Source organism: Medicago truncatula, chromosome 8 (assembly GCF_003473485.1).
Source record: "Medicago truncatula cultivar Jemalong A17 chromosome 8, MtrunA17r5.0-ANR, whole genome shotgun sequence".
NCBI lineage: Eukaryota > Viridiplantae > Streptophyta > Magnoliopsida > Fabales > Fabaceae > Medicago > Medicago truncatula.
This window is the reverse complement of record NC_053049.1, coordinates 44,747,756-44,817,878: the sequence shown is the minus strand read 5'-3', so window position 1 is coordinate 44,817,878 and position 70,123 is coordinate 44,747,756. Positions and strand designations below refer to the sequence as shown.

General features: G+C 32.3%; 11 protein-coding genes across 14 annotated transcripts in view; 9 read left to right on the top strand and 2 right to left on the bottom strand.

The window, feature by feature from the left end:
• The window catches only part of LOC25502024 (uncharacterized), a 9,545-nt gene extending 6,478 nt beyond the window's left edge, over window positions 1-3,067 (top strand). Inside the window, exon 8 of the mRNA XM_013591549.3 lies at window positions 1-3,067. This exon is cut by the window's left edge and continues 537 nt beyond it. Coding sequence (XP_013447003.1) covers window positions 1-2,624 — 2,624 coding nt within the window. The 3' untranslated portion in view covers window positions 2,625-3,067.
• Window positions 3,068-4,052: 985 nt separating this feature from the next.
• Window positions 4,053-4,806, top strand: LOC25502023 (thaumatin-like protein). Its single transcript, XM_013591548.3, has one exon. It carries the CDS (start codon window positions 4,126-4,128, stop codon window positions 4,645-4,647), a length of 522 nt encoding a protein of 173 aa, XP_013447002.1. The 5' UTR covers window positions 4,053-4,125; the 3' UTR covers window positions 4,648-4,806.
• Window positions 4,807-10,291: 5,485 nt separating this feature from the next.
• LOC25502022 (thaumatin-like pathogenesis-related protein 4) lies at window positions 10,292-11,103 on the top strand. The gene has a single exon (XM_013591547.3). It carries the CDS (start codon window positions 10,370-10,372, stop codon window positions 10,898-10,900), a length of 531 nt encoding a protein of 176 aa, XP_013447001.1. The 5' UTR covers window positions 10,292-10,369; the 3' UTR covers window positions 10,901-11,103.
• Window positions 11,104-14,405: 3,302 nt separating this feature from the next.
• LOC25502021 (protein P21) lies at window positions 14,406-15,378 on the top strand. Its single transcript, XM_013591546.3, has one exon. It carries the CDS (start codon window positions 14,432-14,434, stop codon window positions 15,176-15,178), a length of 747 nt encoding a protein of 248 aa, XP_013447000.1. The 5' UTR covers window positions 14,406-14,431; the 3' UTR covers window positions 15,179-15,378.
• A 5,869-nt stretch (window positions 15,379-21,247) lies between these two features.
• Window positions 21,248-24,648, top strand: LOC25502020 (bifunctional UDP-glucose 4-epimerase and UDP-xylose 4-epimerase 1). Its single transcript, NM_001420964.1, has 8 exons — window positions 21,248-21,710; window positions 21,802-21,937; window positions 22,555-22,656; window positions 22,877-23,104; window positions 23,464-23,545; window positions 23,737-23,819; window positions 23,945-24,036; window positions 24,260-24,648. Exons 1-8 carry the CDS (start codon window positions 21,466-21,468, stop codon window positions 24,342-24,344), a joined length of 1,053 nt encoding a protein of 350 aa, NP_001407893.1. The 5' UTR covers window positions 21,248-21,465; the 3' UTR covers window positions 24,345-24,648.
• A 3,985-nt stretch (window positions 24,649-28,633) lies between these two features.
• On the bottom strand, window positions 28,634-34,628 carry LOC25502018 (CBS domain-containing protein CBSCBSPB1). Of its 2 annotated transcripts, none has more exons than XM_024772624.2 (15): window positions 34,364-34,628; window positions 34,147-34,287; window positions 32,977-33,136; window positions 32,726-32,858; window positions 32,479-32,616; window positions 32,229-32,310; window positions 32,012-32,125; window positions 31,566-31,632; window positions 31,370-31,475; window positions 31,231-31,298; window positions 30,252-30,361; window positions 30,036-30,169; window positions 29,774-29,859; window positions 29,596-29,685; window positions 28,634-29,197 (listed from the first exon to the last, which is right to left on the bottom strand). In XM_024772624.2, the coding sequence occupies exons 2-15, from the start codon at window positions 34,254-34,256 to the stop codon at window positions 29,024-29,026; spliced, it is 1,572 nt and encodes a 523-aa protein (XP_024628392.1). In that variant the 5' UTR covers window positions 34,257-34,287; window positions 34,364-34,628; the 3' UTR covers window positions 28,634-29,023. The 2 variants fall into 2 exon arrangements, with proteins under 2 accessions (XP_024628392.1, XP_013446995.1); XM_013591541.3 differs by having other exon boundaries at window positions 28,635-29,197; window positions 32,446-32,616; window positions 34,364-34,627.
• Window positions 34,629-37,970: 3,342 nt separating this feature from the next.
• Window positions 37,971-38,507, top strand: LOC25502017 (uncharacterized). The gene has a single exon (XM_013591540.3). The coding sequence runs from the start codon at window positions 38,108-38,110 to the stop codon at window positions 38,315-38,317; it is 210 nt and encodes a 69-aa protein (XP_013446994.1). The 5' UTR covers window positions 37,971-38,107; the 3' UTR covers window positions 38,318-38,507.
• A 3,881-nt stretch (window positions 38,508-42,388) lies between these two features.
• LOC25502016 (gamma carbonic anhydrase-like 2, mitochondrial) lies at window positions 42,389-47,067 on the top strand. The gene is made up of 2 exons (XM_013591539.3): window positions 42,389-42,863; window positions 46,479-47,067. The coding sequence occupies exons 1-2, from the start codon at window positions 42,479-42,481 to the stop codon at window positions 46,853-46,855; spliced, it is 762 nt and encodes a 253-aa protein (XP_013446993.1). The 5' UTR covers window positions 42,389-42,478; the 3' UTR covers window positions 46,856-47,067.
• A 723-nt stretch (window positions 47,068-47,790) lies between these two features.
• Window positions 47,791-50,318, top strand: LOC25502015 (PRELI domain containing protein 3A). Of its 2 annotated transcripts, XM_039828445.1 has the most exons (3): window positions 47,791-48,002; window positions 49,297-49,391; window positions 49,496-50,318. In XM_039828445.1, exon 3 carries the CDS (start codon window positions 49,517-49,519, stop codon window positions 50,066-50,068), a length of 552 nt encoding a protein of 183 aa, XP_039684379.1. In that variant the 5' UTR covers window positions 47,791-48,002; window positions 49,297-49,391; window positions 49,496-49,516; the 3' UTR covers window positions 50,069-50,318. The 2 variants fall into 2 exon arrangements, with proteins under 2 accessions (XP_039684379.1, XP_013446992.1); XM_013591538.3 differs by lacking the exon at window positions 47,791-48,002 and having other exon boundaries at window positions 48,759-49,391.
• Window positions 50,319-50,354: 36 nt separating this feature from the next.
• On the top strand, window positions 50,355-51,348 carry LOC112417180 (uncharacterized). Its single transcript, XM_039828446.1, has 2 exons — window positions 50,355-50,999; window positions 51,091-51,348. The coding sequence occupies exons 1-2, from the start codon at window positions 50,811-50,813 to the stop codon at window positions 51,331-51,333; spliced, it is 432 nt and encodes a 143-aa protein (XP_039684380.1). The 5' UTR covers window positions 50,355-50,810; the 3' UTR covers window positions 51,334-51,348.
• Window positions 51,349-59,819: 8,471 nt separating this feature from the next.
• Window positions 59,820-64,041, bottom strand: LOC25502014 (squamosa promoter-binding-like protein 13A). Of its 2 annotated transcripts, XM_024772298.2 has the most exons (5): window positions 63,706-64,041; window positions 63,317-63,400; window positions 62,684-63,128; window positions 61,963-62,096; window positions 59,820-60,595 (listed from the first exon to the last, which is right to left on the bottom strand). In XM_024772298.2, the coding sequence occupies exons 2-5, from the start codon at window positions 63,342-63,344 to the stop codon at window positions 59,991-59,993; spliced, it is 1,212 nt and encodes a 403-aa protein (XP_024628066.1). In that variant the 5' UTR covers window positions 63,345-63,400; window positions 63,706-64,041; the 3' UTR covers window positions 59,820-59,990. The 2 variants fall into 2 exon arrangements, with proteins under 2 accessions (XP_024628066.1, XP_024628067.1); XM_024772299.2 differs by lacking the exon at window positions 63,317-63,400 and having other exon boundaries at window positions 63,706-64,039.
• Window positions 64,042-70,123: the final 6,082 nt, after the last annotated feature.

The following is a 70,123-nucleotide window of genomic DNA, read 5'->3' as shown; positions in this document are numbered from 1 at the left end:
CCAGTAAGAAGAAAGAGCCCAGCATTCCTTGTCGGGCTTCAAAACGACTGGCTGGATCTGAACACAGGCTGATGAACTCCATATCCTGCGAAATAGCTTCCAAATGTAAAAGCACAAGGTCTAAAGAAGTCATAGCTGAATTGCAACAAAGTGAGGGTGGGCCAGTTACCAAGCTTACAGACCATGCACCATTACATAGAGAGTCAGGAAATAAAAGAAGAAAGTCTCCTAGAGTCATACCTGCTGCAGACAAACAAGTGGAAAAACCTGAAGTGGATGACGAGAAATCAGAACCTCAACTTTCCTTTGCATTCCACTACTCTTGGTCTGACCCAAGCTTGGATTATGCAATCAATACCCTCACGGGTGTGTTACCACCAGTTGATAATTCTGTTGATAATGGACCCTCTACAGTCCCTGAAACTGATATTCTAAAACCTGCATTTGACAATGTCACTGGAAGAAGCAGGGGCAGTCAAAACAATTCAGTTTATAATGGACCCACTACCGTCCATGAAACTGATATTGAAAAAACATTGTTTGACAACGTTAGTAGAGGAAGCAATGACAGTCAAAACAATTTGCTTGACAATGTTACAAAAAGCAGGGACAAAAATCCACCGGTGCAGTCAAAATCCAAGAGAAAGAAAGAGGTCAAAGTCCCTATGCGGTTGTCAAAGCGACTTGCTGGCATTGAACCGGAGGCAAGTCCTTCCGATAAAGCTCTTGAGTATTCGAGTAGAAAACCATGCAAAGAAGAGCCCACTGCAACTGTACTTTTAACTAATGGAGGATCCAACCATCTCTATGTTGGAGAAGAAACCAAGCTTACTCGTCATGTGTCTGACAGTTTGAAAACAGAAGTGCTAGGAGAATCATCAAGAAAGAGTGGTAAGTCGTATGATACCCAAACTGTTCACAAGGAACAACAATTGGAGAGAGCTGAAGCTAAAAATATTAGTAATGATAGATCAAAGTCAGAGCTCACCTTGCCATTTGGTGAATCCTGGTCAGATCCATGCCTAGAATTTGCATTCAAGACTCTCACTGGTGCTTTGCCGGTTGATTCTTCTGCCGAGATTTTTAAAGTTTCGACTCCTAGTGTTGGTGAACTGCCAAATAATAAGTTGTATGGGAGAGTGACAACCAGCATGGATAAAAAAGTTCATGACAAAACAAACCAATCCCAAAACAACAAAGAGCGTAATATGAATGATCAGTCTTCAAAGATACTGCTTGGGCAACCTGAGTTGAGGACTAGTTCCTTATCCGGAAAAAATATGCCTAAATTCACCAATGGAGAATCTCATAGTCACAAAGGCAACATAATAAGGAATCAGGAACCTGTGTTGAGGACTAGCTCCTCATCTGGAAAAAGTGTGTCTGAATTAACCACTCGAGAATCTCACAATCATGAAGAGAACATGATGAGGAATTTGTTTGGAGAACCTCTATATGTTGAAGATGAAAACACAACCCAACTTCCGCATCATTCTAGAACTAATGCATACTCACAAATACATGAAGAGCCATTTAAGAAAAATGACCAGGTTGCTGAGGGTGAATTTGGTACATTGGAGAAACCACCGGGTTTTGAAACTAAAATGTTTAAACATGGCAACGGAGAATCTCATAGTCATGAAGGCAACAACATAAGGAATCTGGAACCTGTGTTGAGGACTAGCTCCACATCTGGAAAAAATGTGTCAACCACTCGAGAATCTCATAATCATGAAGAGAACATGATGATGAATTTGTTTGGAGAACCTCTATATGTTGAAGATGAAAACACAACCCAACTTCTGCACCATTCTAGAACTAATGCATACTCACAAATACATGCAGAGCCTTTAAAGAAAAATGACCAGGTTGCTGAGGGTGAATTTGGTACACTGGAGAAACCACCGGGTTTTGAAACTAAAACGTTTAACCATGGCAATGGAGAATCTCATAGTCATGAAGGCAACACCATAAGGAATCTGGAACCTGTGTTGAGGACTAGCTCCCCATCTGGAAAAAATGTGTCTAAATTAGCTACTGGAGAATTTCATAGTCACGAAGACAACTTAATGATGAGTTTGTTTGGTGAACCTCTGTATGTTGAAGATGAAAACACAACCCAACTTCTGCATCATTCTAGAACTAATGCATACTCACAAATACATGAAGAGCCGGTAAAGAAAAATGACCAGGTTGCTGAGGGTGAATTTGGTACATCGGAGCAACCACCGCCATTTCAAACTGTAATGTTAAACCACGACAATACTGAGTTACAGTTCTGTGAATCTTTTATGAATTCTTGGTCAGACCCATGCTTAGAATTTGCATTTAAGACTCTTACAGGTGTGATTCCAGTAGAGGAAAATTTAGCAGTTCAAGGGGGTGTCCAGGAACCTGTTAACTGTCATGATGGAAGGGATGGTGTATCAGCGTTGCCAGATTTTGGATCTTCCAGTTTTTCACAAAGTGATTTCTCATTTCACTTTGACACAGGAGGGAAGTCCATGCCAGGGCAGCAGTCATCAATGAGCTCTCCATTCCCATCTCTGAGCCTGCAAGGTTGTCCCGGAGTTGATCCACAACGACAATATTCCCAGTTCAATAATAATTTTCAAAGACGGTAAGCTCTTACCTTTGTTGCTGAACCCGGGATAGCTGCCATTAATCTCTGATTGTACTTTTATAGACTACCAAATCGTTTTCATTAAGAATCCTTTTGTTTCCTGGTATTTGTGAATACATTCCGAAGATAGGGTCTGGCTTGTTGTTTTGCAATGTGTTAGGTAAGCAAAATGCTTGAGGTTCAGGAGTCAGTCCTACTGTTGTATACTATGTTATCTAACAACTATAGTATTATGTATATCCATTGTTATTAAATGGTTCAAGGTAGCAGTATCCCCACCTGGAGGTGATGTTGTGATAGAAAATAGACATAAGCTTCAGGCCATGCTTTCAAGAAATGATTATACCAGCTCATTTAACTGTTTTTATTAGGACGACTATTTGCATGGCTCCCAAACATTATATAATTTGAGTCTTAATGTGTTTAATGAAGTAGCTGTTTTAATTTTTTCGGTGTTATTAACAATTAGGACCATGTGATATTTTATACTTATTTTACTTTTGACATAAAATTTTAAACCTACATGTTCAATTCGTTTTTTTATTCAAATAAAATTCGAAACAAGCTAATATCAGCTCGGATTATATGCTCCAAAAGGTGTTAAACCCCCACATACCAAGTTTAAGACCAAGTACAGTTCATAACTTGATACAATTCAGATTATATAATTTGAACTTGTACAATACAAGTTTGGATTATACAATTTGTATTGTGTAAGCACAAAACCAAAGTTTGTGTTTATAAGTTAACACATTTTCTTGGACAAAATGACGATAGATTGCTTTCAACATGCATCAAAACAAATTATTAGCTAAAATGTAATTGAAGCACATGAAACTACACAAATTAAACATAAATTAAAAAATAGTAGCATCAATATTCATAAGTTACATTAACAATTCCAAACATAAACCAAAAACACAAATTACTCAAATGTTACAACACAAACAACACTATTTGATAAACAACCTTCCTCAAACCTCATCTAAAATATGATTCAAACTCAGCTATGTTGTACTTCTCCGCTCCTTTTGACCACCAATCATTATACCTAAGGCATGGTCTCAGATGCGACCTAACTGTGAGGTCATGTTCAACTGATGCATGCTCCCTTGTTTATACTATCATTTGTCTTTTTTCTATAATATGTTTAATATTTAATATTTCATTTCAACCTTTTTTTCAATATGTAATAAATAATTAAGTGTATTATTGATAAATCATTAATATTGCATTGAACTTTTAAAATACTAGTAAACAGGAAGAAAAAAAGAAATTCTATAAATGCAACAATTAAAAAGAAATAGAGCACTTTCCTTGTTTATGTCATCAAAGCTGACGTTGAAATGTAGACATGGTGTGAAAATGAATAACAAGACTTTTCAATTTGATCAATTTTCCACATACCTGTGGCCTATATTAAGGCTCAATTCCCACTTTCTACTCACAAAACATTATCTCTTCTTTTGTGAGTAAGTAATTGTTTATTTCGCTCCTAAAAAATGTCTCTCATTAAAATATCATTGTTGTCTCTCTGCTTGATATCTGCTCAGGCAGCTAGGTTTGACATCGTAAACCAATGCGCCTACACCGTGTGGCCAGCGGCCACACCCAGCGGTGGAGGTCGGCAGTTGGACCGAGGCCAATCATGGCCTCTGGACGTCCCAGCTGGAACCTCAATAGGTCGAATTTGGGGCCGAACTGGTTGCAACTTCGACGGTTCAGGCCGTGGTAGTTGTCAAACTGGTGATTGCGGTGGTGCCCTCAGTTGCAGCTTATCCGGTAAAAGTCCGCTCACTCTTACCGAATTCACACTTAATGGTTTCAACAATCAGGACTCCATTGATTTATCTGTGATTGATGGTTTCAACATTCCAATGCAGCTTAGTTCAACCTCTAATGCATGCAACAAAGTATTAAACTGCAGGGATTCTAATTGCCCTGATGCTTATCATCACCCCAATGATGTTAAAACGAATACATGCCCAGGTGGTACCAACTACAGAGTTGTCTTTTGTCCTTGAAATCGTTGAGTTGAACCTTCGTTTTCCATCTAGTAGATAAAACAAAATACTATGTTGTTTTGTGTCTGCTCTTTAATGTAAAACAATAGTTTACTCGTGAAATTATTGCTAATAATAATTTCTCGAGAACGCAATATATGGAATAAATGGTCTTACTTATTTTGTAGAGTAAATAACAATAAAATTTATGCTGGGCATTGGTAAAAAATGAAGAGAATATATGTAGGTAGCCAAAGATTCTATGTAGATAGCTGCCGACATTTTTTTTTTCTTCTACATATAAGCAATTAATTCATGAATATGATTGGAACGACTGGTATGTGACACTCGAAAATTCAAGTGTACTAGTTCATCCGATATTTAATTATTAGCTAAATGTGTTTTTTTTAAATAATAAATTATTTTCTATCATTTATGATTACAATAATAAAACGTATTTATCAAAAATGTCGACGATATAAAATTTAATTTTTATGAATTTAATTAGTTTTTTTTTTAAGAAGAATTTAAATAGTTGAATAGTGATTATTTTTTATGACAAAATGAAAAATACTGAATAAAATTATTTTTTTTAAATGAAAGAGGGCCTAAGCCCAATATTCAATATGATTATCTAAAACAATGAAATGTTTTTTTTTCTATCAAATGATGTTTCATAAAATATAAAAGTCGATAAATAGTTCTTTATTTCATAAAAACGATTGTTAGTTTATTGATTTTTGAAATAGTGTTCCAATACACTTCAAATTGTGAGTGACCCATAGAAGCTCGCATTTATTAGAGGAGTCGAAAGAAATAATAAATAAAGGTAAAGATGATAAAAATGGGTCAGAGTATTTCATATACTCCAATTAAAAATAGTGCTAATAGTTATTTTAGTCTCTGAATGTGTAACAAGTAATTACAATAGTCCTTGGGTGTATCGAAATTCCAAAATAGTCATTGGTTGTGCATAGGGTTGGGAATAGGCCAGGCCGGCCTACAGGGGCCTACGGCCTGACCTGTTTTGGCCTGGCCTGTTTAGTTGATAGGCCAAGGCTTAGGCTTTTTAGAAAGCCTATTTGGTTAAATAGGTCAGGCTTAGGCTTTCAGAAAAGCTTGTTAAGCCTAATAGGCCGGCCTATTAATACTTATTTATTAAAAAATGTTTTTTTTTATATATTAAAATAATTACATACATTAAAAATATAAACATTTCTTTCTCTATGTATTAGTCCCTTAATAGACTTTGTTGTTATAGCCTTTTAATTAGGCTTTAATCTAGTTAAAATTTACTTATAGTGAAATAAGCTTTTAAGTAGGCTTTAAAGCTTGTTTAGCCTATTTAGTAGGCCAAATGAACTATTTGATGGCCTTAATGTTAAGTAGGCTTGTAATTAGACTTTCAGGCCAGTCTAGGCTTTCAAATAGGCCAGGTCAGGCCTAGAAAAATGGCCTATGATAGGCCATAGGCCAGGCTCAGGCTTGTAAATTTTTTCGTAGGCCAGGCTCAGGCCTATCATAGCCTGGTCTGACCTGGCCTATTTCCATCCCTAGTTGTGCACTCCGTTAATCAAAATAACCACTCATGTTAAAATGTTCCGTTAATATTGTCATACCAATTATTTGATATACTTATTTACTATCAAATTAATGTCTAAGTACTTACTTGTTATCATATAAGTCCCTATAAAAAAAGAGTTATTGTCAACAATATTCAGAGATTATTTTATAAAAAAGGAGTTATTGTCATCAATATTGAGAGATTATTTTAACCAACGAAGTGCACAATCATAAACTATTTTAGAATTTTGATACATTAAAAGACTATTATTGCTACTCATTGCATATTCACATATCAAAATGATTATTACCGCTTAAAAATATTCTGCTTGTAAAAAATATTATGTAAAACTCATCCACGGACAGCTAATATAAACTTGATTTTATTTACATTACTTTTATTTTGTCTATTTATTTATTTTTATCCAAACATACATGTATTTTTTTTTCTTCCAAAAAAACATATTTTTCTCACTATCTCAAGTCAATTATGTTTTACTATCCATTTAATAATAGTTAACCTTGTACCAAGGAATAAAGTATCTGTATTTGTGAACTTAGCTCAGTTGGTATGGTCAATATATAAAATATGCAAGGTCCGGGGTTCAAACCTCGGCCACCACAAAAAAAAGAAAAGGAATCAAGTAACAGTTAACAACATAATAGTTAATCCATTTGAGTTGATTTAGTGGTATTGAATCGACAATTTTGAATTTGTTTCTATTAAGGTTTTATGTTTGATTCATTTCAATGTATATTTTGCTACCTAGTTTGACTTCTTCAATAAAAAAAAAGGTTAAATCTAATAAGTCAATAATAACAACCAAACTTTATCCTATGTATGGTCGGCTACATAAATCAAACGATTCTACATAGTAATTATGTAAAATTACCACTCTTTTATATATTTCAAATTTTATTCTTTGTGAAAAATCAAAATGATAGTCATTACGAGATGAAAAGAGTTTTTTTTTTGAATAAAAGATGGAAAGACTATTGACATGTTAGAACTTAGATGGAAATATGTTTATTTTCATATTTTGTGATTTTTCAATATCTATGAGATGAATTTTACTTAAGCATAAGAACATGTTATAGGTTTATGGATCTTAAAGGGGCACGGTTGCTCCCCACTCCCCGTTGTCCACCATGTGAGATTTGAAGGAGGAGTGATCTTAAGAGCATCCACAATGGAGACTCTCAATTGAATGGTCTTAAACGGGTTACACCTGTACATATTATTTTTTATTTTTATTTTTTAATAACAGTACCTAATAGGTACTCATTCACTGCAATATAGATCCTTTGGCAAAAAGTCTAAATGGGTCCTACAACCAACTTTTCCTCATTTACATTCCACCACTAACATATTATTTTAATAAAAAAAGTGTGCAGGGACCACTAAAAGATGGGATCTTAAGTTAGACCTTGGGTCTTAGAAGACCTCCAAATTTTTCCCACGATGGAAGTACCTATTAGGTACTAGATCTTAAATGGTGAATAACTCACTATTGTGGATGCTCTAAGCATGGACGACACAGGTGGCTGTTTAGGGTATCATATTTTTAAGGGCGTACAAATTATTATTTTCATTTAGTAGCAAGTTGTATTGTTTTTTTTAGGAGTAGCAAGTTGTATTATATATATATATATATATATATATAAACTCATTTTGATTATTTTATTTAAAATAGTTTTTTATAGAATCATATATTTGAATGAATCTTTTACAAAAAAGAAATATATAAAAATGATTAAAAATAAATTTATTTCTGTATGACACTAAAAATCTTAAAACAACTCTAATTTAGAGAGTTTGTCAAAAAGAAACTCTAATTTCGAGACTTGTGTTTCTAGATGCACGAGGCCTATCAATATTTATTGTTGAGAAAAAGAAAAAAGAAGCAAGCAAATGTCTAGTCTCCCCAAAACCTAATGATAGGAAAAAAGAATTTTCCAACATTACATAATTAGTCGACGGAGGTCAACATATTCTAGAGCGAAAATTGTTTTTTTGACATAGAATACTTCCTATTGACACAAGTAAATGACCAAATTATCTACAACGGTAGTTAACTGCCTCTGACATATGCGCCGGCAGTTAACTGCCGTTAATTTTGCTGCTTTTTATTATGATTTTACACGTTTTGGTCGAAAAATCAAAATAAATCAAAATTTATTCAGAATTTTACGAAATTTTACAAATCCTCTAAATTTGTTTCTTTAACAAATCCTTCAAAAACACTAATCAACATGACGGAAAAAAAAAAAAAAAAACTATTACTATGTCTGTCCTTTTGTGTCCGATCTTTAATGTAAAAACAACATATATTGCTTAATTTACACCTGATAGTAATTTCTCAAGAATGCAATATATGGAATAAATGGTCTTACTAATTTTCACCATAACATTGTTTTGGTCTGTTTACTTCCGATGTTTGGGATAAGCTCCCTCCATTATAAAGAAAAATTTGAATATAATTGAAAAAAAAATAAGTAATTGATATAAGATAAAAAGTACTTAGACATTGATATCTCTGGTATGAGTTAAAGACTTAAAGTCTTATATTGAATGAAAAAGTTGAACAAAATATAAGTGAGAAGATTAAAAAACTGAATATCTTAAGATTTTAAAAGAAGATGTGATATTCATCTCACTTGAATGATTGTTTTTAATTCAATGTGATGATTCAATTAAGTGAAGCGCCTAACCATGGTATAATTAAGATGATCCATAAACTCAAGGTGCATCGTCAGAGAGGAAGAGGTGCTTGGGGTTTGCTATCCAGTAGGGTTTACTTATTTGTATTGTGGATATTTTATATTTTTTTTGTGGATATTTTGATGTATTATGTTTTGATTATATTTTTACGTGTGTTGCTAATATGCGCGTTGCAAATAAGCATGAAGTTTGTGTTAACCATTATGTTTTGTTTATATTGTGTTCTCTCTATGCTGATATATTTCGAATTTTACAAGTCAACACATATTTTACATGTTCGGTATTTTAGAATATGAATTATATAAATATGGTCAAGTGTGGTTAAAATTGGCCGCAATGGGGTTTGAGACAATTCGATTTTTATAATACAAGAAGTAAAATATTTTTTGGATCGCATATGTCGAACTAGTAAAATACATTATTTTTTGTTGCTGAGGTTTAGTGTCTAATTTATTGAAAAAATTATTGGTATGTGTTCCGGAAGCTTTCAGTTTCTATAATCTGAAACTCCAAAACGATGTTTTGGATTTTATAATCCAAACACTTTATGTTTTGTTTGCGAGTTTGGAAGGGAAGGGAGATGAGAGGTTTGAAAAAAAAAAATGAATGAGCAAATGGAAGAAGCAGATAACATTGAAAGAGGAAGACTTTGAGGTTAATTTTTCTTCATAATATACAACCCTTCTCTTTTTTAATAGAGTTTTGAAAGATTTTAGAGAGTTTATATGAATTCTTTAAATTTAATTTATGTTTAAAAATCTTTTAATCATAAATATTAATTTTCCGTTCTCAAAAAAATGTGAAAGATTTTACAATTTTCTCCTATATTTTCAACCTCCAAAATTTTCCTGTTCCCTCCCCTCTAAACTCGCATCAAATCTTAAAAAATTCTTAACTGATTGGAGCTGTCATGTCGTAGTAAGAAATTCTTGAAAAATTGGAGCAGTCTGGTCGTGGCTGCACCTAGAGAAGTCCCATTATCCAAATCACCGGGAGTCCCAACAGGCCTATAACCCGCATGCCCACCAAAATTGGAGGGAGTAGCACTTAAATTTAATTTAGAGACGAAACTGGAACTCCTAATAGTAATTAACTTACACGTAGGTACTAGTTAGAAATGTTGAATAAAACAACCGAAGGATTAATTAATACTAAAACAGAAGAAAATTCTACAGAGCTTTCCTTGTTTATATCATCAAAGCTGCTATTGTTGATATATATATACATGGCGTGTAAATAATAGTCAATTACTTCTGCAGTTTGGCAAAAGAATATGAAATAACTACATTTTTCAATTTAATTTTCCACATACGGCATCTCAGTTTCATAATTATTAATTAAGGTCCTGTACGTTGCCTATATAAAACTAAGGCTCAATTCTCACTTTCAAACTCACAAAACACAATCTCTTCTCTTGGGTTCTCATATTGTGAATTAATTGTTTTGTTCCACAAAAAAATGTCTCTCATAAAAATATTATTATTTTCTATATTTGCTCTCTGTTTAATATCTACACAAGCAGCAAGGTTCGACATAGTAAACCGATGCTCCTACACCGTGTGGCCAGCAGGCATTCCCAGGGGTGGCGGTCGGCAGTTGACCTCGGGCCAAACATGGGCCCTAGACGTCCCAGCTGGAACCTCAGCTGCCAGAATTTGGGGCCGAACCGGTTGCAGATTTGACGGTTCAGGCCGTGGTAGTTGTCAAACCGGTGATTGTGGTGGAGCCCTCAGTTGCAGCGTATCCGGTAGACCTCCGACCACACTTGCCGAATACACACTTAACGGTGGAAACAATTTGGATTACTTTGATATATCCGTGATTGACGGTTTCAACATTCCAATGGAATTTAGTTCAACTTCTAATGGATGCAACAAAGTACTAACCTGCAGGGATTCTAATTGCCCTGATGCTTATCATCAACCCAATGATGTTAAAACTGTTACATGCCCTGGTGGTACCAACTATAGAATCGTCTTTTGCCCTTGAAATCGTTGAACCTAGTGTATTCTGTTTAATTACTAAATAAAACTAAATACTATATGTAATATTGTGTCTGCACATTAATTGTGTAGGATGCAAAATAATACTATGTTGCTTAGTTTACTCGAGAAATTATAAATAAAATGATCGAGAAAGCAATATGGAATAAATTGCCTTACTTATGTGCATCATAGCATTATCTTGATCTATTTGATGATCCAACACAATGAGACTTTCTATTATGACTTAATAATGGTATCAGACCTTTAGTTCGATGTTCAGATAGAGTCTTACGTTAGATAAAAGAGTCGGTGTTGAACAAAATATAAGTGAGAGATATCATAAATTCAATATATTAAAATTTTGGATGAAGATATGGTGTTCAATCTCACAATAAAACAGCAAGAGATCTCTTTAAATTTAACCAAATATCTTAAGTTCAAATTAAGCTATCAAAAGCTAAGATCTCCTTTCACGAATTACATTCCTTCAAATTTCACCAATTAAATTTCAATTTTAAATCTTTTGTTTTCTAGTCTTATTATTTCCTATATTCCGATATTTGGCAATTTACACTTCAACCTTTTGTTTCCTAAACATTTTATTCTTGCCTTTTCGAATGTCCTAATCGGTTCTTGTTTCCCTTCCCGCATTTTAACCAAACTTCTCACTTTTAGTCTCTCCGCTTTCAAATTGAACTACTAAAATGGAGTAAACTCCTATTTGGGTTCATGAGAGTGTCACTCGCTATCACAATTCACACATGCCCTTAGGTAAACATAAGTTATTAAAATCTCTCTTAATGTTAGTTTTGTTAATCAAATTAATCTAAAACATTATCTTGATGTTAACTTTGATGATATGTCTCTATTTTTTGCCACACCAAAAGCTCTCTTTGCAATGATATGTCCCTTAGGTAAACATCTTTTATTAAAATCCTAAAAGATGAGAGTTATTGCGTTAATTTTAATCTCTCTTAATGTTGAGTTATAGACGAGGCATTAAAATTAACGCAATAATTCTCATCTTTTAGGAAAAGATGAGCAAACTTCAATCTTCATATTCTTCCTCTTGCCTCTCTCAAACCTCTATTTCAAGCATCAACATATAAATAAAAAACATTTGAACCGGTCTAAATAGCAAGAGACACTTTAGAAATTCAAATGGGGTTTATTCATTAAAATGTTTCGAAAGAAAAGAGAAAACACTACTAAAATATTATACTTGTGTGATTTGATTCATCTTATATAGTACAAATTTTACTCATTGTAACGTAGATCAAGAACTTTGTGATTTTAACACGTGTCAAAAAAATAAATTAGCAAATGGATAATCATTACAAGCTTATTCGTCTTCAAATTTTTTCTTTACTTCACTAAAGTCCATCATGAGGTTGAAAGGAATGATATTTATTTTCTAAGGCTTTGTTTGCTAGTGGAAGGAAAGAAAAGGCTAAAAAGGGGAAGGGAAGGAAAGGGAGAAAGGAGGAAAAACCTTCCCCTTGTTTGGGAGTTAAAAAACCAACAGGAAAGGAGATGAAGGGCTTTTGTTAAAATTTTACTATTTTACCCTTTTTTTCTCTTAAAATCAATACATTGTGTTACACTTTGTAATTTATCTTCTAATTTATTCAAAACAGCTTATCTCATGAAAAACAAATTAGTACGATCTCTTTTTAATAAACAACTTATTCAAAACAGCTTATTTATAAAATAAAATAAAACTTATTACGATCTCTTTTTAAAAAACAACTTATTAATGCAAACCAGTTTATTATAATCTCTTTTTAAAATACAGCTTATTCAAAATAGCTCATCTTATGACAAACAACTTACTATGATCTCCTTTAAAAATACAGCTTATTCAAAACAACTTATTTATACAAAATAACTTATTACGATCTCTTTTTCAAAAACAGCTTATTCAAAACAACTTAGAACCTCTTTTCAAAAAACAGCTTATTTATAATAGCTTATTTATACAACACTTTATTACGATCTCTTTTTCAAAAATAGCTTATTCAAAACAGCTTATTTATGCAAAACAACTTATTTATCCAAAACAGCTTCTTACGATCTCTTCTTCAAAAACAACTTATTCAAATCAACTTATTTAGGTAAAACAACTTGTTACGATCTCTTTTTCAAAAAATACTTATTCAAAACAACTTATTTATCAAAAAATAACTCATTATGATCTCGTTTTCAAAAACGACTTATTCAAAACAACTTATTTATCCAAAACAGCTTATAACATCCTTTTTTCAAAAAATAGCTTATTCAAAAAAGCTTTTTTATTCAAACAACTTATTACGATCTCGTTTTCAAAAACAGCTTATTCAAAACAAGCTCTTTTGAATAAGCAATTTTTTGAAAGGAGGTCGTAATAAGCTGTTTTGCATAAATAAACTGTTTTGAATAAGTTGTTTTTCAAAAAGAGGTCGTAATAAGTTGTTTTGCATTAATAAGCTGTTTCGAATAAGTTGTTTTTTTGAAAAAGAGATCGTAATAAGTTGTTTTGTATAAATAATTTGTTCTTTGTAAAGAGGTCGTAATAATCTGTTTTGGATAAATAAGCTGTTTTGAATAAGCTTAATTTGAAAGAGAGATCGTAATAAGTTGTTTTGTATAAATAAGTTGTTTTTTGAAAAGAGGTCGTAATAAGCTGTTTTTGGATAAATAAGCTGTTTTGAATAAGTTATTTTTGAAAAAGAGATCGTATTAAGTTGTTTTGGATAAATAAACTGTTTTGAAAAAATTGTTTTTGAAAGAGAGATCGTAATAATTCGGTCATGTTTAAAATTAGAATTTTGAATTATTATGAGGGCAAAATTGTCAATTTGTATGTTTAACCCCAAAACCTTTGATTTTGGAGAACTTTAAAATTGGACAAATGAAACGCTTCAAAACCCTCCAAAACCTTTCCCTTGTTTTTTTAAAACTCTCAAACAAGAGTTTTCCACTCCACAAGCCTTTCCTTCCCCTTCCCTCCCCTCCCCTTCCCTCCAAAATCCAACTCGAAAACAAAGGCTAAAGATTATTTGAGAGACAAAACTTAGCTAGAGGACGTGTGAGGTACGTACTATGAGATTTATAGTGCCAGTTAATCGTAATAAAAAATTGCATTTTTGTACCCCAAAAAAAAAAATATTGCATTTAATTCATATATGCACTTGTGTACCACCAATTTTACAGTGTCAATTAATTATAATTGATGATGGTTCATTAAATCTATTTGATTTCAAACTTGACTCTGAACTCCCACGTATTCACTCAAATACTAATCGCTAATTTACATGCTTGTTTTTAGTCGGCACTTTTTCGCATAACACAACAATTTCCATATTAAAACCCTTTGCTTTAAGTAGCCTCCTTAAAAGTTAATAGAAAACAGGTATGACATTACTCCTATGGTCCTATAATCAAAGAAGATGCCGTGTATAGACTGCAAGACAAAATGTGTAGTTTGCCAAAGACTTAGACTATATGCACATTTCTAGTAAGACTTTTCAATTTTCCACCGTTTCAATGATGTTCTATGGCCTTTTATAAACTGAGGCACCACTCCCACTTTCTACTCACAAAACAAAACAGAGTACACTTTCTTGTCAAAATGACTTCTCTCATAGAAACATTTCTATTTTCTCTCATTATTCTCTCTTTCACCTATACACAGGCAGCAACGTTCGACATCACAAACAATTGCCCTAACACTGTATGGGCCGCAGCCGTACCAGGTGGCGGTAAGCAACTAAACCGCGGCGAAAAATGGACCATTAACGTAGCTGCAGGAACCACATCGGCCCGTATTTGGGCCAGAACCAGTTGTAACTTTGACGGTTCAGGGAACGGTCGATGTCAAACCGGTGACTGCGGCGGTAAGCTGATCTGCCAAGCTTACGGTACAGCTCCAAATACACTAGCGGAATACTCTTTGAACCAATATATGAATTTGGACTTTTTTGATATATCTGTTATTGATGGATTCAACGTTCCTATGGAATTTAGTCCAACTTCTAATGGATGTACACGTGGCATAAGATGTACGGCTGATATCATCGGACAATGTCCTAATGAGCTTAAAACTCAAGGTGGTTGTAACAACGCATGTACCGTTTTTAAAACCGATAATTACTGTTGTAATTCTGGTAATTGTGGGCCCACTAATTATTCTCAATATTTCAAGAATAAGTGCCCAGATGCTTATAGTTACCCAAAGGATGATGCGACAAGTACATTCTCTTGCAAAGGTGGAACCAATTACAAGGTTGTCTTTTGCCCATGAACTGCATGCAGCCTTGGGGTCGATGTCTTACCTGTGTGTATATATATATATATATATATATATATATATGCATGCACTAAATATAGAAAATAAATTGAAAAGGTGCATGTATGTGCACTTTGTGAGCTTATCTACTTAAAGGATGTGTAAGATTATAAATAAATTTTCATGAAATAAAGAAAGAAGCTATAAAGTAATAATTAGTTATTTGTAATATCAACAATAATATTTGAACAACTATTTGCTAACAACTTTTATGACAATCTCTTTTTTTTCTCTTCTTATTGGCAAAAACAACGGAGAGAGAAAAAAGAAAAGAAAGTAAGAATATAATGTGAGCATGAAAGAAAATTTGTTTAAAAGTTGTCACAAATGGTTGTACAAATATTATTTCTCTTGTAATATAGATTAACATTTGCGTTATTTTCAGAGTTATTATTGGTAGACACGCTTTTTTTCCATACCTCTCCCATACACCCCTTATGTGGCACACCTATTTATTATTAAAAGAATTTGACTTATTCAACAAAATCATTCTCTCTCTCCTCAAACCGAGTTTCACCCAAAAAAAAATATGCCTGCAACTCTCTCCCTCCACGATCTCTTTCTCTCTGCAAATCTATCTCACATATCTCTCTCGCGGATCTCTCTTTCTCTCATTTGTTCACGGTTCTGTTTATATTTGTGACAAAACATCGGACGACGCGGATTGTGGTGTGATCAGAAGATGAGACGGAGGAGCAACGACGGTGGTGAGAACCGAAGATGAAACAGCGACGACGAAGGTTGTGATGAGATCTGAAGGTGAGACGGTGGGTGAAGTTGGTGGTGGTGAGTTCTGACAGTGATATGACGGACGAAGGTGGTGCTGGTGACGGCGACGACGAACGGGGATACGACTGTAGAGTGTGGTGGTGGTGATGGATAGTGGAGAATAGATCGCGACGGGGATGGTGGGTGAGGATGAGCAGCGACAATGGGTGGTGGGCGACGGTGGTTCGTGAGAAAGAAGAAGGTGATGGGGTTGGAGAAACGTGAGTACATAGAGGGTGGGAAGGAAGAGGGGAGAGCAGCGGGTGTGAATTTACAAAATTGCCCTTAATGTAATTAATAAAAAAATGCTACATAGGAGGTGTATAAGGGGGTTTGCCACATAAGAATGTTTGTGTTTCAGCAGCACTCTTTGATTTTCGGCCAGTTGTTTGATAAGTTGGGGGTGATCGTATGAAATAGCCACTAAGCCACTAACTATAATAAATAAAAGGGATTTTCTAACCTGTGCAACTTTGCCCAGCTTAAGGTGCAGTTAATACACTTAATACACTCTGTTATTGTCTCTCTCCTATTAACTTTTTTTGACTTTTCTCTATCATATTAATTATATTAATCAGCCTTAATTTTTTTTACCATCATAATCACAATGGATGATATAGATAGATTTTATTTTCTTCCGCAATAATAAAAAGAAGAAATAGGTTGAAAGAAACCAAGAAGCTGGAGAATAAGAATAGTTCTTTATGATTCTCAATCGAATACTTCAAAAAAAAAATGTCAATGGAAGAAAAAAAAATTGTGTTGGTGGTGATAGTTATGGGTGGTGGCAGACTTTAAACACATTTCTTTAATCCTTCTTTTCGATTAAGCCTATGTAGATTGTGATGATTCTGATTGAGAACACCACCAAAAAAGGACTATATGATCCTCAAAGCGGTGTCTCCCACACGTTTTCAGCCGCCTGTTAGAACTTACATTTCCATTAGACGTCGATGTGGCAGTGGAGGAGGCACATGAATGTTTTCCGTTTTGTGGCAGAGACGGAGGGAGTCGGAGAGGTGAGGAATCACACAGTGTAGATCCAACCCGGCGGCGTGAAGAAGATCATGGTAAGGGATAGTGATCGTAGGAATTCGTTTGATCAGTTAGAGATTTGTGGAGATTTCAGTTGCCGGATTCAACGTTGCTGGCATGGAGCTTGCTAGCGCGGTGTTTGTTGATGGAGAAATGACTCTTACGGTGGTGATGATAGAGTTGAAATTTAATTAAGGCTGATTAATATAATAGAGAAAGTAAAAAAGGTTAATGGGTGAGAGACAGTAATAAAGTGTATTAATTGCACCTTAAACAGTGCAAAGGTTGCAAAGTTGCACAGGTTAAAAAAACCCTAAATAAAAAAAAATGAAGAATAGTATTTTTACTATCTATTCTTACTATGTGTTGGTATATTAATTTCTTATTATCATAAATACAGAAAATGTTGAATTTGGAACGATGGAGACCGTACTAGTTAGATGGTATAATTGAAAGAGTAGATCAGTAATTAATAGTGTTCAAATTGAGAATGTCAATTATTTTGAAACAAATTTTTGTTGTAAAAAGATAAGTTATACGGAGGGAACAGTAGTTTTCAATCTTTCTATGTTTTTTTTTATTAAATATGTTTTTGGTTCCTATAAATATGTCAACTTTTCGTTTTAGTCCCTCTAAAATTTTCCTTCAACTTTTAGTCTTTATAAAATTTTCAATCACTACTTTTGATCCTTATTTTTAAGTAAATTTTTGTATTTTTAATGAAATTATGCAGAAATGTATGGAATATTGTAAAAATCACTCCAAAAAAAAAATTAGAATTTTTTAACAAAACATGAATTAAATATGAATTTTTTACCGCCAAAAATATAAAAATTCATATTTAATTCATATTTTGGTAAAAAATTCTAATTTTTTTTGGAAGTGATCCTTATAATATTATACATTTTTCTGCAAAATTTTATCTAAAAATATGAATACTACATATGAGTTTACTTTAAACGAGGGATCAAAAGTCAAGATTGAAAATTTTATAGGAACTAAAAGTTGAAGGAAAATTTTAAAGGGACTAAAACGAAAAGTTAGTATATTTATAGGGACCAAAAACATATTTAACTTTTTTTTTTTTAGAGAAACCTTTCTATGGTAAAAAACACTAGTTGTAGTTTGAAATATCAGCTTCTCTATGGTTTCGTTGAGTCAACAACATATTAGGCAGTAGGCACAAAGCACTGAAGAAACAATTACGAACGTACATAAACTGTTATTGACTTTTAAGACTTAGACTAATGGTTTACAGAGAGTACATAAATTGTTATAAACTACAGAGTACATTAGAAAGTGGTAATGCAATTTTTTTCTTGGGAAACGAAGTGGCCTAAGCCCGAGTGGTAATGAAATTTAATCCCAACTATCTCAATTATCCGTTATTCTCTCCATTTTTAAATATAAACAAAATTTGCTTATATTTAAAAAATGAATTTTTAAAATTATTTCTTTTAATCCAATGAAATATATTAACCATATGTAAATAGACATTCCTTTAGAAGATAACACCCAAATCCTTCTATACTTATCTACCGGAATCAACTAAAAGAAAACGCTTTGGAAGATATCTGCAAGGTGTATAGATTAGGGGTAAAAACGAAAATATAGGAGACTTAAAAACATTAAGAGGCCTAAAAAGAAAGCTTCTTAGAATAAAGACATTTTCAATCAATGAAATGAGCAACAAGTTATAGCTGTTAGCGTAACAAACTCTATCCCTCTTGATTGCTAAGATATTATTTTTATGCATATTCATATATTTCACAACTTGATCATGTGACCTGTCTCTTTGTGGAATATGCTATTTAAGGATCCCTCGTCTCTGCTTTAACGCTGGGACCCGATTGTGCTGCTTTTCTTTTACGTGATTGTTTTGAGATCCCTTATCGTTATCAAGTGGGCAATTGAATCACAACTATACTTATCATGAAGATCCTACCATTGCCAGATGATGATAAACATAAACTCATGAACCGTGTGGCTCGCCAAATTCTATCCTGGAAATAGCTAACATTAAATTAATTCTTAACTTTTCTAAATGATTAATTTAAAAAGTTTATTATTTTTATCATCATCATGAATTCAAGCTAATTCCATTATTGTTGAGCTTGATGTGTCTACTACGTAGCTTTAAATAATTAAGATGGCCCCATAATTTTGATGCAAACCGAATATGGACCATTCGATTTAGCTAAATTAGTAAGAGTGTGTTAATCAAATACTAAATAGAAGATGGAGATGTCCATTGTTGTATAGTTACTTACGGTTGTCAAACATTTTACATGTTATAATCAAATATATTTATTTTTCTGAAGTTTAAATATACAATGAAAAAGCAACATACTATCTCCGATCACATTTATAAATAAAAAACAATAATTTAATCTTTTTTTTTTAACAAAACTGTTTTTTTTTGTAACAAAACTGTTTAGACTTATATATAAACTGAATACATTTATTCAACAAATCTAATAAAAATAATTCTTTCTATAAATGTGATCAGATGAAGTATTTTTAGCTTAAAGTTCTTGCTTTACGGATTGAATTTAGACTATTTGCCTTAAATCCAAATTCATATTCAACCATGTCTATCAAATTCAATTAGTAAGCTACTCTAGAAGTTATTATAGATAAACTTGTAGTTCAAGATAATACTTTAGGCAAGTGTGTCCCCATGGTTACCGCCTTAAAAATCCTATTTCAGTTAAAAAAGTACAAATGAACAATTTTTGTTACGAAAAAGAAACAAAGTAAAGAAGGGGATAATAACTTCATGATGACGCGCGATTGAAAGGGAGCTTACATGGTGATCCTATCCATAAGCTAAAAATATGGGACCCACACGTAAAGCCCAATTAATATTTCACCATTATTGCATTGGCTTACCATAATAGGGGGAGACGCGCGCCAAACTTAACAAATCAAACGGATTATTATAAAAAGAAAGAGATGAGATTAAAAGAGCATGGCACAACGTTCCTTATCTCAAAATCTCCCTTATCTCTATATTTAATTAATTCACTTTATTCCCTAAAAATATACCATCCATCTTAAAATAATTGTTGCATTTAATATTGAGTTAAATATATTTTTAGTCCTTATAAATATACCAACTTTTTGTTTTAATCTCTCTAAAATATTCTTTCAACTTTTAGTTTATATAAAATTTTTAATCATTACTTTTGGTCCCTATTTTTAATTTAATTTTTGTATTTTTTAATGAAATTGCGTAAAAATATGTACAATATTCTAAAATAAATTCCTAAAAAAAAAAATTAGAACTTTTAACAAAACATAAATTAAATATGAATTTTTAACCGTAAAAAATATATAAATTCATATTAAATTCATATTTTGTTAAAAAATTCTAAATTTTTTTTGGAGTTATTCTTATAATATTTTGATTGTTTATGAAAATTTTTATTAAAAAATATGAATTCTACATATGAGTTTACTTTAAAAGAGGGACCAAAAGTGAAGATTGAAAATTTTATAGGGACTAAAAGTTGAAGAAAATTTTTAGAGAGACTAAAACGAAAAGTTGACATATTTATAAGGACTAAAAATATATTTAACCCTTTAATATTTAGCATTTAAAAAATTGTATTTTTGTCAAATTTTAAGATTAATGATATTTCCAGCAAATAGAAGTACACCATATTTGATTGTCTAATAATATGGTGTTTTTTTTTTCTTTTTCCATTTTATTGTGATGTTTGTTCTATTAGGTCGATATATGAGCTTCAACTCATTACATGTTCGACTAATTATGACTTAAGCATCAATGATATAAATATAAAATCATGTGTATGTATCTCAGTCACTTTAAGTTTATCACTTCTAAATGCATTTTGTCGTCGATTCAATTTTCTCAATTTTTGATACATAAAATTTATGTTGTTTCAATGTAAACAGTAAATTTGAATGAAAGAATATTTATTTTTAAGAGTTAAATACAATTTTACTCTTTACTATTTAAGGGAATTTTTTCTTTTAAAATTTGGTTTACCATCCTATCGTTAGGAAAAAAATTGGTTTACCATGATTTATCATCGTCGTACTTCAAAAAAGTCTAAAAAATATATTTAAATTACAAAGTTAAAATATTAAAAATTATATCGGAATTTGACTAAAATTAGCAAAAGTGCATTTAACTCTTATTTATAATTATGACTAATACAAAATGAGATAGACCTCTAATAAATTAGAAGCGATATATATAGCAAGCAGTATAGCATTAAGTTGATTAGATACACTAATTTTGAAATGCAAGATTTATTTTAGGAGGCAGACTGTAACTAACTAACTATAAATAAATTCCGAATCTCTAGCTCTGTATTAAATCAATCCGAAATCTGAAACCAACCAAAGTTTCTCCATAATCTTCTTCTCTGAATCTCTCTCTCTCTCTCTCTCTCGTTCCAATCCAAAAAATGGTTTCATCTTCCCAAAAGATCCTGGTCACCGGTGGTTCTGGTTTCATCGGCACTCACACGGTGCTTCAGCTTCTTCAAGGTGGTTTTGCTGTTTCCATTATTGATAATTTCGATAATTCTGTTATAGCAGCTGTGGACCGTGTTCGTGAACTTGTTGGTCCTCAACTTTCTCAGAATCTCGATTTCACTTTGGGAGATCTCAGAATTAAAGATGATTTGGAGAAACTCTTTTCTAAAACTAAGTAAGAATTTCATTTTTTTCAATCTTTATTTTTATTTTATTTTTAAAGAATTTCATTTCATTCACTTCACTCTTTTATGGAATAATAATAGATTCGACGCGGTGATTCATTTTGCTGGATTAAAAGCCGTTGGTGAAAGTGTTGCGAATCCCCGTCGCTATTTTGATAATAATCTTGTTGGGACTATCAATCTTTATGAAGTTATGGCCAAATATAATTGTAAAAAGGTTAGACAATTTTTTATTATGATTTGGTAATGTATATAATTGAAAATGAAAATCTACAATCATTTGTGTTTGTCGAATCGCTCTCCGGTTTGGATTTTCTTATTTGAGTTTATCTGCTGACATAAGCCCTCTCAGATTGTTTGAGAGAGCTTATGGAAACAGTAGATCACATTGTCTGTACGTTGTTTTCATCATAAACTTGTTAAAATAGCTTATGAAAACAATATAACTTTCTTTGATTTTTGACTTAAACGAAACCACTTATATGGTAAGTGCATTTAATTAAGCTGTTTATCCATATATGGCAAAACAAGGAACAAAAGTGTCACAAGGTGTGCTATTTTTTTTTTTTTTTATTCCCCTGTTTATTCTTAAAATATCTTGAAATTAAATATCATGGCAACTTAAACATTGTAAGTTTTTTTTTTTTTTTAATCTTGTGATACTATAGAATGTTTGGATTCCCCGCCGTCATGCATTGCAATTATCGTGATTTTTGATTATATTTGCATGGAAGTTGATTTGGTGAAGTTAGAATAAGAGTGGTATGATCTTTATCTAACTGCTGAGATTTCGAGGCTGTATGATTGACCTAACATGTTTGTGCTTCTGCACAGATGGTTTTTTCATCATCTGCTACTGTTTATGGTCAACCTGACACGATACCCTGTGTGGAGGATTTCAAGTTACAAGCCATGAATCCCTATGGCCGGACTAAGGTAACTATCACCATCGGTTTGTTCTAGATTGCTTCTTTCATTCTTTTTGTTTTCCCATTTGATGGTTTCAAGCTTGTAGTTTCAATCAAATAATAATGTGCCTGGTTTTGATTACTTTTAGTATTAACAACCGTGTTAAGTATAAACTTCTGAATTAATATGCCTGTTTTTGAGTTTTAATGAATTGTCTTTCTTTGCTCTTTGACACTTCACATTGCAGCTTTTCCTTGAAGAAATTGCGAGAGATATTCAGATAGCTGAACCAGAATGGAAGATCATTTTACTGAGATACTTCAATCCAGTTGGAGCCCATGAAAGTGGTAAACTCGGTGAAGATCCCAGGGGCATCCCAAATAATCTCATGCCTTATATACATCAAGTAGCTGTTGGAAGATTACCTGCGCTCAATGTATATGGTCATGATTATCCTACCAGGGATGGCTCTGCGGTATGTACAAGTCACACATATACTGCATTGACATATTTAAAATTCATACTTAGAGAAGAATTTTTTTATGGCATTTCAAATATTGGTTATAAAATTAAAGGAATACATCTTAATACAAATGTGCTTGTTATTTTGTCGGTGAAATATAAATCCTAAATTTTTTAATCAAACTTCAAAATACTTTATTAGCTTTAAGATAACAAGTTCACTAGTATACTCTGTAGTGAAGGCAATCAACCATTTCTTAAAATTGTGAGAGTATGACAAATTATTGGGTGATAAAGCAAATAACTGCTTAGATATATTTCATACTACTGCAGAAATGCTAATCCTCTTTCTGTTTTCTTAAATAAAATAAGGTTCGGGACTATATCCATGTGATGGACTTAGCAGATGGTCACATTGCTGCCGTGAGAAAGCTTTTCGCAACGGAAAACATAGGTGAGTTGTTCTTTATATCCCCTTACTTATTGATACTGGCAAATTTGTTTTTATCAGTAGGATTATTACATTAGGCATGTACTGGAATTGAAACAAGATCGTAGGCAATGTATCAAGTATTTCTGCGTCTGTAGATTGATTGCCTTGCATCTCTGATTGTTAAAAGTCAAAAGTGATAAATTGGTTTTCAGGTTGTACTGCTTACAACTTGGGAACTGGCCGCGGTACATCTGTGCTTGAAATGGTTTCTGCATTTGAGAAAGCTTCTGGCAAGGTAATTGTTTATCTTTCTGATATACATACATGTATATTTTATGCACAGTAGCACAAAATAAAAATGAAATAAGTAAATAACCAATTAAGATTTCTCTTTATCCATTGGATATCGTATCCTTTCAGAAAATTCCATTGAAGTTGTGTCCAAGAAGGCCAGGAGATGCTACGGAGGTTTATGCATCTACAGATAAAGCTCAGAAAGAACTTGGCTGGAAGTAAGTAATTTAAGCATTTTATAGTGCGTAACAATCATGGTCAAGTTAATTTCTTAATCATCTGGTTTTTAACTAAGCTTTTGTTGACCAAAAGAACAAGACTCTCAAAACAAAAAGATTGGCAAATTATGCATCATTGTACTCGCATGTCTGATAATCAACTTTTAATTTTACACTGTAATTCTTGTTTAGTTATTAATAATAATTTGGACCTTTTCTTCAGGGCCAAATATGGTGTAGAGGAGATGTGCAGGGATCAGTGGAATTGGGCTAAGAACAACCCATGGGGTTACTCGGGGAAGCCTTGAAGAACAACCGGCGAGATTACTCAAGGAAACTTTGAATCATCAGCTTAACCAATATCTTTACATACAAATAGGCCTCCAATTGTTGAGGAAGACTTGATGCCTGTTTAGGCACTCAATAATCTTGAGAATAAAGTTGTCTGCTTTTTTCGAAAATAATGAAGAAAGTTAGACATTCTATTATTCAAATGTAATGATATTCCCCTAAAAAAAATGTATGATATTCTTTTTTGCATAGATATATAAAAGTAATATTACCTTGAAACTGTAATTTTGTTTGCTTCTGAAGTAAAAGATATATTTGAAACTGAAGTGATCATGAAACTGATAATGTGATATGTTTCTCGGTTCCTTTGGCCAAGTGCTGTTCAATCACAGGTAAAACTCTGCAGTTTACAGCAGAACTATATGTCAAAGAGAGAAAATAATGCATAAACGTAAAAGTCCTGATCACTTAATTAAAGACTCAATCGCCATGAAATTGAACAATTTTTGCCATAGTGCCACACCATTTCCAGCTGCTTCCCCAAAACAACGTTATAAACCTGTGGAAATGCTCTCCCATGTTGCAGATTTTGTGAAATAGCAGTACCTTTTCATGTTCATCAATATATTATTCAATGTTCACTGATTTCAATAATCTTGTCTTTTCTCTTTTTTTTTCGTGGAAGATGAATATTTTAGTGAAAAATCACGTGTACCATGCTTATCTTGCAACATTATCAAACTTTCTTTCTTTGGTCGCAAGCTAGCAATCAACAGAAAAGATAATGTCATAGAATGTTGTTGCTTCATCATCGTCCAATATCCAACGCCGTCATGTTTCAAAAATAAAATAATTTTCGGGTGAAATGTAGAATCTTCCAAGGTTCACGTGAGATTGAACAAACATCACCCTAATCCTTGAGTCTTGGCAAATTTCTTTCAAGAGATATTCAATTAGAGAGCCGATAGAATTGGTTTTTGTGGTTGAATGCAACGGCATATGAATGCTCGTTTAATTTTGGTTTGGTTAGGACTATTGGTGAAATAACTTTTTTATTTATAGTTGTTTGTTTGTAAATATTTGTCCCTGCAAGTCGTGTTCAAATTCGTTTGACAAGTTTTTCCCAATGATGTTTTTACATGTAAAAGTAAGAAAGAAAGAGAAATAAAAAAGTGTGAAAGAAAAGAAACTCATATATGTTAGTAGTGTATTTATGTTTTTACGCCGCTTTCCTTACGCTCAATCTCTCCATCAATCTCACTATCTCCCTTCATTAAAGATAATAAGACAATCAAGAGAGTGTGTGTGAGATTAGGAGAGAAATAGAAAGTAAATAGAGAGATGTAGAAAAAAAAGCAAACGAGATGATCAATTTCATCTCTTAGACCGTTGATAATGAATTAGTTTCAACTCTTTAATGAGTCTCAACTCACAAAAGAGATTACATGATAAACATCTTGTATAAAAATAAAGGTCTTATTAACTAGTGCCTCTAGAGCACTAGTTAAGAAATTTAAATATTGAAAAAATTTATTGGAAACAACCACTTTTTTTTTTCTTCAAAAAAAACAACTTTTTTATTTTTAAAAAGTTAAATACTCATTTTTTTCATAATTTCCAATACTCATTTCCCTAAAAATAATAATGATTAATATTTTGATAAACTTAAAAAGAGAATGTTGATTTTTTAATTTATTGATTCATTTAATTATATCATTATTTTTCATTTGGTGAATATTTCAGGACAAAAATGATTTATAAAAAAAAAAAATCATAATTATAAAGTAATAAATAATTTAAAACAAATCAAGTCTTCTAAAACAATGACTGTTTTTAAAACAGTTTAAAAGTAAAAAAAAAAAAAGTTTAATTACCTTTTTGGTCCTCTAACTATTTAGTTGTTATCGAATTGGTCCTCTAACTAAAAATTGATTTATTTCGGTCCTCTAAGTTTCTCACCGTTACTATATTTAGTCTTTTCTGTTAGTTTTATTCAAATAAACGTTAGAGTTTGTATTATGGTTCATATGTATGTGTGAAACAGGAGGTCAGGTATCCACATAACACAAACCCTAACGTTTATTTGAATAAAACTATTAGAAAAGACTAAATGTAGTAACAGTGAGAAACTTAGAGGACTGAAATAAATCAATTTTTAGTTAGATGACTAATTCGATACCAATTAAATAGTTAGAGGACCAAAAAAGTAATTTAGCCAAAAAAAAAAATACTATAGGGCTTATCCTATGATGTTGATAACTATTGTTGGAAAATTGATTGGAAATGTGCACTACTAGGGACCAGCAAGGAAAAGAAGTCACACTCAATATATTAAACAAAGAGTAGATTATATTATTTTAGGACATGCTTCCTGTGGCACTTTTTGTTTAAAAAATATATTAAAATTTAGAACTTAATAGTAATATTTTATATTTTGTGACTTTTTGATATTTTGTGGTGGGGTGCTGATCTAGGAATGATACTAGTATCATCTATTTTAAATTTTTCTCATACTCATATGTCACACTACACTAGGCACTATAGTTGACATTTGGAATTTGAAGTCTGAAAACTAAAATTTCCACAAGCCTGATGATTGGATTTAAATTCCTGCCAACAGCGTGGAAACTGCACAGTGACTATTGAACTTGATCTTTCCACCCTCCTCAGTCATCAACCCTCTTATATTTTGAAAAATCCTTAACTCTATTCTTATTACTCCATTGTTAACTTAATACTCAATTTCTTGATGACTTATCATCATGACCGTAATATTAGAACTAACCCTTATATCAACAGAAGGCCTAAACAACTATACCTCCTATCTCAACCCTACCATAAAACCCTTCATCACACTCACCAAATTCCCACCAGCCACCTCAACACCACCTAAGGCATGTGATAATATTAACATGTTCCATGTACCACTCGATCCTACCTTCTTTTCAGACCCATCTTCCTGTCTATACCTTCAGGTTTTCACCAAGAGAAGAATCATGGGGCAGGCTCAACTTGGGTGGTGTTTTATTCCGGCTTCAGATATCGGCCTTCTTACACCTGGCTCAGTTCGGTACCTGAGTTACCGGCTACGAGGTAAAGACGGTTCCAGGGGACATGCCATAATCAACATCTCCGTCAGATTGGAGATAACGACATTGATGTCATCGAACATGGACACATGTCACACTGTCATTGGGATACCTGTGACAACCTTTCGAGGAACTTAATTACCATGGTTGAAAGTGGTTTAGCAGGGGTCAGTGTCATCCCGAATTGGATTTCCTGATGTTACAACACGAAGCTCTAACAAATATGAGCGGTTTGATATGGACAGTTGAGATCGTATTACTACAAAACTGAGCTTCAAATTTGAAATTGAATTGTTTGATCTCAAATTAGCAGTTGAGATCAATCACACTTTGAAAGGACGTGAAAATGTTATAGCAGCAAATCCGGGGGACCCAGTCCGTGTCATCCTCATCCTATTTCTTCTTTGGTTTGTCCTCATCTTGGACACTAACGTGTGTGTGACATTTTCCAAATTTGAGAAAGTGGGCAAGGCCACTTGTTTTGTGATCTGTTTTGATTGATGTAACATCATTTTCTTTTATTAGCCGTATGAATCTCATTGCATGTGATGTGAGATAAGTTGGATATATACGTTAACATTTTGTGTTTCGATAAGTTTTAATAAAGCTATGTCTATTCCTCATTATTATTAATATTGGATTATTACAGACAGCGACAACCATTCAAAAGAGTAACGCATGTATTACCAGCCTAAAATTTTGAATAGAAACTGTTGGCTATGGTTTTTGGTAAGTATAGTGATACTGTTTTTTTTCTTCTGGAAACTGCATAGTGATAACTGTTAAAGAGGCAAAGAAATGGATTAAATAACAAATTTTACTCCTCTAAAGTGAACAATATATTTAGAGTCTAAAATGAGTATTATAAATCAATGACTGACACTGTACTGTACTCTGTCATATGCATAACCAAAAAAATGTTGAAATAACCCTCAACTTTTTTTTTTACTTTACTAATAGATGAACAAAATTTGAATAAACCTTGTAAATATTACTGTAGAGCAGCGTTTATCAACTTAAATGGGATGGTTTTTAATAGTAATTTTCATCCTTTCTAACTAATTGAACTGACTTCTAGTTCAGCAAAGCAAAATAACGCTGAAGATTTGAGCACTTGGCATACACCATAAGTTCAAATTCAGCTCCTATCACTCAAATCCAATAAAATGAACTATATAAAATTGGCATTTAATTGACAAACAGAAACAACGATTATCAGATAAACAGAAATGCTCAAAGTTAGCGGTAAAAAAACCTATAAACAGCGATGTTCTTAATCCCGATCCACCGTTTTATTATTAACATGTCATAAATAAATGTACAGATTACAGATACATATGGCTATCAGGCTATCTCGTTTGCACTTGTGATTAGGAGGCTATGAAACCTTGAATTACAAATATACAAGCAGCAAGGGATAATACATCCCTGCTTACACAAAGATTTTAAAAAAATGCTTTCACTTCTTTCTTTTCGTGTATGAATGAATACATGCTGCTGTACAAAACGTCAAAACTTACAGATTGGCAAGTGTAAAAGGTGTGCCCCTCGAAAGTTCTAACTGACTTCACTATTGGCCTCTACCCCAATAAAAACTTATGGCTCTGTCATGGCTTTAGCCTGAAGAACGCTAATAGACCTAAAGCAGCAACAATTGCAGCTCCAGCTGCAACGGTATGATAGGCCGAGGCCCATGCTTCTGACTCAGCATATTCCAAACCTAAATTTGCTTCTGTTCCGTAACCACGTGTTCCTGAGTAGTCTAAGTGCAATCTCAATCCCTACAGAATTCACCAATTCATGTTCCTGAGAAATCAACTGATATGTACAAATACTAAAATGAATGTGGATTGTTTTCCCAATTAATTAACAGCAAGCTTTAAATTTAGAGGTATCAAAACTTATTTAACTATGTGGTTACACTTGCATTGTTGTGACCTTTTTGTTTAATTAAATTGGAATTTAAGCCCCAGCAATACATGTAAGATACATGCATTTTATATTCTACCCTCACTTAGGTTTTGCTATTACATTTTTATATTGCAATCACATAAAAAAAAATAGAAAATAAAGCACTTGTTAGTATGTTGCTCTAAATCTATATTTTCTTCAAAACAAATCAATAGCCCCCACAAAATAAATTTCATTTAAGACTGGACCAGCAACAGATCCACAGTACCTTCAAACCAGCCGTCTTTGCATGGTCGACAGCTGCAGCGAGATCACTATCTGAAGCCAATACAACTTGATCGTGTTCTTCATCTTCATACTGCAAACAAATTGACCAGTTTGCATTAGAAAGAGGAGGAAACATTAACACAACTTTCTTAATATAAATGCAACATCTTGAATCATACCAAAATGTGGGGCAGGTTATTGGGGTCGATATCATCGCCAACTCTCTGAATGATGGAAGTTATAATCTCTGACAAGCTCCGAGTATCTGAAGTTGCAAGAAAACACAGAAACCACTCAACTGACAATATTTTACTTTGCACGTAATTAACTTAAATATAATTTACAAGTATAGATTACACGAGATCCATTATTTCTTTATTTTTTTATTATAGAAGAAAATAAATGTAATCTATGAATGGTAACATATAATGGTTGACCTACCACATGTGAATCTATGTAATCTACCCTTCTTATCTTGTAGTTTGAAGGAAAATGTGGTCTGCACACTTGACGCATTATAAGGAATGGATCTCCCTGTTTCTCCTCCCTCGGAAATCATTTTCAAGGAAATGTCGCTGACAATGCCATTAATAATGTGTAAGTGCTTTAAAAGTATTAGAAATAATTTTCCTAGAAACGTCAGTGCACATATCCAACCTTTGTGAATCTTCTTCTTCTTCATTTGAAGTCAAGGCCATGGCCGAATCCCAAAACTTTTGTATCATGGAGTTGGCAGTTTCATTGTTTAGATTAGCAGTATTCCCAACCTAATTAATGGAGAAAAATGATACAGTCATTGTAAATGCTTCTCAGTACCCAGTAAAATATGACAGAAAGCTGAAACAAATTAACAAAAGTGGTTTTGGTATCATAACATCTGCCTATTCGTCGTTAACATGAGAAATGCTCCAAAACCTGTTAGTGAATAATATTCATTTGAGAGAAACAGATTAATATTTTCTTCCTATCTTAGGAAGTTGCACATTGCAAGCAGAAGGCGGAAGAAATTTCCAAATTTTCTACCTATTGCTCGGACCTCACTTCCTAAAAGATCTTTCAACTTCTAAACATTTTAAGTTATTTTTCACGAACTTCCAGTTATTTAAGTACTAGAAAATAAGGATTCAAGAGCTGTCTATTGACAAGAACTTAATTGTAACAATTAAAAATTAAAAGATTAAATTCAGGCAAAAACTTATTGAACGGTCAAAGCCACAACATTGACCAGCAACTAAGCCTTGATTTTTTAGGTTTATACGCAACTCTCTTTTTTAACTCTGAATTCTGGATTTCAAGAAAATTGGATAAATGAAAATTAGTTAACATCTATTATTCTTATATTTCTAGTGAATAATCAAAACAAGATTTCAGATTCTAATATTCCCAAAATGCTTGGGCAGATGGGTGAATGTAAAAGGTGATAACATTTTTCCAGGTTTAAGACCAAAATGCTGACTGCTGAACCATTTATCCTTAACTTGCATACATATTAAGATATTGACATTTATTATTTCATAGAAAGTATAATTTGAAAACTACTTTTAGTTTAACAACAACAGAAGTACCAATTAAGGGCAAGATAAGTTTACAACTATTTCAACAGTTGATCTGTAGAAGCATAGACAAAACCACATACCTGACTAGCTGTGGCCACAGCAGCATGAGTGATATTAATCACATCAACCGTGGCAACAACAATGCCATCTGTTTTCAAAAACCAAAATCAGAAAAATATCAATGATAAACCTGTTCCCCATCTCATGCCAGTATATTACCTCTATCAACCACAGGAAGATGCAAGAATTTTCCATTATGCATTATGTGAAGCGCATCAACAATTGGTGTATCGATTATTGCACATTCTGGATTTGCAGTCATGACCTGTGATTGTGTTGAATATATGTCAGATAAAAGGGATAAGAAAAGGCAGGAAAAATGTAATCCCAAATACAAAACTAGATTTAGATATACCGTCTCAACAAGAGTTGAAGATGCGGAGAGATTTTGTGCAATAACCCGCATCAAGATATCCTTTGAACTGAAATATGTATGCACAGTATCGTCCATCAAAATCATTCCCACGATACTTAATGACATTAAAAAACTAAAGTCTGTTTGTTTCAAGAATACTTTGTTTTTTATTTTTTGCTTTCATTTTTAACTATAAAAAAGTTGTTTTATTTTCTATTTTTAATGATTTGTAAAGAACCAAAAATTTACTCTACTATTTTTAATGTAAGTTTTAAGATTAATAAAAGTATAATGTAACATTTTTATGAGCCACAAATATATACTCCAATTAAACATAAACTTAAGTTTTCAATGCGGGGGAGGGAGTGGCAATTGTAGAAAAGGTGTGACATTTCAAAAAAAAAAAAAAAAAGGAAATGGGTGGCGACGTTCATAGCAAGACTTACGTAAGGATACCACAAGGTTTGTCATCAACCGTCACAATAGCAGCACTTGCACGAAGTTCAAGCATCTTTTTTGTTGTTGTCAAAACTGTATCTGTTGGTGAAACTGTAACAACCCTGGAAAGTTCATCTCAATTAACTTCGATGATAACTCCAAACACGAAAACTAACTAAAACATGTGATTTTTCTTTAGCTTAAACAAAAAAAGGTATTACCTACTTTGAATTCTCAGGAATGATTGTAGACAATGATGGCTTAAATATTTGCTCCCGAAGAGTATCAATGAATGATGAATTGGATCCTGTACATAGACCAAATTAACATGAAACAAAATTTGGCTGATATGGAAAATGGGAGCCTAGCTTAAAACACTGCTAATGTTGTCCTAATTAGAAACAAGAGAGTAAGATGTGCAAAAAGAAATTAATCTACAAACCAGAGGCAGATGCTCCCCAGTGTTTGTCGATACCTTCAACAGCTGCTGCAATTGCCTTTCCTTTCTCAGCTGCCCTTTCCATACGAGCAATGGCATCATATAAACACTTGGCTATGTCAAGGATAGCAACCACTTCTCCATTCTCCACTACCGGTAAATGTCTGAATTTCCCTGCAAAACATAAATCAGCCTTGTCTTCAGAAGGCACGACGGCATAATGTAACAGGCAAATAGCATATAGCATGAAGTAATGATAAACATTGTGACATGTATGACCAACCTTGCACCATCTTTTGGAGTGCTTCGACGGCAAGAGTGTCGGTAAGGACGAATACTGGATTCCTTGTCATAACCTTGGAACAAGGTGTGTCTTCAAGATTAACTTCACGCGCAATAACTCTTGTTAATATATCCTTTAACCACAAAAAATAGGACAGCCAGTTATGCATGCTTTTTGTGCAGAAATCCAATTCCATTCCTTTCCATATTTTTCTCTCTTGTCAAAGTAATAAAAGGAAGATCGAGTCATACCTTGTCTGTGAGGATTCCACAGAGCAAAGCATTAGAATCAGTTAGTAACAGAGCATCTACTCTGCGAACAGCCATTCGACGACAAGCTTCATAGACTGTTGTTGTTTCAGGCACTGTCAATGCCTTTGAAAGTCGCAATGATTTCACAGTTCGCTCTCCCCTGATCCAATTGGAAGAAGAAACAAAACTATCAGTGCATGCAAATAAAAATTGTTGACAAAGCAAGTGCAGGAAAACATAAAAGTATGTTACAGTGTGGTGTCCTAGATTGTTATTTCTATCTTAACAGGTTTAAGAATATTCATTTAGAATGTAATATTAATTAAATTAACGATGATTCGTTTCCTCATTTTCATATGCATATTTTTCTAAGTATTCTCAATAAGATGCTCGCAAAACAGCACTTAAAGGTTTCCTTCTACATCTATAATGAACTCATGATCGCATCAATTCAATATACTTGTAAGCTATTGTGAGAATCTATCATCATCATCATTATCCAATGATTCAAAATAATAGAATCTTTCAATGTTTATCTTTATCCTGACAGAAATAGAATGCAAAGCAACACTATATAAGGTAGAGGTGAATCCCAACTATATTGACAGACCAAAATTTAACAATAAAAACAACATATGTATTAAAAAGATCAATGTAGAACATTTCAATGCAGCTATCACGAAATTGTCAACAAAAAATAAATGTAGCTATCACGAATGGATTTTTTTTTTAAAATAATCTAATTGAGTGTATTTAAGAATTCGTTCAAACCATAATTTTTCTCATTGATTATACGCGTCATTGTAATAAATCAATTGGATTAAGCTACAATTATTAGAAGGGTTAATAGGTCTTTACCCCTGTAATATAGGTCATTTCTGGTTTTCCCCCGGAAATGACCTATATTACAGGGGGTAAAGACCTATTAACGCTTATTAGAAATAGACATTTTAAGATTATTCTCTTTGTAGTTATGGCAACTCAAAAAATTATGAACTTATAAATAAAAAAAATGAAAATCATAGACATTGAGGATATGGAGAGGATCTTTAACTCCAATTCAATTTTCAATTTCATTTTATCAATGAAATTAAATCGAGTATTGAATATTCAATTCAACACAAAACATTCAAGATCAGTAATTATAAGGGAATGAGGAAGAGAATGTACGTGGTGGTGGGGCGCATAGGATGAAATGGTCTAGGAGGAGGTGAAAACCCAGTTGTCTTATTCCTTGAGCGAGTAGGGCTAGTTGAGAACGAACCACTCTTTCGAGACATTTTGCGTTAACTTTGTTATTGAGTACTATAGCTGAATACAAATCAAATGTTAGAGTAATGAAAACATGCATGATTGAAACAAATTCAAAAGATTATATGAAACTCACCAAAAGGGGAAATAATAAAAATGATCGGAGAGTTAATCGGGATTGGAGGAATGGAAGTGGTCGGGAAAGTGATCGGAGAATGGAACCGGTGACCAGCCGGCGAGGAGAGAGAAAAGGAGAGAGATAGAGAGAAAAAGAGGGAAGATTGCATTGTGAGGATGGTTGGAAGAAAAAAGGCGGGACGAAAGGAGAGGAGAACTTGAAGCCGATTTTAATGGCTACAATCGCACTGCTGCACGTCACCATTTCTTTTTCGAGTTACTCTTTTATTTTTTTAATTAATGGTTTTTTATTGATTTTTTTTTTTGGATCATGTTAACTTATGCTCTTAGAAACCATTAATTTCATTCCACCAATGGTAAGAATTTTTTGGGTCATATTAACGTGTGCCTTTAGGGCACATGTTAAGCATTAATTTCATTCTACTGATAGTAAGAATTTAGTGGAAAAATATTAATATTAAACATTTTGAGTAATAAATAATTACAATTTTCAATACATAATTTTTATCAATGGAATTCTTTAACATGTACCCTAAAGGCACAAGTTAACATTTCCTTTTTTTTTTTTTACTCGTATCAACAACCTTAATACTAACTATCTTTAAAAAAAAAAAACAACCTTGATACCGATGTCTTAGATTCTTAGTGAACCACGGTTATATTATATAAATCATATCATATTTTAATCTTTGTATTTTACATCATTTTAAATAATTTTTGAGTTTTTATCAATATGTCTTTATTTTTAGTGATTTGATTGTTATAATTTTATTTACTCTTCTTTACTACGTACTTCTTCCGGTCTTATTTATAAGAAATATTTGACTTTTTTGATTCAGTATAAATAATGTATTTAGTTTATATTATAGACAAGATACATTAATTACACTGGATAGATTATACATTTGCTTCGTGTACTAATTAATTTTGGTAGGCTTGACAACCAGGTCTTGTATTTGGATATTCATGATTTGCATTTGTCTATGGATGATATCTTTTATGGGGGTCGTTGGAGATTGGATCAATTATACACTACACTATGAGATCATGTTAGGGAGGGAGAGTATAACATTAATTCTTTTACGTTTGAATGATGGTATTCGAGACAGTTTCACTTGGAAGGGTAATAATGATAGAGTGTATAGTGCAAAAGCAAGGTATCAATGCTTATGAGACATTATGATGTTGTTACAATGCTTGATATTGCAGGGTATTGGAAGTGGGTCTGTCCTGTTACTATACTAGAGAAGATGAAGTTTCTCATTTGGGCTGCTTGCCACCAAGCTATCCCCACGAGAGCCATGCCAAACAAACCGGGGAATGCTTCAATCTCCCTCTTGCCCGAGGTGTACAATGGCAATTGAAAGCATTTTTCACTGTTTCAGTGTCCATGGTTCTGTCAAATAGTTGTGGTTATCCATTGGTTTTGATAACATCAATTTTTTCATGGATCAATTTATCTTGGCGTGGTTGAGAAGGGAATCTAAATGTGATAGACATAGCATTTTCTTAGCCATTTGTTGGTGGGTTTGGAGGGCGCACAATTTATTATGCATGGAGAGTGAAACCGTCTCAATTTTTCAACTGAAGGTGGAGATATAACGGCATGCATTCATCATTAACAAGGTTTTTAATTCAGGTGGAATTGAAGCTGAGACGAGACACTGGTTTTCTTGGCATCTAATGGCTAGTTTGGCCATTGTGCTTAATGTTGATGGTAGTAGTTTGAGAAAACATGATGGTTCTTGGATATTTGGATTCAAAGAAAACATTGGCATCTCATCTATTCTTCATGCAGAATTGATGGCAATTTATCATGGTTTGTGGGTTGCTTGGGAGACGGGGTACACATACAATATTTGCTACTCGAATTTTGCTTTGGCTATTCAATTGATCACCACAAACGTGAATACTTGGTATTTGTACGCGGCTCATATTAGTAACATCAAGGAGCTGGTGTCTCGTGCTTGGAGCATCCAAATGAACCACACTTGGAGGGAGGCTAATGTTGCGGCAAATTTTTCGGCGAAGTTTGATGCAAGGAACATTGTGGGCTTGCAGACATTCATAGTCCCCTTAATGGAATACACCTTCTTCTACGGTCCAATGCTTTACATATTTAGTTTACCCGCGTTAAAACCCTTTATGATTTGGTTTTTTTCTAAATTACTTACCTTTAAAGAATGATGGGTAATTTACCCACCAATCAATGAAAATGAGCAATTTATTTGTGGGATCAAAATAATTCATGAATATGTGCTTATGTGGCTAATGTGTATTGGTTGGGGTAAACTACCCATCATTCTTTCATGGGTAGCCTAGTTACCACTTAATGATTTTGTTGGATATGCTTTAGTCTTGCTCTTCTCTTTTTTCCCCCTATTTTGCCTTGTATTCCCAAAAAAACAATAACAATTACTCTTTCCGATTTTAAATACGATCAAAAGTCAAAATATATTTAAGCCATAATAATAAGAATAACATTTACACTTTCCAACTACATTATTTTTTTGAAGAATGATATTTTTGACAACCAATTTTCAACAATTTTTAGTGACAACCTTTTTCCTCTATTTTTATTGGACAATAGCAATAGAGAGAAAAGGAAGAAAGCAATAGAGAGAAAAGGAAGAAAGAGAATAAAAGTACAATATATGATAGAGAGTTGTCACAAAAATTGTTAAAAAATGAATGTTCAAATATCATTTCTCTATTTTTTTTAAGAAAAATCAAATACATTTTAACTTTTGTTTATATCTAAAACTAAAGGGAGTACATATGATATCTTAAACTCTTGGTTTTACTTACATAAAAAAAATAATATCCTTTTCAAACCAGAAATTTCAAAATATAGCAAGTGCAATAAATATGCATATGTCTGTGACATGTGTATGATAGATGATAGATTAACCATATGATATGAAAAGAGATAGAAATATACTAGTTTTCCAAGAGATCATTTGGCTATAAGATTATCCATATACTTAATTTGAAACTTGGACACCGAGAGAGATAATACAAGATTTTAAATTAGAGTACGTATGTGAAAATTGGGGTGTTTAAAAATTAGAGTACGTATTTAAAAATTGAAATAAAAAAGAGTAGGAAATTATCGTGATGTATCGTTGGTTTAGTTCACTTTAAAACGAGTATGTTTTAAATACCAAAAAAAAAAAACGATGTTTGAAGAATCCCTCTGAAAAAATCATGTTTTAAAAAGTAAAAAAAACATATTTTATATATTTTATTTCCGTTTGATCACGAGAGGATGAGAAATTTTTTTGGGAAGAGATAGGAGAAAATTTATAATTTACAAGATGAAACCCATCTTATCTTTGTTAATTAATGGGCCAAAAATAGTTCCTGTTAATTTGGTATCGAAATAGCAAAATCATAGCACACAGAAAAAATGTGAAACGGGATACAGCTGCACCGACCATGTTTAGGACAATTGGACCTGTTCTGAATGAAGTATACGTAAAAAATTTAAAATAAAATACTACCGTTTCCGTATCGCGAGAGAGTCATCATCTGAGCCGTTAAATCGAAATCAGACCGGACACGTGGCAATCATACAATTATCTTATTTCGTGTGCACAAACCCTCAAATCAAATCAAACATAAACGTCTCTCCTACTCCTCCTAAACAGTTCTAGATCCTTCTCCAAAAGGCCACAAACTACTTGTGGTCACACAAAAATCCTTCTTTCTCTCGTTCGGTGCTCTGCAAAAGGTTCAGAAAATGGCTGATTGGGGTCCGGTGATCATAGCGGTGGTGCTGTTTGTGCTGTTGAGTCCGGGTCTTCTGTTTCAAATACCTGGTCGAGGAAAGGTGATTGAGTTTGGGAACATGCAAACAAGTGGAGCTTCCATTCTTGTTCATGCCATCATTTACTTTGGACTCATCACTATTTTACTCATTGCTGTTGGTGTTCACATCTACACTGGGTAAATATAATTAACATACTGGATGGGGATCTAGATCGATCGATGCATTTTCTTTTACTTATTTTTATTTTATGTCTGTACTCCGTAGTTCGTGTGTTTGTGTAGTACAATACAATACAATAGTTACGTTGTTGAAAGATATTGATTGTTTTGTGTTTGGAAGATACGATTTGTGATTCTGTTTGAGTTTTTAACTTTTTTCATCATAGCACTTGTCAACTGAAATTGAAAAGCGGACAAGGAAAAGGTAAAGGCAGACCCTTTGCTCCTCCAAAATTGATTCTAGTGTTTTTCAGAAAATAGAAAAGGTCTTCGGCTTACGCGATTAGGGTCCGCATCGCATCAATCAGGATAGTACAGTAGGTAAAACAAACTGATCCTCTTTGGTTTGGCCGAGTGAGTGGTGTCATAATCTTATGTCCCCACTCCCTATGACATTGCACGGGGGGAGAAGCTGCAACTTCCTTCCTTCTTTCTTTTCCCCATGTGCCGGAGGTGGTGGTGATTCACAAACCCACTAATATGTTGGTGAGTCCAAATGGATTCAACTCAAAATCAATTTTGTGTCAAGATATAAAAAGTGTAAACTTAATAGTATTATTAGAAGACGTAATCTGTCTCTAATTCCGCTATAGTGTTACAGACGCCAAATTTATAGATCAAGTTACTTTTTTAGTCTTAATTCCACCGTAAGTGTTAGGGACGCTCGATTTAAAGACCCTATACAATAGTGTCTTTGCCAATGCCATAAGGTATCTACTAGAAACTCGATAAAAGGTAATAATGAGCAGAATATGAGATGCGCTAAGCTTCATTGTCCTCAAACAAGAGACTAGGGATGTTAACTTGAGTGGATATTTTGGTGGAGAGTATCTTATACTTGGGGCCCCGTCGATAGAGATATTTTCTTCTTGTGGAGATGGATTACGGAGACGAGAAATTACTCGAAACAAGTTTCGGATGGGGACATGGATAACACCTCGCAGGTGCCATTTAGGGTGGGTAGGAGAAAGATTTTCCTACCATGGGAAAGATAGATTTTGACCTGCAGCTGCTAGTTGAACAAGTTGCAATTGGCTTTGTTTGGTATGGTAGCTTAGACAAAAAAATCATTAATGGCTTATTATACTAAACTGTGAAGTGTGAACTACACCCCCCATTTAAAAAACAGTGCTATCTACACCAAAAAACCAGTACTTTTCTCCACAGACCCCACTCTTCTCTCCTCCTTGTTCTTCAACCACAACGAGCAACATGAAGAGAAGCTTCAAAAAACATGAAAGAAAATCTCACACCTTCACTTGTTTCCTGATTGCTTGTTGAAGAGAGGCTTGCATCTATCTTCTTAAACTTAATAAAATGAATTCACAAACACTCAACATGTTGTTTTTTTAATTAATGCAATTATTTTTGTTATATCAAATCTTATCATTTTTTTCTCCCAAAATTAAAAACTTGTTCTTTCTCTTCATTGAAGTATATGTACCTAGAAACCTTATAGGAAAACATAAACCAAAACCTCCTCTTTGTTAGAAGATTGTTCTTTCTCTTCAGTGCAGCTCAGAATCGTTAATTAATGTTCTAGGATTTTCCATCTGTGATTCCCATTCATTTTCTCAAAATCTAGAAATCAAAATCAACATTTAAAGCTTCAAATTATAGATCTGGACAAAGGGAAAGAAAATGGCAGGTTTGACTGAGAATGGATCAGAAGAATTTTAGAAAGAAAAAGATGAATAATTATTAGGTCTCTAACTAGAACAAATGGTGTTGAAGGGTAATGAAACCCAGTAAGCATCATGTACATGATCACATGCCCATTGTCCTTTATTAAAATAAAATACCATTAAACATTTATCATGTGGGGTCATAATTTTTGTGCAATTTTTAAAAACAAAAAGTAACAATAGGTTACAAGTGAACAATCTCAACCATTGAATATTTTTATTAATATATCAAAGGTCATAATTCATCTTTCCCATGGTGGGAAAGGAATCATCCTTCCCATGTTAAATGCCACCCACCTCACCCTATGGGGGATTTTTTATTTTATTATGGAAACAAACTTAATTTATTTCATTAAGATAATGTTTGGATTTTTTTTTTTTTTTGAACAACAATGTTTGGATCTATTCATTGATAAAAATACGGAAACTGACAGACATGGAGCCACTGTGGTTTGTTACCTGATGAATATAACATGAGAGTTCATAAATTTTGTCTCTAAAATGCATCTTAGTCACCGATAATGTCACCAAATTTGATAGATACTCCCTTCGTCCCATAATACTTAACACAATTGACCTTATTACGCATGTCAATGCATAACTTCGAGCTTAAATATCTTGAATAATATATTAGAAAAAATTATGAAACTCATCGAGACGAATCTAACGACCATAGAATAATTAATGTATCTTGTTATAAATATAGACTAGATACATCACTTACATAATGAACTTAAAAAGTCAAATGTTTCTTATAATAAGGACTGGAGGAAGTATTATTTATCTTTGTATATTAGTAGAAAAATATGATCAAAGTAAGTTAGGTCAAAATTGAAAATTTTCAAATGGGCCATCTATTGCGGGACGGAGGGAGTACCATCGATGACCATCTTCAAGTCTATCTCAATATCAATATCAAACATTTATAGTCTTTTACCCACTTCAACGCAGTTAGGAGTCTTATTGCTTCACCTGTATACTCTTTGAGAATAGGGGATACCCACTTAGTTCTTGCTAGGGCAATGCTCCTTTGATCGTCTCTAATGAAAATACAAATGCTACTTTATTAAGCGCATTGGAGAACGATGCATCTACATTACACTCGTATCGCTCGTGGATGGTTTAACCCAATTCGATTTGTTGTAGAAGTGAGTGGTTCTTGAATTCTACGCTTAGCATCTTGAGCATTTAGCCAGCTTGACAAGTATCATTGACATCATTCCAAATTTTATTGTTCCTATGCTTCCATATGCTCCACAACATCCAAACTATGCAATGTCATAATGTTTCTACTTTTATGTTATGTAGCTTGCTTTGCTGATAAGAACGATGCCTTGTTTTCTAGGTGTTTTTAGTTTTTGTTCTTTCTTGGGGCTTTTACCCCGTTTATTCACAAAAAAAAAAATGTAGGTTGTCTCAGCTTTATTACAAATTGCAAAACTTGACGGACAATGGACATCGCCAGGTGCACCCCGTGTAGAAAGACCATCGCAACCTAATCTCCATGCAAGATTCTTCACCTTTGGAGATGTTTTAACTTCTCCGTGTAGAAAGACCCCTCATCCGGTTATGCATTGATGCATTGTTGTGTTCCAAAATGTCTTTATAGGCAATTTGAATCGAATAAAGTCATCTTTCTCTTGAATAAAAAATAAAAAAGACTTGGGCTTCAGCCCTCTCTTGTACAATAAATAAATAAATAAATAATGTTATCTTTCTCCAACTTTCAAATAGAAGTATCTTGTTGCACCGAAGCAAATAATGGAGTCGTGCAAATGTGATAGGCCGAAATAGCGAGGGAGCTGAGTCTTGTTCACTTTATTTTTGAACCATGTTCATATTTCTTTGAGAGGAGTTCTTTTTTTAGGGATTTTGAGAGGATTGTTGAACCGTGTTCATATTGATTATTAAAGAAAGCAAAATTGATCATTAAATAACTAGGTTCATACTTACAATTTATATTTTATCCACCGTAAAAGTCATCTTTGAATTTGATTTTTTTTAAACTTCTCAACATGTACACTTTAAATCCATTTTATTTTCACCGTAAAAATCATCTTTAATGTATTGATTATATATATATATATATATATATATATATATATATATATATATATATATATATATATATAATTTGCACCGTTAAACGCGAAATTTATCTTTACGGTAGATGAGAAAAATAACAAAGATAAGTTAGAGAGGAGTATATAGAAAATTAGAAAAAGTTTTCAGGGGTGCATAAAAGATTGTGGAGGGTATACTTAACAATTTACAACTTTACAAACCTGTATTAGGCTGCGTCCAAATATGGATCTTAAAATACCCGTTTTCGATCTCTAGCCCAAAAACAACATCTCTCTCTCTCATAGTTCTTTCCACTCTTCCATTTCCTAGCTCCACCACATTCACAGTACAGCCTCGTTCTTTCTCTCTCTCTAATGGCGAATCTAGCACGTTTTACCAACAAAGCCCTAAGAACCGCATACTCCATAACTAAGCATCACGCACAACCGCAACTAGCTTCATCCGAACGCGCTTTTGCAACAGAAGCTGCGAAATCAATTACTCCGTCACCGGATCGGGTGAATTGGGATTATAGAGGACAGAGGAAGATAATTCCATTGGGTCAGTGGCTTCCGAAGATAGCTGTCGATGCTTACGTGGCACCTAATGTGGTTCTCGCTGGTCAAGTTCATGTTTGGGATGGTGCTTCTGTCTGGCCTGGTTGTGTTCTTCGTGGTGATCTGAATAAGATTAGTATTGGTTTCTGTTCTAATGTTCAGGAACGCTGTGTTCTTCATGCTGCTTGGTCTTCTCCTACAGGTTATGTTTTGTTTTTATTTGATTATTATTCGTTTGTTTTGTTTTGTTGATGGGATTAAAGATTTTTGTTTATGCTTTGTAACATTGTGAAATGTGGTCAAAATAATTATTGTATTAGTTGATGTGAAAATGTATAAATTACTATTATTTGGGAAATGTTGGTGTGATTCACAGTCTTGAATTGAATTGACCCTACTACTCTTAGCATATGTTTGCTATCACGGTATGTACGCCAGAATCACAGTGACCCACTGTGATTTTTCAAAAGCTACATTCCTAAGCTTCTTTCTGGTGGGCGCACCTTGATTCTGGATTATCCAGTGTGATACCAAACATACACTTAGAATGTAATCTCTGAAGATAAAGAATAGTTGACATTAGTACATGATATATTTGATCATCTATCAAGTACCTTAGAACATGCTACCTATTAAGTTTCTAACACCGAAGTGTTCACGAGATATTTATTTATTGTTCCATTTCTTTGGGAGTTTGGAAGGGAGGGCTTTGGGGGAAGGGATGAGAGGGAATGGGAGAGAAATCTTCCCCCTCATTTGAGAGATTGTTTTAGTAAAGAATGATAAGGGAATGCTGGTGATTTATATATTTATAATTACGAGGGTACTATAACAACATGAGGAAGATTTGAAGAAATTATCTAGGCCTTCAAAAGTCCTAACTGAACCGATCTTTGAGAAACCAAGCTGTTTGCATTATTGTGTGATTTACACATTTCAAAACATGATCAGTGAACTGAACTGTGCTACAAAACTAGTTTGGTGAACATAATTAATTGAACTGCTGTCGACCGACTCTCGTTTTTGCACTTCCATCTTTGTTATGCATACAATGGCATAATGCAGTTCAATCTCCACAAAGTTCCCTACTTTCATGCCGATAACCATGTTTTCATTGATCAAAATACCATTTCAATCAAAATGGGACATTTATCTAGGTAGACACCATGATGATGATGAAAAATTAACGGAAAATGTTTTTTACTTTCCATTTTTTTGCAGTCAATTTATAATTTTAAATTTGTTTATATTGATTGAGGAGTAGAATATAAGTCTTGAATGAAAATATTTATGGGAAACTATATATTTATTTTAAAAACGAAAAGACTTGGTTGGTGTTGTTGTATATATTTATTTTAAAAATTATTATTTTAACTTTTAGGGAAAATTACACTCACCTCCCTTGATTTATAAAAATTATTATTATTTTAAAAATTAGCACTAAATTACCCTGTGACAAACACCTCCCCTATCATGTAACACTGTTGGTGCTCTGGTAACCAACTCCCTACCATTTGGTTTAATGCATCACTCATCCTCTATTGAAATTCTAGCTTGAAAAAAGAAATCGATAAACCCAATTCAAGAGGAAGAGGAATCAACAGAGGAATTTAAGAAATAGAAACAAATCGATTGCAAATTTGAACTCATTAGAAGCATATATTGCTGAAATCAATGCCCCTAAATGTAAAAGCAAGAGAAATTTGTTAATTGAAAAACCTAGAAGGTGGAAATTGATGTCAATTGAAATGCTTGAACACTACTTACGGTGAAAGAATGATGATGCACACAAATTTTGGGTTAAGTAGGCGTGATGAGCGTAGTGTGGGCGATGAGGGAAACGGGTTCCCGAAACGAAAAATAAGAGTAGTTTCTGTCGTTAAAAAATGCTCTGTTTTTAAAGATTGAAAAACACACAAGAAATACGTATAAATTAATAAATTTCTTTATGCAGCACATACTGACTGAATTAGCAGCGAGTTAACTACCACATGTAGTGGTAGCCAAATAATGGTAGCTAATCTCTAAAATTCTTTTAGTGACTAAGGGGAAACTAACGGTGATAGATGACAGGGGTGGTTAGTGAAGTGAAAATTTATGATCTAGTATTACCTTTTTTAAGCATATACTTTCAATCTCATGATGCATTCTCCTTGGATGGGTTAGTTTATGCTATTATAGCAGCTCTTCAGTAGATTATCTCTTGATGCTGAGCCTCTGGTCGAATGCACAGACTCCAGAGTCAATCATGTTATTCTTTTCCACTCCCATGCTTTAGAAGCCACCATGGTACTGTACTTTTTGGGGATCACCTTTAGTTGCGTATCAACGCTTAATCAAAGCACTATTTAAAAGATTCCTTTTGTAGATAGCCAGCAATTTATTTCTACATTCCTAATTCATTTTTTAAAGAGAGATGGGAAGATGGGGCTGGAGTTTGATGCAGATGCTTGTTTGTTCTGATTACTTCACTTTGTGAAGGTATTAATCCTCATATGATATGGGTGGTATTCTACAAAGTCACTATCCAATATCTTTTCCGTGTTGTCACAAGTTACTGAAGTTAGCAGAAGTTCAAGTCACATTATTGTTTTTTCCGCGTTTAAGAAATGTGAATTTGTTATGAGTAATGTCAGACACCGTTTATTTTGCGAAAACATTTTCTATTTTCATTTTCTAAAATTTGTGTTAATTTTACTTGCTAACAGAGAGATACTAGACTCTTGAAATGAACAACGGTTCATTCAAAAGTCTCGCATCTTCTTACTAACAAGTTAAAATGAACACACATTTTAAAAAATGAAAATAGAAAATGGTCACCCATGTTCTGTTCAGTCTTGCACTGAAGCACTCTGTTCTGTTGTTGGTTGTGACTTGTGTCCCAAATAGTTACCAATACTATGAAGTAATCTGAAGTCTTCCACTATTATTGGTCTGTTTTGCTTGCATGAGGTAGCCTCAGCTTGAAACCTCCTGTGTCTCTTTTCCAATTTGTTTTAAACATTAAAATACGTGTTGACTATATTTGACATGAATTTCATTGTAATGACTAAATCCATAGACTATAATAAGGAATTAGAAGATTTGTCTCAGAATTCCCAAATAGTTAATATATGTACATAAAAAGTGACTCTGATGACTTGTGTGGTGGTGGTTGACTTATTACAGTTTGCACTTTTTGGCGACATTCTTTTGCTTGTTATTTTCTTTTGTGCTAGCCGAGCCCACTTAGTTGGATAAGTCTTGGTTGTTGTTGTATTTTCTTTTGTGCACCTTAATTAGATAGCATAATCCTCCATTACTGACAAGAGGTGTAAAAATGAATGAGATGGTGAACAAACATTGACTTATTTGAAAATCTGATGGTAACACATTGGGGTAAGGAAAGTAATGGCCCTGATACCTGCTTGATTGTATGCCAGTCTCCAGCAGCCAAAGCAGTTCCCTATATACGGTGCTATTATAAGCAAAACTTTGCATTTTAGATTCATTCAATTAATGATGTACATAGTCTTTATTATAGACCACGTACATCATTTAATGAATGAATCTAAAATACAAAGTTTTGCTTATAATAGTGACCGGAGGGTGTATTGTCTTTGAATGTATATCAGTATTGGAAATTAAAATGTGATATTCATTATGGAGGTGTTTTCTGTAGAGTGGAGTTGTTGATTGGTACTTCTTTTTAGTTGTTTACTGTACTTACTTTCATTGCAGTTTCCAACTTTACTCTAAGATCCTTGAAAAATGAACATGTCTTATGATTTATCAATGTATTACTTATTTATTATGTATGCATTCTTCTGCAAAACAGGCCTTCCAGCTGAGACTTCAATAGAGAGGTATGTGACTATTGGGGCATATAGCCTGTTAAGATCCTGCACTATCGAGCCAGAGGTCATTATTGGGCAGCACTCCATCCTCATGGAAGGTTCAATAGTGGAGACACACTCAATTCTTGAAGCTGGGTCAGTAGTTCCACCAGGAAGGATAATTCCATCCGGTGAACTTTGGGCAGGTAATCCAGCCAAGTTTGTGAGGACTTTGACCCATGAAGAAACCTTAGAAATCCCCAAACTCGCAGTTGCAATAAATGATTTAAGCAAAGATCATTACCATGAGTTCCTTCCGTATTCCACAATATATTTGGAGGTTGAGAAATTTAAGAAGTCCTTGGGTATTTCTGTTTGATGCTCTTTGTTGTTAACTTGTTATTCTTTAATGTATGTGTTAGCTTGACTTTTGCTTGTAAGGAAATAAGAATCTAAACACAGAGCAAGTTTGTGTTTCCTTTGTGCTGCTTCTGAAAGTATTGATTGAAGACATCATGTCATGTATAATTGACTGCAAAGAATATGTTAAGAGGTGAGATGCATCATCAGTACTTTCCTTTTTGTGCGTCATATCTAGATGGCAAATAGTGGGCAACCTTGTTGCAATTACTCTTCTGTGTTGCTCAAAGGAGGTTCTTCTTAAAACTCATCGAAGAAACCTACGGCTGTGAATAATAATGCCGATGTAACTTTGAGCATCAAAATTGGCTTGAGGCAACTTGAGACATTGAACATTATCAGTTTATCACATTTGATTCTACCTACCTGACCATTTTCCATTTTTTTTCTTGAAGAGAATCTAAAGAACTAGCTGGCTATAACTAACACTGTTTAATATTTAATGATTAATAAGTCTATAACTAGTATTTTCTTGTTGAATTAAGTCACGTAGGTTGTACTTCAACGTGACTTAAGTCGCACTGAGCACCTGTGTGACTTAAGTGACAACGTGACTTTAATTTTTTTTTAATAAAACATGAATTTAAGATGAATTTTTATATTTTTAACGATGCGTTTTGTCAAAAATTCTATTTATTTTTTTGGGAATTTTTTAACAATATTGTACACGATTCTTCACAATTTTATTAAAAAAATATAAAAATTTACTTAAAAAATAGGGACAAAAAATAATGATTGAAAATTTTATAAGACTAAAAAGTTGAAGGTTTTTTTTAGAGGAATTAAAACAAAAATTTGGTATATTTATATGAACAAAAATATATTTAACCCTTTTTTTCTTTTTCCATTGTTTTTTAGACTTCTTATCTCTTCAAAATACAAAAATCAGAAAAACAATACTCATCTCTCCTTCACTGTAACCCATCCCCACGGGCCATAGCACACCTCTACTTTGTGTTATCTCCAACCACCAATCGAATAAATTAAAACCACTCTTCTATTGATCTTGCTGATGAGCTGAAGAAATTTTTGTTTTCATTAACATCAGCGCCACCCCCTTCCTCTCCGTGGAGTTTAGCGAGCGGATCATCTATCGCCTTCACCATGTAAGCACTTTTGACCTACTTTGTAGACGATCTCACACATGCTACAATAACAGCAACAACAAAAAAAATCAAAGATCAGATTTTAGATCTCAACTTTCTTGAACATCTGTCTTCTTTTTAGATTATATTTGTTTATGATACGTTGGTCTTGAAGAATTTGTTTTTGATCTCATTGTATAGTTATTTATGAAGTTTTTTTTGTTTGGATTTTATCATTTTTTTTTACATTTGTTTGTATTTGGTTTATAGTGCTTCTGATAAAAAAAACGAAAAAGAAGTAAAAAAAATAAAAATCGGCCTGTTTGAAACACTTTTTTAGTTTTTAAAAATTAAAAAATTAAAAACTTGTTTGATTACCTATTTTTAAAATATAATTTTTGAAAAGTGTTTTGGGTTTTTTAGTTTTGAGAACTAAAAAAGGAAAAGAGATAAAATGAGTTTTGCTTTTCTATTTTTAGTTTTGAGTTTTTAAATTAGAGAAAAAAAGAAGAAAAGAGAAAACACGGAGAAATGGTTGTTTTCTTCAATGGCATAGTTGTAAATAGGTTCAAAGTCTAGGGGTATTTTCATTTTTTTATCAAAAAAAATTTGGATCAAAAATCATCTCTCAGAACACTCACGCAGAACAGAGGGAACACACAGAGAAGCGAAAATGGAGATTCTTCTCCGATCTCCGCCGTGACTTTTCTCCGATCTACACCGCGCTTCTTCTTCTCTGCGGTTTTTTCAGATTACATCTCACACTTGATTTTTTCATTTTTAACTTGCTTTTTGTTCTTTGATTCAAAATTTTGCACCTAATATAGCGATATTTTACTTGATTTTGTGTTTATTGGCGTTTAGATCTATGATTTTCAATATTAGGTTAATTTGTAAATTTTAGATTGCGGTAGAATTCGAAATTTGTAATGCTTTTTATATGTTCTTGTGTTTGATAAACTCTGATTCATTTTGATAAAAAAAAACTTATTTGCAGCTTATATGATTGATATTTTCAGCTTATTTGCAGTTTATAGATCTGGATTAAGTTCATGTCTAGATAAAAAACTTATTTGCAGCTTATAGCATAAGTGCTTATCATAATAAGCACTTATTTATAAGCATAAGCTATTTTTATACCGAAAGTAATATTGCATGAGATGTCAACTGGTTGCATTTGTGAGTTTCAACCGACAAAGACAAATGTCGGTTTGGGTCGTTTGTGCAACTGGGTTCACAGTTGACCCGTACACATGAACACCTCTAGCTCTAGGTATATATTTTGACTTTCACTTTTCTTGTCTTACAAAATCAGCACGCGAAGCTGCCTCAGCACCTCCACACTCTCCGCCATCTGATCAATTCCAATTTTACCCTTCCTGTCACCGCCTCTCTTAATCCTCACTTTCGGTACGCTCTTATTCCTTAATCTAATTATATTATATCTCATTCTGCACAATCTGATCTAATCGTCTTTTTGAATATGTCACTAATCGAGGAAATTATTTGATTAGGTTAATCGATTTCACAGCGCAATGGTGAAATCATACAAACAAGAACACGTATATAACCATCCATGGGAACGAGTAACCTCAGCATCATGGCAAAAATTCACCGACGCTGAAAACAAGCGTGTTTTACCACACATTCTAGATTGCAATACATTGAACACAAGCCTTGATTCATCCTCCGGGAAGCTGTACGCGACGCGCGCTATAACCGTTCGTTGTCCGTGGCTGGTACGAAGGATTATCGGGGAAGACATTTGTCATTGTGTTGAATCAACAGTTGTGGATGCAAAATCGCGTTCGATGCAGATTTGTTATAGGAAAATTAGTATGGAGAAGTTTATTGAAGTGGAAGAAAAGACTAGGTATGATCCACATCCGGATAATCCGAATGGATGGACTGTTTGTCAGCAGGAGACGAGGATTCGGATTAAGCCGTTGTCTGCTTTGGCTTCTATGGCGGAGAAAGTTGAGCAGAGGTGTGCTGATAGATTTCTTCAGAATAGTGCTAAGAGTAGAGATGTTATGGAGAGGATTTGCAAATATCTTGAGGCTGAGTCTAGCTCATTTTCTTTATGATTGTTTCTGATATAACTTCGGATTTCAATTCTCTGCAGACAAACCAAGATCAGTTGACTCATATTACTCTCTAGTCTCCTGTTAGTGTTTGTTACTTATTCTAAAGCATTGATTATGATTACAGACACTGTTTTAATATATTGGTAGTCGGAGGTGTAAGTGATTATATGTGATGGCTTATCAGGTATTTTTGAGAGAGTGTTTATCTGGTTTTTTGTATAACTTTGACAATAAATGTTAGTTTGTTTTCCATGTTAAGTGTTAACACTCAATATTGATAGTGTGTAGAGTGGAAATGAAGTTATAGTTGATTACTAAGTGTGTGGTTCAACGATGGCGAAAATTGATTTTGATTGCTTTGAGCTGTTTGTTTTTCTCTTTACCTATTCGAAAAATGTAAGTTTGAAACTCGATATAATCTGCGTCCGAATAATATGGATGGTTGGGACTTGGGAGTTATATGTGGTTGTGAGCTGTTGCATACACAGGCTTAAAGAGTCTTCACTTCCACCTTTGCCTTGATAGATATTAAATTCCATTATATTGTTGTAGCTTTTTAGCTATCAGGATGAGTTCACGATTTGCCTTTGCCTATAGGTATAAAACAGTGCCTGTAATCATAATCAATGCTTTAGAATAAGTAACAAATAAGCTAGAGGTGTTCATGTGTACGGGTCAACTATGAACTCAGTTGCACAAACGACCCAAACCGGCATTTGTCTTTGCCGGTTGAAACTCACAAATGCAACCCGTTGACATCTCATGCAGTATTGCTTCAAACCGTTTTCAACATTCCACAGAAACAATCTCACGCAATTTCAAGGAAGTATTAAGGGCAGTGTGTCGATTAGGAAAAGAACTGATAAAGCAAGAGTCTATGGAGTTGCCTAATAGAATTAAGAATAATCCAAAATATTATCCTTGGTTCAAGGTATCTGTGTAATTCATATTATTGTTATTGTAGTTGTATCTTTATTTGGTTGTTGTTTAATTATCCGTATAATTTGGATTATGCCTTGTAGAATTGCATAGGTGCAATTGATGGTACACAAATAAGTGCATGGGCTCCTGCTGAGAAACAAATTTCATGTAGAGGTAGAAAGGCAACAATCACTCAGAATGTCATGTGTGCTTGTGATTTCAATATGATATTTACATATGTATATTCGGGGTGGGAAGGAAGTGCACATGATTCTAAAGTTTTACTTGATGCAATTACAAATCCAGATGCAGGATTTCCTTGGCCACCTAAAGGTAAGTATTAATATCTAACATAAAGTTATGCAGTTATATTGAGGAAATAAACAAGTAGAGCTAACATGTATTTTATTTTATGAAAGTTCATTTTATCTTGTTGATTCTGGGTATCCATGTACCGGAGGTTTTCTTCCCCCTTATAGAGGTGAAAGATATCATGCACAAGAATATCGAGGTCAAGGTAGACAACCAAAAAGTCCAGAAGAGTTATTTAACTACAGGCACTCGTCTTTAAGGATGACAATCAAACGTTGTTTTGGGGTGTTGAAAAACAGATTTCCTATTTTAAAGTTAATGCCTTCCTACAAACCTTCAAGGCAAAGACTCATAGTAACTGCTTGTTGTGCTATTCACAATTACATAGGCAAGTGGAATTTGCCTGATGAGTTGTTTAGGATATAGGAGGAAATGGATGATATAGAACTTGAGGCGGTGAACGAGGTTCCTAACCTTGAAGGGATGAGCTCGAATGTTGAAAACTTAACAAGGTTATTTGATGAAGGTGCAGCTGAGATGGCAATGGATAGGAATCATATTAGAGATAGGATGTGGGTACATCGTCATAATTAATCGAACTAATTACGCTTTTTTTAGATTTTCTTATATGCAACAATGGAGTATGGAGTTTTGTTAGTTATTTTGCGGATGATTGTTTTTGTTTGCTTATTTGATGTTTATGTTATCGACATTAATATGCTATAATATTTTTATGTGTTTCACATTTTTCAATTTTGTATCGCTTGAACAAATTATGTAATATAATTTATATAGGTTAAAAAAAAGATTTTAAAAAATTTGATTACCAAACAAGTTTTCTAATTTTCTATTTTTTAAAACTGTTTTTGAAAATTATATCACCAAATGGATTTTCTAATTTTTTTCATTTTTAAAACAGTTTTGAAAAGTCACATTACCAAACAAGTTTTTTCTTTTTCTCTTCTTGAAATCACTTTTCTAAAATTGATTTTTAAAACATATTTTAAAAATTAAAAACAAAAAGTGTTCCAAACAGACCCCTAATCTGTTAATTTCCAGATTTTGATTTTTTTTTTCCCATAGTGCATCATAAGATTTTTTTATATAAGTTAAAAATTATCAATTTTACTTCTTATATAAGTTATATTTCGATTTCTAAATTATTCAAACTTAAAAAACCTGTTTTTTTGTTACATTTTTAGTAAACAAAATATTTTGATTTATTTTTGGTTTCAACAAAAAATAATCCCATGTGCTTCAAAAATTAAAAATATTTTTTGTTAGTTTCAAATATACTTTATGACTTAGCTGTGGGTGAAGTAAAAATGATCATTATATAAGTTAAAGTTGAAGGGAGAAATGATCATTATATAAGTTAAAGTTAAAGTTGAAGGGAGAGATGACTGTGATATCCTTGTGGCTTTCAAAGTGCCGCAGTCTACGAAGCTTGTTATTGAATGACTGTCCGTAGAGTAGATGCTCTATTGTTAACTGATTCGTATGGTAATTTATGGACTTCTTGAATATGGATTTTCAAAAAATTATTTGGTGATTATCTGGAAAGAAAAAACAAACAACTTTGCATGCTAATATCTTGCGTTTGAGTTAAAGTTTAACTTGTATGATTTAGTGAAGGAAAAAAAAAACCAGTTTTACATGATGCTTGTAATTTATAAACAATTTTGAGATGGACGACTTGCATTTGCAGCATCCAATAAGTTCGTGTAGGTTTCTTGTAGAGCTGTCAAAATAGGTCGGGGCGTTCTGGCCAACCCGAAATCCCGAATAAAATGTAGAGCCTGGGCCAAAAAATTGCAACTCGAAACTTTTCAAGTTTTTTTGCCCGGCCCAAAAAAGTCTGTATCCCGTTAGGGCTGCGGGCAGCCCGAAAGCACAAATGGGTTTTTCTTTCACATTGGACCACTGGACAACCCAATTAGGATCCGGCCCAAATAATCCACTGAAGTATTGAACAAAGAAACCCTAAACCTAAGGGTGTGTTTGGATTGAGGGTTTCGGAAGGGAAGGAAGCGGAGGTTCAATTTTAATTTTTCAATTACGAACAACGTAAAATGTTGTTTTAAAATAAATTAAGTGTTTTTGAAATATTATACAATCATTTATCATGTTGTTAATTCAATTTTCTAAAAATTATTTTATAATGTCCGTAATTTAAAAGTAAGCCCTCCTCTCCCTTCCCCTCCTAAACCCTCCATTCAAACACACCCTAAAACACTCACTCACTGTGAATTCAATTGAACTGCGGCCTCTCTCTCTTTTCTCTGTATCGTTCGTTCTTTTCTCTGTGCAATCAATTCAATTCAGAACCCTAATAGAGAGAAACCGTTTGGTTTGTTTTTGTCTTGCTGTTTTCTCACTTTATTTGGTCAAGGTAATCATACTCATCCAACACACCATATGGTCCTTTTGTCCACTTCTATTGAATGCTAATGCAAACTGGTTTTCAACGCATAAGACAATCCAACAACGAGGCTTCCAATTCTTTTTTTTTTTTTTTGAGTAAAAAGAGGCTCCCAATTCTGTCAAACATTTTGTTGAACTATATTTACACGTTGGATATATTGCATAAAAATTAAAAGATTCAACTTTTCTCTTGCACGCTAATCATATTTCCATTAAGATGAAAACGCAAGTGTTTTTCACCTTTGCTTATGATTTTTATCTAAAATCTAATCCTTGCAATAACAAATGCTTGTGTTGATTTCATGTCAAAGGAATCGTTTATAAATATGGTAGAAGTAGCAAATGAGGAGGTACAATCTATCACCATAGATTGTTTTAGTCCGAGTGTCTCATGTGTGTTCAGCTGATTGTTTTATTTCCAGACCAGTCATCAAGTGGGGCATGATGAGAGACAACCACTTCCCCCACCTAGATCGACCTAGTGTTTTTTTCCTCCATTTTCATTAAGTTGCTTCCACTATTTTCATATATCTAATAAGATATTTTGTTAGCATCGTAAATGATTTTTTTCTTCACTAATTAATTTACATTGTTCAGTTTTTAGTATTTATAGCCTAAGCAGTTCTAATAAATGTGATAGGTCAAAAGGCTAATTCGCATGGTAGTAAGAATAATGTTATTTGAACAACTTTTGTACCTTCTGAACAACATTAAAATAATAAGTTCCTTATTATAAATAATATTTCTGATATTTCTAATTAGGACATTCAAGTAATCATGTTCCTTATGGTATTCATCATAGGATTAGCGACCTTTCATCAAGCCTGATGTATAATTCTTCAATAATTAATTTCTCCTTAATTAGTAAGTACTGTTTTATTCAATGGCGCTTGTTTAAATTCATTTTGATTTTGTGTTAATATTTAATATGTTTTGCTTTGTAATTTAGCAATGGATATCGTTGAGTTTGGAGAGTTGGAAGAAGCAATAGTCATGCAAGGAGTTAAGAGTAGAAATGATGAAACAAAAGCATGTAAGTTTTCCTTTTCTATCTAATACCTCTTTTTCTGTTGCAAGATAAGCATAACTAACTCTTTGTAAAAGCATTGAGAAAGAAAGGGTTGTGGTTTGTATGAATATATGTTTAAAGAATGCATAGGGGTTATAATTTTTCCTAATAAAGTCTTCCTTCAATATACTTGCTATACAACTTAGAAATTTTTAAAAGTTAAGTGTAGATGTGACCTGCGAACATCTAAATGGTGAGTACAAAAACATCCAATAAAATAATACTCTGTTTTTAGAAAACCTTACACTTGCCTTTTCATAATGAGAGCTTCCAACTGTAATAATGAAGAGGATGATAGAAATTTAATGAATACCATAAAATGATGTATAACAAAAATTTGATGAATACCTATGAATATGTGAAAACAAAAGAATGAAGAGGTTAAAAAGTGAATAGCAACATGTTCATAACATTGCAGTTTGGAGTAATTAGTGTATATTCTACAGCATTTTATGAAGCCAGATCTTAATGAAATTTAATTTTTATTGTTTATATTTGTGCCTTAATAATAATACCCTGGATGATGTTGATTGTTTTGGCAGTGAAGTTTAACTTTTGTACGATTTTGTGGAAGGAAAAAAAAAAAACAGATTTACATGATAATTTCTTGAGTTTGAGTTTAACTGTTGTATGCTTTAGTGAAGAAATTCAGCTTTGCATGATACTTTCTCTAGTTTGAGTTTAAATATAACTTATGTATGATTTATAGAAAAAAATCCAACTGTAAACATTTCTTGATTTTGAATTTTAGTTTAAGTTTTGTATGATTTAAAGAATACCATAAAATGATCTACAGCGGTAATTTGATGAATACCTTTGCATATGTGAACCGAAAATAATAGAACGAGGACGTTGAATAGTGTAGTTGGTTCACATTTGTTGTTTCTCTTTAATCATCCTCTCTCTTTTAATAGCTTCTCCAATAATCCCTATCTTTCTTCACAATAATGTGCAGGAAATGAAACACAGTGGGATCATGGGAAAATAGTAAGATATGGCAAAGCAATAAAAATCAAGTGGAAAGAAATGGAAAGTTGGATGGAATGCAATGCAATGCAATGCAACACGAGAGTATGCATATATCAATATGAAATCAAATAAGGAAGAAGTCTTTCAACTTGTACCTTTACATGGTAGGCGCCTCAAAAGAAAAGGGATCGTTTATAATTCTTTATTAGTATATAGATTAAATGCCAAATAAAAGAAGATATATTGCTATTAAATTGTAAAGTCATGCAATAAATGCCAAATAACAGCCACTCATATAGCAACCCATTGTACTTTTATACGATAGATAGTTTAACATCTTACTACTATAGCCTCAATTAAATTTTAATTTAATGATGTTTCAGATTAAAAATAATAGTATAAAGAAGTTCTATTGTCAAAAAGGCTATATAAAATATGTTGTAGAACTGTATATGTTAAACTGATACTACCGATGCTATTGTATGTAGATCACCAAATGGAGATCTAGATCTGGCGTTTAGTTCATCACCAAATGGTTTTCCATTTCTGTTTTGCTATTATCATCAATAATGGTTTAGTATCTCTTTTTTGCAACTGAAGGTTCAAGTATCTCTTTATATTATAACATCAAGAAGCTGCAATTCTCATTTATTATACTGTTAGCAATAACAATAAATGGCTTGAATTTTTAGTTTAATATTGGATTACAGTAATGAAATGTCTTAATATAGCCATTTAATGTGGTGTAAAATTGTATTTTACTGTGTTTGATGTGCCAATTATTTAGCGTTAAAATTAATTTGGATTGGATTGGCTAAATATAATATGTTGAATTGATAAATTTAATAAAATTTTATAAGTATATTGAATCTCTAAACAGACTTGGTTTTAGATTTACTAGGGAAGAAAAACCAATTTATATTTTTTATTGAAATGTAATCTTTTTTTTATAAAAAAAATATAGTCAGTTTTCGAATAAACCGACTGAACCCACCCGTTCGTCCGTCTTAATCGATTTAACCGAAACCGACTAAACCGACACTTAAAATGGTCGGAATTGGACCTAGGCTTTGCAACCGTGGGTTTGGGCGGTTTGAGGTTTTGGAACCGAAACCGACCAATGTCCAGGAGTTATATGATATGACCTTTACTATTTTTAATTAACCTATAAACAGCTACTGTTCCTAGTAATTTCATTGGGCCATCCCCTATACAAATTTCATTCTGATTATAATAATCAACTTTAATTCTGGTGGCCTTGAGCTGCATGAACAGTATGAAATTTTTATCTCTATTATCCGGTGTTGGGATTACTACTTTGTAGTTTGTAGTAACATTTTCACCTATATCAAAAAAATGTCGTGTTTTTAATTAAAAATTACAAAATGTAGCAACAATGATGCAAGTTCACTAAAGACTCGATTCAATAGAAAAAACAATACTCCCTTTCTTTTTAATTATCGCATTTGCAGAAATGTTTTTGTTCATATTTATTTATCATTTTCAAAATTCAATGCAATGCTAATTTTATCATCAACATCTTTATCTTCGGCCTCCCTTCTACCTTGTGGGTCGCAAGAATGAAATTAATGTTAGAGTCTTGTTAATTCCCGTGACACTCTTTTAAACATGTTAAATTAAGTAATTATTCATTAAAAATGTTAAAGTTTTTAATTTCCAATTCACTGATTACACAAACTTTTATAAAAGATTACTATTTAAGGTCCTTAACCAATACCCTATAAATATTGGTTAACATTTCCCTTAAAGTTAAGTGGCACCCCCTCCTTGGTCGAGTGGCATTGTGAAGTTTAAACATATTTATCGCACGGTTAATCTGTGAGCAGACAAATTTGTCAACTTGATCTTAATGGTGATTTCAGCTTAGCTGATGAAATTCCTTTACTTTTGTTGGATGATGACTGTAGAGAGATGTCTTTCCCTCATAGTGTTTCTTAGTTTCTAATTGTAATTTTCACTTTTTATAAAAAATTAAAAGAAAAACAATAGCACCTAGTAGATTATACCGTATGTTCAACAACATTTGATGAAATAAAATTGTTTGAAGCTTATATTTTAGGACAAAACTTAGGCTTATATATATAATTTACTCAAGGTTGATGGATTATCCCGACCTAAAGCATTGTTTCAATAAACTAATAGCAGCAAATTTGTCAACAAACAAAAAACTATTATAAATATTAAGGGCTGTTGATTTGAGGTAATATATAGGATTGGGTTAATAGTGTTTTTCACCCCTGTAATATATGTCATTTTCAGTTTTCGCTTCTATAAAATTTTCGGTTTGATTTGCACCCTCGTAAATATATTTTTTTCCGGAAAACAACCTTAATAGGTTATTTTCAGAAATTTTTTCTGTTTTTTTTTCCTTCCAATTTTTTATATAAATATTTGAAAACTGAAAATATTATACTAGTTGTGAAACAAAATGTTAAAATAAAAACACTTTTCCACAGCCCAATCTTTAACTAACCATTAATACATTTTCAACCACTTTTCCCGATCCAAGGCAATGATGCAAATAGTTGGTAGTCCTCTGTAGCAACCCAGTAACTTATGAGTTATGACACGTGAAAAAAAATGTGTTTTTTCCTTGGTGCACAAAGGGATATCATCATATCAAGGTTGTATTAGGCTTAAAGCAATCACACATGTGTATTGTACAACATCTCTTAGCACAAAAGTTAAAACATTAGATGTATGGCTCATTTCACACACACATATATATATATATATATATATATATATATATATATATATATATATATATATATATATATTAATAAGATTCTTATTCACACTTGATAAATCAAGAATTTTGCTCTCAAGTATGTATCCATCCTCTGTAAAAAAAAAAAATGTGTCCATCCATTCATGTGGATATGCTCCCCTCAAACGGAAATGTTTTCGTCCACTTACACTTGTTAGTGCAGCTGAGTCCACTTATGATCGATCTCATAACCCGTTGTTGCAACAAATACATGTTTGTGAAGATTCCTCACATAAATCAGATCATGCATCTAACTTTTTCTAATGACATAAATCATATTAGTTATATTGACTTTCATTATTCACAACAGATTGACTGCCACAAGAGAACCAAAACTTTAATACCAGTGTTAGATTATGAGGGGGGGTTTGGAAATCATTACATTGAACTTTGAGCAATCACACATGTGGATTAGACATATTATTTTAACCTAAAATCTTAAGACATTAGATATATGAGTTATGTATGTTATTATATGAATACACTTTTTCAATCTAATGTGAGACTCTTAAGGTTCGTTTGATTCATAAAAGAGTAAGTGTTGGACAAAACAACACATGACAAATATATATATATATATATATATATAGAGAGAGAGAGAGAGAGAGAGAGATATGAGAGCGAGGAAATAAAGAGAGGGATAGGAGAAGGGGATAAAGTTGAAGGATTCTAATCCTCTTCTTTCATCCATTCTCTCCTTCTCCATCCTTCGACAGTTTGTGTTTATCTCTCTAAATTTTAGAAAGAAGATCAAGAGAAAGAAAAGATAAGGAACAAAGATCAAGAGAGGGAGATAGACACATATTTTGGAAGGAGAGAGTAATTGGAAGTAGATGATCCATTTTGAAAAGGGAAGTGGGGGGAGAGAGGAATGAGATAGAGATATAGAGAGGGGGAAGAGAGATAATTTATTTTTATTAAAAAATAAAAATTTAGTTTGGTAGTTTACATATTTGTATTTGGGACAAAAGTTGTCTCATTGTAGCAACAAAAATCTTAGTTTTTGTCCAATTTCTTACCCTCCATTATGTCTTGTATCATGAATAGTTTTAAATCAAGTTGTACCATTGAATTCCATATTTTCTACAAATCAAGCGCATCCTCGCTCACTTTTGATATAACGCTTTGTCCACCCTTTCAAAAATATGTTCGAAAGTATTTTTAGACAGTAAACATTGTTTTGAAGATATTCGTTAGCATTTCTCTAGTTTACAAAACGTTGGGAAAGTAGCTCCCAAAAAAAAAAATCACACAGCACACTAATATGATTTTCTTAAACGATGGTTCATAATCCATTGCCTTCATGCATTAATAAAAGACAGTGATAATTCACAAGTAGTACAATAGAAATAACAGATCATCAGCAAACAAATTAAGGTGGCAACCTTATTAGAAGAAGAAGAAGAAGAAGAAGAAGAAGAAGAAAATCCTCTAATCTAATCCCATTGAAAAGGAAATAATGGAGAAGCTTCATTATTATTCCCCTGAGAATGGGATTCACTAGAACCCATGTTATACATTGAGGAACAATGACCACTCTGATCATTTGAACCCAAAACTGAGTCCACAGACCCCAAGCTATGGTCATGCAAACTCAAGCCTAAGGGTTGCATAAAAGATGAGTGAGTATTCACCATCTGATTCAATCCATTTTCAGGATGATCATGTGTTTGTGGTACTGGTGATGACAGAAGAGAGAGAGCACAAGAAGTGTTGTTGTCACAAAACATTTTGTATCTTTCTGAAAAAGGATTGGTCCTGCTAAACGTGCGACTCATGGATGAAGCTGGAAGAGGTTGATTGTTCATAGTGGCTGCTGCTGTTGGCTGGTTATTTTGTATGAATGAGACTTGTTTCCCTTCTTTGTAGCTGCTGGTTGAAGATGTTGTTCCAAGAAAAAGGTCTTGTTTATCGACCAGATGGTGCATTTGTTGGTGTTGATTGTGGCTATGGAGCCTAACATCTCCTCCAACCCAAGTAGGATTCATCATAGCAGTAGAAGGGTATACATGTGAACTTGAGAATGGCAGCAATTGGGTGCCTGATAAAAAAAAATATATTGTAGTAAATTTATGTATCTACTTTCTACTGTATCCCTACATGAGGGTCCTTTTCATAACAAAAACAAAACACCAAATCATTAATACACTGATAAAGAACATTCAAATGAGTTGATGCTTTTTTTGCTAAATTACATTTTAGTCCCTTTTCTTTTTTAATCATTTTGGTCACTAACTTTTTTCATTTTATTTTGATCTCTTTAAGTTATAATAAACATTAGTCATTTTTTATTTTGTTCTATTTTGTTCCTTAAGTTATAAATGGTTATTTATTTCAATTTTATGTTTGAGTTTGTCAAATGTTTCCTTCTTTTCTTGCTAAATTGTACCCTAATCACAAAAGTATAATGGCAAGTAAGAAACATTTGACAAACTCAAACAAAAAATAGACAAAGGGTCAAAGTATCATATGTTTGTAATTTAATGAACAAAAAACTTAAAAGATCAATATGTCTAATGTTTGAAATTTAACGGACTAAAATTGAACGAAATTTTTTAAGAGATCAGAGCAAAACCTAAAAATAACTACGACACTTTTGAAGTAACATAAATAAGAGAATAACACGAATTTCAACAGTGGATACTCTTGAAAATTTGTCAACATTTCTTATAATTAATAAGGAGAAGAATAGCTCTATTTTTTCTCATATAAAGTAGTATATATGGATTAATAACTTATAATTGCAATTTGCAAGTAAATCATTACATTATATATATGTAGACATAACACCTGGTTTGGTTTAATTTATTAATATTTTATTAGTTTTGATTGATAATATAGGAATGTCACTTTTTTTTTGGGTTTAGTAGACATATTTTCTAAAAACATGATGAAATTTTTACAATTATTAGTTGAAACAAATAATAGAAGCAATTTTTTCTGAGACCAATTAACTACACACAGTCAAATGTTTGTTTCACATGTACAAATACAAGGTCTAGTTTATGTGTTGTGAAGATAAATGTCCTCATGATCCAAGAATTATTGAAGCAAATAGATAGACAAAAACTTGTTAGAAATGACAGTCTAGTAGTGACTAACTAGCTTGCCCTCACTCAAAAGCTGAAAAGTCTTTTATGTATGTGTGTAGTACTGACATAGTGACATGTTTGTTGTTTTAGTAATGGCCACTAGATTGTCATAAACATGGCAAATAAGTGGACCAAATCAAGCATGGTGAGGTAGCTAGCCAGCCAGCCAAGTGCATTATGTAATTTTTGTGTTATTTCTGACTCTTTTAAGATGTTTGTACCTATGTGGGGATCCTCAGCAATTGTCTGCTCCAAATCTAGACAATTATTGGGTCCACTCAGATAATATGTTAGCTAGCTATAACTTTAAACTAACCTTGGTAATTGGACAAAAAGCTACTACTTCGAGTAATAGGTTCTGGTTGTGGTTTTCTTCTCCGTCGGTTGTGACCATCTAAGCGTTTCCTACAGCTCCTCTTTCCTTCATCAAATTCCTCTAGAGCATGGAACCTACACAATTAAGGAAACTTCCTTCATAAATCAACCTAAATATGTGATAATAATTAAATGACTAGAGAATATCATTTTCACCACTTTAATTAATTTATAGAGAATCTACTAGTAAGATTTAGATGGGTCTCTCAAGTAAGATTTTTTTTTTTTTTTTTTAATATATAGTAGATAAATATTTAGATCAAAGGAGACACATCATTCATATCAACCTCGTTGAAAATTTATAACAAGTTACATAATTATGTACTTTAACCAAGTTACAACATGTGTGAGCGGAATATCTAACTATATATGTTGACTGTAATTTGCATTTTGTTAACTGAATTAACCCGTTAACAAGTGTTTTAATAATCTTGTTAAGGATTGTGCTTTTACCTCTTCTTATGAAGGCTAAATTAAGATTCTAAAAATAATAAAAAGCAATTAGCTAGAATACTTATGAAGTTAGCATGAATAATAGGAATACATGCACATAATTTAGAAGTTTACTAGGTACAATAAACAAATGCATTAATTAAGAGGAAAAAAAACTCATTAGCACACTAAAGTGAAACACAAAAAGCTTATGGATAAGAAAAAAGAACCTGCTACATTGCTGGCAGAACCTTTGCTTATGTCCACCAATTGTGACCTGTGCAGTCTTGGAATGAAGTTCACAGACCTTATGACGCCTATGATAGTCTCTACAGTTACTAAGATCAGCTTGACAACCATCCACAAGACATGAAACTATCTGAGTCCCATTGTTAATAGCTCTAGCTCTCTTAGATGACCCTGAAGTTGATGATGATGAAGATGTCATTTTGGTAAATCCACCAACATCTTTGGACTTTGTTAGCCCTGATTCAGTGCTAGAATTTCCAACATGGCCAAGCTTCAAATCAACAGAAAAATCTCCTTTTGTTCTGTAATCTCCAAACCTCCTAATTGAACCATCCATTGTTTCTATGTTGTTTAAGGTTCCTTGATCCATTTCAGTTAAATCCCATGAAGGTGCTTTCAAATTACTCCACTCCATAACACAAGATGCTTCTCAATTTCATGAAAATGAAAAGAAGGAGAAAATTAATTGAGCAAGGTTTTTATAGTGATAACAAATAGAGGAGAAAATTATGAATAAATTTCAAGATATAAAATAGGCACTTCCTATGCAAACATAATAGACATTGGTTTGTCCTTATTAAGGAAAAGAGAGAGTGAGAGTGAGTAGAAGAAACCTGCACCAAAGAGTGCTAAAAAAAACATGAAACATAATTAATGATAACTATCATAGCAGCCAAGTTGAGAGAGTTCCAAGGAAACTGAAAGTTACAAATTAAAAGGGTTACAAACATTCTAATGAAGTAACTACATGTTATAAAAAAATAAAAATAAAAGGTAAGAAAAATTGTAAAAACAAAATATAAAAAAGGAACTAAATATAAATGAAAGATGAAGAAGTAAACAGGAAGATGCTTACCAGATAGTCAAATTAAAGAGCTAGATTTTTCATATTTTTTTTCTCTTTAATTTTATATTTTAAATAAAATAAAAAAATAAAAAGGTAGAAAAAGAGAGGATTTTATGTTATATAGAGAAGGAATCAAGACTAAGTTACTAACCCTACCTTATTATGAAGATGAAATTGTGGATTTGTAAGGACAAATGTGTGGATAATGTGTATTGAAAGTTGAAGCTAAAACTTGGGGAGGAAAAAGAGAGAAGAAGATGAATGAAACTGAAAAAGGGTGTGTTGTGTTTAACTAGTTCAACCAAGTAATATAATAATAATTTAGAATTTCTTTTTTACTAAAAATAGAGGGTTCATCTCTGTATATGTAGCTTGAGAAAGGAAAGAAAGAAGATAATTGTCATAATAAGGACAGGCTGTTGGTTGCTTTCAACTTTTAATAATAGTCAGGAAAAGACAAGTACAAAGAAAGAATGGATGCTCATGACAAACTAAGCATATGGAGTTGTGTTTCACATTTCATAGCATGTCTTCTTCCTAAGGTTTTTTTCTATTATTTTCTTTCTATTAATATTTTTATATACTATTATTTACTTGGAATTTGGAAATGGAAGCTTGCAAAGTGTATAGTGTCTAGCCCACCCTCCTTGGAGCCACAATGGGGAACAAAACAAAACACTTCTAATTTCAAGATGACATATTTGTGGAAATATTTTCAGTTTTTATGTTTAATTATTAAAACATTGCTTTTGAATGATTTTTTTTATAGACATGTTTAACATATTATAAAAAGTTCGTTCGTAAAGAATAAGCTGAAATTTTGATTTTTAGATTTAAATTTTCATTACTTTTATCTTGAACTATTTACTTTTAAAAAATTAATATTTAATTCTTCCAATGTTAAAAAACTATACATTTTTGTAGAAGAATAGATCATAATGTTTTAAACATGCTTGCAAAAAATCATTCAAAAACTTAAAATTTTAAAGATATTTAGACAAACTTGATTTTAAAATTGACTAAATCTACGTGTAAGAAGATTTTAAGAGATAACAAAGTGTCACTTTTTCCTTTAAAACGAAAAATGTTGAGTTCGGATATGTTCCATTTAGGCCCATTTACTTCATTTAGGGTTTGAATGTAAAACATGTGGTAAAAAAATATCTAACGGTTGAGATTTTAAATTAAAAAACAAATATTTGTTTAATAAAAATACATAATAATAACAAATAAATGGAGTTTAGCCTAAATGGAGCATACCCGAACTCAAAAACGTAGATAATTTAATAAGGACAAAAAACACATTTAATTCTTATAAATAAAATAATAATTCAATAAACACATCATTTCTATAATTTTGTTTTTTTAAAATCATGGTAAACACGTTTTTTTTTTGGGTTAAGTAAACATGTTTTTTTAATAGTATTGTTGGATGTAACCAAACAAATAGTACCGTTGGACAAGTTTGGCAAGAAATGGGCTAGTTTTTTTTTTGGTTTTTTTACCGGCAAATATTTAAATCAGTGACTCATATAATTTTCGAGATCAAACTCGGATATCCTGTTTAGAAACTTTTCGGTGTACTTTTGTTAATTTGATTTTAGATTTGAGCATCTTACTTAACAACTATCAAAGACTTTCATTAGTGGAAAAAATAGTACTGTCTATTTGATACCGATAACTATTAAAATACTTTTGTAAAATAAAATTATTAAAATGTTTTCTCTCTTTAATAACTAGCGAATGTCGATATCAAGATAAAAAAAATATAGATAAATGTTGATCTCACCGTCTGAAAAATTTATGTGATTCTTGCCCTCTTCAATTTCTTTTTATTTATTTTCTAAATGCATAAAAGTATAAATTAGTGAGACATATTTAAAAACTCTTTTTAGTTTACTATTATTGAAGTCATTAAATTCTTAATCAATATTTTCATTAAAATTTTATAAATAAGTGATATGTACATACTAGATCTATTTATAACTCTTTTTAATTTATTACCATTATGGATGTGGCGTGTGAAAATATTTTCTAATTAGAGTGAAGAGTGACCATTAACTCTCTTGTGAGTGATGTACAACAGTACAGGTGTAGCCGCGGGAGAGACGGTCGCCCACAACATCATTTTCTTCTGGGCATCAAAATTATTATTTTTACTTAGTAGAAAATACTATATACATATATAATTTTTTAACTCGTTCTGAATAATTTTATTGAGAATTTATTTTAAAGAACTTTGGTCATGAATGAGTCTTTTGTAACAAAAAATACAAGAAAAAGGCATTTGACTTATTAAAATAGGTCAACTTTATCGTTACGTTCAGAGCAAAAAAAAGTCTTAGAATCGGCCCAATGATATATACAACCATTGGTGTGTAGCGTAAGGGAGTGGTTTCCCTTCTCTTAGTCTTAAGAGTGATTTTCTTTTAAAAAATGATCTTTAGACAACCATTTCATGACAACTTTTGGAACCATCCTCTTTCATTCTCGTATTTTAGTTTGTGTTAATACATACATCTTTTGTATATATTTTGTCGTCTCATAAGCTGTCCCAAAAATTGTTGTTAAAATAAAATTCCTCTTTTCTTTTATAGGTTTTTGGTAAAATAACGTCCATGTGTCTTTTACATGCGGCCCATATTTCAAGTATACTCTTTATTTTCTTTCTTTTTTTCAAAATGAACTTGAAAATTGATTTTCCCACGTGTGTTTTTTCTTAAAAACATTTGGAAATAACTTTTTGCACCCAACGGTAGTTAACTATCGTTTGATTTTGTCCGACGATAGTTAACTACCATTCCACATTAACAACATAAAAAATAAAAAATAAAAAAAACTCCAACCTTAGTTAACTACCGTGGAGCATGAAAATTGGTATCTGCACAACTGCTAACAGCAAACAAGAGGAAACATCAATTTTCAAGCTTTTCGATAGTTAACTATCCTTGGAGCTTTTTTTCTTTTTAAGTTGCAAATCTGGAATGGTAGTTAACTACCTCGAACAAAACCGAATGATAGGGATGTTCAAATCCAAACCGATCCAAATTAAAACCGGAAACCGATCTAAAAAACTGAAAACCGTACAAAGCCGAATAATATTGGATGTGTTTGGATGACATTTTATGAAAATTGCTCGGATTGGATCGGATTTTGGATTGATTTTTCAAAACCGAACCGAACCGCATACATATATTTTAATATATATATTTTCATTTTTATAAGTAAAATATATTTTATTAAGCTATTATTATTTTTATTTTTAATTCTTTTAATACTACATATGAGTTTAATATTTTTCAAAACCGAACCGCATACATATATTTTAATATATATTTCCATTTTCATAAGTATAATATATTATATTAAGCTATTATTATTTTTATTTTTAATTCTTTTAATACTACATATGAGTTTAATTTAATCAATTTTGTTTCTATTTCATATGTTTCAAAGATAACCAATTATTATTATTTCGTACTGTTAATTTTTTTTTTATAAATAATATGTTATATTTTGTATCAAATCTATTATTTTATTATATTTTTATAAGATTATTATTAATAAAGTTTTCTTTCTCCTTTATTCATCGAAGATGGATGAATTTAGGTCATTTTTGACCTAGAATCATCCCTCTACATATTTTTTCTCTTTTCTATCAATCTAAATAAGTGATTTTCACATATATCAAGTTTTTCTTTTTGTGTTTTTTGTGATTTCATCGTCTAAGTGCGGCGTTGTGTTGTTTGTCGTCTTGTGTGACGTTTGATTTCGTGTCTTATCGCGGTGTTCATTTAGTTCTTATTCAAAGATCGACAATAGTCAATTACAAATTCAATCAATAATTTGGGCGTCAACGTTGCAGATCCAGAAGCATGAGTATTTCGCAGACTTAAATTTTATCATATTATGTGTATGCATTTTGCCGTTGTATGCTATTAACTTGGGGGTTGTGCGTTTGTTCGCAGATCTACAATTTACGTTTTTAGCGATGTTTGTATCTGATGTATTCTATCAATTTGAATGAATGAATATCGTTTTGTTTTTGTCAAAAAAAATAATTATTATTAATACAAAAATTACAGTTTGTAATTTGGATATCTAAAAACCGATCCAAATTAAACCGTATTAAATTGGATCGAATCAAATAGTTTTTTAAAATTAATCATTTAAAACCGAACCACATATAATTTTATCTTTTGATCGAATGAGTTTTTGCCTCAAAACCGATCCAAACCGGACCACGAACTCCCCCACCGTACTGTAGTTAACTACCATTGAGGACAAAAACGTCATTTCCATGTGTTTTTAAGTCCAAAAAGAACACACGAGAAAAACAATTTTCATGGTTTTTTCTAGATTACCCTATCTTGTTTAGGGGGTATTTACCCCCTCATGATATCAACCAATCAACATGTAATATACATTGACAACATTAAATGTCAAATAAATGAGTCAATTTTTTCTATAAAAAAAAAAAATCAATCATAAGGTACCTTTTAATTTTTATTTAATTATAGACAAGATTACATTAGAGGTCATTTATCTTGTTTATTTGTAACACTTTTTTTCTTTATTTTTATTTTTTTTTCCGTTTAGGACTTTTATCTCTCATAAAAGCACATATACATCCTTTTTCTCATTTTTATTTATTAAAAAAATACATAATTTTAATTTTTTATAATATATTTTTATTAAAAATGAAAAAATCCAGAAACATGATGAAGATGTTCATCATCTTCCTTTGAATCCTCATCATCTTCATCGAATAAAAAAAAATTCTACACAAATATATCTCCAAATATCATGAATTAATGTTATGTACACTTCAAATATTCTTTTAAACACAAAAATCAAAACCCTATAGAGAAAGAGATTTAGTTTCATCACAAAAAAAAAAAAAAAATTAGTTATATAAATTGTCACACCGTATATTATTATTATTAATATTATTTTCTAACTCAATATTCAAACCCGACATAAAAATAACCCCAAAATTGAGAGCAGCTTTGCACATCAATTTTGTTATTTCCAGAACAATCTTAACTTTCATAAAGCCTACCCCTTTCGCTAGTTACTAAGCCTACACCATCCCTGCCTTGCAACATTTGTGAATTAATGTTTTGATTTTTGTGTTTAAAAGAAGATTTGAGGTGAATATAACACTAATTCACGATATTTTGAGATATATTTTAGTAGAATTTTTATTTATTTAAAGAAGATGGTGAAGATTCAAAGGAAGAAGATGAACATCTTCATCATATTTCTGGATTTTTTTCATTTTTAATAAAAATATATTTTTAAAAATAAAATTATGTATTTTTTAATAAAAAATGAGGAAAAAAGATGTATATGTGCTTTTAAGAGAGATAAAGGACCTAAACGGGAAAAATAAAGATAAAAGAACAAAGTGTTGCAAATAAATAAGATAAAGGGCCCCTAATGTAATTTTGTCTTAATTATATTTAGGTGTTCAACCTTAATTAATTTACATTACAAGACTCGCTTAGAACAATTAAAATTTCAAATCAAATTTCTTTCATCTGAATGTCCTTAAATTTATCAGTTACATTCATAAAATGTCTTCTTTCCGTTTTGATTGTTCAATTTTATCGTTCCAAATTGCCGCATTTTTTCAATTTTCATGAGAATTGCCGTTATTTTCAGAACCACGTCACGTATGGTGACTTGATTTTTCTTTTTGATTTGTTTTTTCTTGGTTGTGAGGTAGTTAATTATAACAATTGAGTAAATCATCCGTTGTACTTTAAGAACTGCTAGCAAGTGTTGCCGCAGTGATGTTGTGGGAGTTTGCTAACATTTTTTTCGGTTGCTGCTGAAATGGTTATGTCGTGAGGCTTTTGTTCTTTTGTTTGGACCGAAAGGCTTTGGCTGATAGTGAGGCAGGTAAGGATGGGCAAAAATAACCAAAAATCAATTTGAACCTATTAACCGAACCGAACCATATCAAAATTAACTGAATCATTTAACCAATTCTCGAACCATTATTTTAATAACAATTCACCAACCGAACTGAACCGTTAGTAACCACAATTATCCGAACCGAACCATCAACCATATCAATTTTAAAAACAGCTTATTTTAAAAAACAGCTTATTCAAAACAGCTTATTTAAAAAAAAATTATTAAAAACAACTTATTTAAAACAGCTCATTTTATGCAAAACAATTTATTTTAAAAAACAACTTATTTTAAAAATTGATTCATGCCTTTGAAGTATTGGATCTTAACATTTTCAACTCAGCTTTCAGAGTTAGGAGTTATCACCGTTTCTGTTAAATTTGATTTTTTTTTATTTTCATGCTTTCATTTTTAATTCATGGGAAAAGTATTCAGTATGCTTTGAAAGTCTTCAATTAAGCTATGGGAAAATTTGAAATCATGTTGTAGTATACAGTTCCATAAACTTAGTTTACCTGTTGTATTGTAGGGACTACATACTTTTTCGACTACAGTGGATCCATATTCGATTTTAAATTGCAATTTTGTCGGGGTAACAGAAAATTTGAAATCATGTTGTAGGAATTATCTTAATCTATGATATCGTCTATGA

Excerpts from the sequence above, each read along its gene's own strand:
- LOC25502023 (XM_013591548.3), top strand. The coding sequence starts at position 4,126 with ATGTCTCTCATTAAAATATCATTGTTGTCTCTCTGCTTGATATCTGCT.
- LOC25502022 (XM_013591547.3), top strand. The coding sequence starts at position 10,370 with ATGTCTCTCATAAAAATATTATTATTTTCTATATTTGCTCTCTGTTTA.
- LOC25502021 (XM_013591546.3), top strand. The coding sequence starts at position 14,432 with ATGGCCTTTTATAAACTGAGGCACCACTCCCACTTTCTACTCACAAAA.
- LOC25502020 (NM_001420964.1), top strand. The coding sequence starts at position 21,466 with ATGGTTTCATCTTCCCAAAAGATCCTGGTCACCGGTGGTTCTGGTTTC. Across the intron at positions 23,820-23,944 it reads TTGAGAAAGCTTCTGGCAAG|AAAATTCCATTGAAGTTGTG; the intron begins GTAATTGTTTAT and ends GTATCCTTTCAG. Across the intron at positions 24,037-24,259 it reads CAGAAAGAACTTGGCTGGAA|GGCCAAATATGGTGTAGAGG; the intron begins GTAAGTAATTTA and ends CCTTTTCTTCAG.
- LOC25502018 (XM_013591541.3), bottom strand. The coding sequence starts at position 34,256 with ATGTCTCGAAAGAGTGGTTCGTTCTCAACTAGCCCTACTCGCTCAAGG. Across the intron at positions 33,137-34,146 it reads CCTATGCGCCCCACCACCAC|GGGAGAGCGAACTGTGAAAT; the intron begins GTACATTCTCTT and ends CAATTGGATCAG. Across the intron at positions 32,617-32,725 it reads ACTCCAAAAGATGGTGCAAG|GGAAATTCAGACATTTACCG; the intron begins GTTGGTCATACA and ends TATGTTTTGCAG.
- LOC25502017 (XM_013591540.3), top strand. The coding sequence starts at position 38,108 with ATGGCTGATTGGGGTCCGGTGATCATAGCGGTGGTGCTGTTTGTGCTG.
- LOC25502016 (XM_013591539.3), top strand. The coding sequence starts at position 42,479 with ATGGCGAATCTAGCACGTTTTACCAACAAAGCCCTAAGAACCGCATAC. Across the intron at positions 42,864-46,478 it reads TGCTTGGTCTTCTCCTACAG|GCCTTCCAGCTGAGACTTCA; the intron begins GTTATGTTTTGT and ends TCTGCAAAACAG.
- LOC25502015 (XM_039828445.1), top strand. The coding sequence starts at position 49,517 with ATGGTGAAATCATACAAACAAGAACACGTATATAACCATCCATGGGAA.
- LOC112417180 (XM_039828446.1), top strand. The coding sequence starts at position 50,811 with ATGCAACCCGTTGACATCTCATGCAGTATTGCTTCAAACCGTTTTCAA. Across the intron at positions 51,000-51,090 it reads AATATTATCCTTGGTTCAAG|AATTGCATAGGTGCAATTGA; the intron begins GTATCTGTGTAA and ends TATGCCTTGTAG.
- LOC25502014 (XM_024772298.2), bottom strand. The coding sequence starts at position 63,344 with ATGTTTTTTTTAGCACTCTTTGGTGCAG. Across the intron at positions 63,129-63,316 it reads TTTAGCACTCTTTGGTGCAG|CATCTTGTGTTATGGAGTGG; the intron begins GTTTCTTCTACT and ends GAAATTGAGAAG. Across the intron at positions 60,596-61,962 it reads CTTTTTGTCCAATTACCAAG|GCACCCAATTGCTGCCATTC; the intron begins GTTAGTTTAAAG and ends TTTTTTTATCAG.